This window comes from Rhipicephalus sanguineus, unplaced genomic scaffold, assembly GCF_013339695.2.
Source record: "Rhipicephalus sanguineus isolate Rsan-2018 unplaced genomic scaffold, BIME_Rsan_1.4 Seq800, whole genome shotgun sequence".
Taxonomy (NCBI): Eukaryota; Metazoa; Arthropoda; class Arachnida; order Ixodida; family Ixodidae; genus Rhipicephalus; species Rhipicephalus sanguineus.
The window spans coordinates 2,055-74,143 of NW_023616015.1; positions in this window are offsets into that span (position 1 = coordinate 2,055).

Genomic DNA, 72,089 nt, shown 5'->3' on the forward strand with positions numbered 1-72,089 from the left:
GGGGGAAGAAAACTGGGTCGGAGGTGTGAAGCGGGTGCTGTCCTGTCGGCGGTATGGGGCAGACGACGTCCGAGGTGGCGAGGACCAGCGAGTATCGCAGTAACGGGCTACATGGCCAATACGATGACAGTGAAAACAAATTGGTCGATTGTCGGCAGTCCTCCAAGCAGCAGGGTCGCGAGAGCGGGCCGGAAACCGCTGCTCGGGATAGGACGAGGGTGGACGCCATGAAGTTTGCTGTGGGCTGGTCACAGTGCACACAGAGTGAATGCTTATGCTAGCGAGTTCCTGACGGACGATGGCTTGGACCATGGGCGCAGTGATCGGTGTTGTATCACCGGCACCGGTGTAAGCTGGAGCAGGGGCCATGGCTTCAAGTTCGCGGCGTACGATTCGAGTGAGTGGTCTGGGGAAACTGGAGCTTGCGGTTGCGTTCTCGTGCGATCTTCGCAAGACGACGTTGCAGCCGTGTTGGGAAGTCGGGCAAACACGCTGTCAATGCCGGCTCTTAGCTTGCTCAAAGCGCCGGCACTCCTTTATAATGGCGTCCACTGTGGAGTAATTCTTGCATATTAGAAGATTGAAGGCGTCGTCAGCAATCGCCTTAAGAATATGCCCAACTTTGTCGGCCTCCGGCATCTCGGCATTGGCTTGCTCATAATGAGATCACATCTTCTATGTACGAGACGTACGATTCTGTGGATGTCTGCGCCCGAGATGCGAGTATTTTGTTCGCGGCCATCTTTCGTCCAACGGGCTTCCCAAACAAGTCCAACATTTTCTGTTTGCACGTTGCCCAACTCCCGAGTGCGGTCTCATGGTTCTCATACCACACTTTGGCAGTTCCCTTGAGGTAAAACATCAGGTTGGCCAGCATTACACCTACGCGTAATGCAGCAGGACACACCTACGCAACGTTTCGCTGCTCACACGGCGTCATCACACGATTCTTCCCGATCGACGACTGACTGACCGCACTACATCATAGAACACTTCTTCTTTGGCCGACTGAACCACACTCAGCCTAATTTCTTCACCCTCCTCGGACCAACTACTGCCTCCCCGCCGCTGCAGACATATCTCCTCGCTCCCCGGTTTCAGAAGCTTCAAGTGTCTTCTTCGGCGTACAGAGCAGCAAAAGCTAGGGAAATGGCTACAGTCTACCCGCCGGTTCCACTCTCCATGGCGTCACTCGGTGTCGCATCTGATTTTCTTTCGTGATATTTCCAGACTCTTCCAGGCGTTTGATCCGAGACTGCTGTTTGAGGCGGTTCCGAGTGGGTGAGGAGGGGTGCTAATTAAGTGCACGTTTGTGACAAGGTGACCACCGAGAATCCATACCTGACAAACGATTCCGAAAGCGTTGATAAGGGGTACGATCACGCTATTCCGTTCTCTTCTTAAAGGTGAAGCCGACGCGTCCTCAATTTAATTTAGTTTAGTCCTTAAGAATAATTTAAACGTGTCTGAGCGCCTGATGTATACCTCCCGTGTCAATAATGTTGTGCATATAAAAACTTGTGTAGAGACTAACCCGGCGCAAGACCTAAACCACTACTAATTCCCCGCATTACATTTTTTTTCGGCACAGTCCGAATGTAATTATTTGGACTTGACGATCTCGACGATAGCGTCTTGTGTAGTGAGCAATAGTAGGGCAATAAAAAATATACGGGCGTGTACAATCTACACCTGCTTCCAAGAATAACGAGGTGTAGAATAAGCATATTACGTGGCGGCTAGCTTAAGTCAGTTGCAGTGCTTTGCACGTTGCAACCGACCGTAGCAGCCTAGGCCAACGCAAGTCACATTCACAGTTTAAAAGGAAAATGATGCCTGTGGTATCCAAAATACAGCGCCTACCAGCTGACGATGTTCGTCGAGTGCATTTTTTCGGTACAGCTCTTGGTTTCTACCATGCGAAGCATCGCGTTGAACAGCGAAGGCCTAAGAGCAGATACGAATTGGTACGAGCGAGTTTTCTGATTCAGATGATCCCAAACTATTTCAAGTTGATAGCCACAGCTTCCTTGCCTAGTACAACGCCTCGATCTCGATCGCGTTTCCATCCCAGCCAGCGCTGGTTGGAAGAAACACTACCCAACCTAGGCGAAGCGTATTTGAAAATGCGCTTTCGGGTTTCTGCTGTCATGTGTCGCTGTATTGTCACACACATATGCCGCACCAACCTACATGTGGACACAGGAATGAGAGAGGCCTTATCTGTCGAAAAAAGAGTGGCCGACTCGCTCAACCGTGTGTATTCCACTGCTCAAGACCGTACCATCCGAGTTGTTCGCGATTGGCCGCTCGACATTGAAGATGTTGTATAAAGATTATGTGTGGTCAAACCGAAGAAGCTGGAGGGCGACTGGGTGAATGTGCCTTCGCCAGCAGGTAAGGAGGAGCATATGAGCGAATTTTTTCGTGGTAGCGGGATTCCCACAAGGCATCGGGGTGCTGCACGACTGCTACGTTCCGGTGTGACACCAAAGAAATATGCGTCCGTCAGTAACAATTATAAAGGTTGGTAAGTAGGATATCCCTGTTTAATTCGTAATTTACCAATAAATCAATGATTACGTCCTTTTAACGTATGTGTTTAAGCTTAGTGCAGTCATCTTGAAACACTCGTTGCTACGTATTTCAAGTAAAGCTGCTATGGGGGCTAGTTGGTGCGAATACATGGCTGGTTCGCGCTAACTGGACGACTTGACACGGAAAGACACACACACTGTGTGTATCTCTTTCCGTGTCATGTCGTCCAGTTCCTGGCAGAGCGAGCAAGCCACGTATTTCAAATTATACATTTAGCTGTCGTGGGATCTCGAGGTTTTCTGCATAGTAAGCAGTACTGTTTGAAATATTACTGTTCTATGTGAAGATGTAATATGATCCTGTTAGAACTGGTGGACCACCGGTATCGCGTTAGATGCACAAACGGCGGCTCTCCACGGCGTCACCAGGACCGTTTCGCGTACGAAAGCTTTTTACTGTGCAAACCCATTGAATGCGACGCTTTCAAACGCCCGTCAGCAACAATTGAAGTTCTGTGTGTGCCCCGCATAGTGCTGTGTGACCAGGCATTTGTCTTGTCGCCAAACATATAGAAACCATATGCGAATGCAGGGCATGGCACTCAAGAAGGGGCACACACTACAACCTTTCAAAGACCAGAACGGTTGCGGAACACGCTTTGGGTGGTGTGAAGGCCAGGTTTCGTGTCATTATGAAATGCATATAGTACAGTATCAGCTCGTCTAACATGGTTATTACAGCATGTTGTGTTCTCCATAGCATTTCTGAAGGTTTTCAGGAAATTCTTAAGCAACAGTGGGAACAGGACGTAGCGATGTGGGATGCTGCTTACAAGCAGTCAAATTATTCATCTGATTTATCGAGTGGAATTGGTGAAGACGTGGGACAGCGATAGCGAAATATTTGTTATAACACAACAGCCACTTACTGTCACAGGGAAGGTAATCCCGTGCCTGCCAGTAAGCCTGTTTTTGAAGAATAAGTGCAGCAGATGCTTTCGGCTACTGCGTCGAAGCCGTAGTACGTTGTGTCGGCACAGATGGCGCTGCGTGTTCAGTACCTTTGCTTCAGGTTTTCAGATGTTGCAGTTTGTCTTCTGAATAACGCAACACATTACATTTCGCACGATCTCCAAGCACACCATGGTATATTTTTTTAGTATTTATGAGAATTGCAGATGACTCTAGCACGCGTGGAAACTGCGAGATTCCACGTGTGCCAGTCGTTGTTTTCCTCTCCAAATACTCTTTAGCTTGTGTACCATGCGTCACAATATTTATTTTCTTGCCCATATGTTGTTTTTCTATAACCAGAGCTACTTATTTTGCATGTTACAGCAAGTGAATAAATAACGTGGTGAACCGTACAGATTTTACCGTTTAGATTCCATGTTTATAGTGACACCGATTTCATTTTGACATTTTGGAAGGTCACCGGTATGTCCTTCGTTTCATTTCTCTGTAATTTCGAAGTCTTGGCAGATGCATCTTTGCAGGATTTCTTGTAGGTCTATAATTCTTGTTATTATTCTAACAATACTTCATAATGAAATGTGTGTGTCTTCTTTTTTCAAAGCTTTGCATGCGTTTAGACAAGCGCAACTGAAAACTTTTCTCATACGCTATGTTTTCGTCCCCTTCAGTCGATGTGCATGCCATAATATGTTCGGTTTCTTGCTACACACGTACTATTTAGGATAAAACCGTAGCTCACTTGCTGTTTGACTCTGTAAGGAGCCGGACGTTGTCAAGCTGCACTTCATGGCTATCTTTCGTCAGCCCAAATTTCTCGTGAAAAAATAGTTTCATTGGTTGAGTGAATAAATAGTTGCAAAGCATAGGATGTACTGGACGTGTCGAAAAATTGAAACGTACTTCATGTGTTTACAGATACGAAGAAAACACACATTGTACTGCACAACTGGGTATGCCTGACGACAATTCAAAGGGCACATCGTGTAGGCCGTTTTAATAAAAGGGGGAAAACGACCAATTATTGTGAACTTTTCATCCGAGAAAGAAAAAGGGGCCGTTTTGAAAAAATCTAACTTCAAAGGTACACCGTACAGCGTTGACCAGTATTTTCTTTTGAAACGCGTAGGTTGCGAAAGAAACTTTGGGAAACGGTTAAAGTGAAAAAGGCAGATAAAAAGAACCAGGTTAAGATAAAAGCGAAAATGATTATAAATGGCAAAGTATTACGTGGGACTATGAAAAGGATGAAGTCGTCGCCTTGACTAAACGATGACAAAAAAAATTGTGTAACCTACGCTTATCGTGGTCTAATTATTGTAGTAGGAATTGTCGAAGTGCAATAAATAAAGTAGATGAGCTCGCTGGCTTGGTTGAGTATCTAAAGGCAGATATCGTGTTCGGTACAGAACCTTGGCTCAACGTAGCTATCACTGATAGCGAGGTGTTTCCGCACAACTACACTGCCTATCGCAAAGATAGGACGAGTCTTGGCGGCGGTGTTTTCTTGTGGTTCATTCATCACTTTCACTCTATGCTTGACATCGGGGATGACGCAATCGAGTCAGTTTGGTGTATGTTACATAGGTAACGGTCTTCTTTCGTGGCTGGGACATTTTATCGGCCGCCCAGCGCAAATTTCAGTGTATTAGAAACATTAGGCGATATCGTTTCTGAGGTATGTGACCACACCATATTGTTAGCTGGTGATTTTAATTTACCCGATCTTAACTGGAAAGATGATTCATGCGAGGTGTTGCATGCCAGCCGTAGTAATCTTAAAATGAAAAACATTATTGATACTTTCGGGTTGAAACAGTACGTCTTGGAACCCACGAGACTTAATCATACCCTCGATCTTATCTTTTGTAACTCGCCTAATATAGTAAGTAATGTTGATATAATTCGAGGTATTAGCGACCATCAGGTTGTAGCAGAAATTAAAACAAAAACTCCACGAGTGAAAAAGTTTACTAGTAGAAAGGTGTTCTTTTTTGATAAAGGCGACTATACGTCAATTTCCGCACGACTTCTCGATTATTTGTCTGTTTTTGAGTGCTTGGCGGAGGAGCACGATGTAGAATACTTGTGGAACGTGTTTGAAAATAAGGTACTTGAATTTTCAGAGCAGTTCATACCAAGTATTGACTAGGCTAAGCTTAAGAAGCGTAAAAAACCATGGGTGACGAAAAGTATTCTGAAAATAATTAGGAAACGAAGGCGGGCATTTAGAAGGTACAAAAAAAACAAAACGAGAAGTTCATTACGAAAAGCTACAGGAACTGACGCGCGAGTACAAAGAGGTATCAGAAGACGCAAAGAAGCAATTCTTGAAACGACTAAATTTGAATATGAGAACAAATCCTAAACCTTTTTGGCAATATTTAAAGGCATATGGGTCCGATCCTGTTGGAATAAATGAACTTATTTTCAATGGACACACTCTTTCTGAGGATGTAGAAAAAGCCACGTGCTTAAATAATTACTTCCAATCAGTCTTTCTTCCTAAGTCTACATTAGGCTCACTTTTGCCAAGTAGTGTTCCTTTTATGCAACCACTCGAAATTAGTGTTAGTGGCATTGAGGCCTTGCTCGAGAACCTCGATGAAAGTAAGGCTACGGGTCCTGATGGCGTTTCTCCAAGAGTTCTGAAACAGAGTGCTCATCCAATTTCACTTTACCTTTATTTAATCTTTGAAAAATCGTTAGGTACTGGTCGGTTGCCACAAGATTGGAAAGTAGCAAATGTAGTCCCAATTGACAAAGGAGGTTCCAAGAAAGACGTCGCGAATTATAGACATATTTCGCTTACATCGATATCCTGCAAGATTATTGAACATATATACAAGGCTATAATGAAGCATTTATTAGACCACAATTTATTAACAAAGAAACAACACGGTTTTCGTAAGGGTTTTTCATGTACAACGCAGCTTCTTGAGCTTTTAACGACCTAGCATCAGAAATAAACTTGTGTGGGCAAACAGACTGCATTTTTCTCGATTACAGCAACGCCTTTGACACTGTTACCCATCCTCTGCTTCTTGGAAAAGTACGAGCGCTAAATACAGACAAAAAATTCTTCATTGGATTGAAAATTACTTGTTTCAACGCCGCCAATGTGTTGTTTTAAATGGCATTAAATCGCGTTTTCTTGAAGTCACATCCGGCGTCCCCCAGGGGTCTGTGTAGGGGCCTCTATTATTTATCATTTTTATTAATGACATTAATGTGGGCATAGGCTCCAATATTGGGCTATTTGCAGATGATTGCGTTATTTACAGAAAAATTCGAAATGAACATGATGTCAGTGAATTACAGGCTGACCTTGAACGTTTATGAATGGTGTCTTAAGTAGCAAATGAATTTAAACACTAACAAGTGCGTCCATATGTGTTTTTCAAAGAAGAAAAGAATATTTATGCTAACTAATATTTAAGGGGAAACATTTTAGATAGAAAATATAGGTACAAATATTTGGGTGTATTATTGTCGCACGATTGTTCCTGGAATGCACATGTGGATTATGTGGTTGCTAAGGCTGCGTTGGCTTTGAACTATATCCAAAGGAACTTGAGATGTGCAGATTATCAGCTTAGGAACACGCTTACCTCACCTGTATTCGACCAATTTTAGAATATGCTTGTACTCTTTGGGACCCGTCACAAGTAGGCTTGATTAATAAATTAAAAAAATTCAAAACAGAGCAGCCAGGTTTGTCCTGAGTCGGTATGGAAGAAATCACAGTTGCACTGAAATGAAAAAAGAATTAAACTGGGAGTTACTTTCATCACGACGTAAAAACTACGTTTGAAGTTGTTATATCAGATATTTCATAATAAAACAGGAATTGAGAGAGACACTTACCTAAAACAGCCAGAGTACATATCTGAACGTATGGATCATATACACAAAATAAGGCCATGCCGGGCCAGGACGAACTTGCACGCGAATTCATTTTTTGTGAAAACCATTAACGAGTGGAATGGCTTGATGTCTGAGCAAGTGTGCAGTAAAAATGAAGATGTGTTTTTTTTCATGTTTGTAACCCCCCTGCTGTAACGCCTCCGGGCAAAGCGGGGTTATGTATGAATAAAGAATAAAAAATTTGTGTGTGTTTTTTTAAATTTTTCTCTGAACGACACATTGAGCACTGTCCAGGATGGTGGTAGTTTGGACTAGTTGGTGTAGTATCTTTACTCGTGGGGGGGGGGGGGGGGAAGCGCTAAACTATCGACGTGGACGAGGGTGGACAAACTTCAGGCGCTTATTTGCAACTGAGGTTTATTGTTAAAACGCACAAGATAAAACTCACAGGTTGCCTTGCGCATTCACCAAATATTACTTGAAGGCGAAGGCCACCTTATTCTTCTGAGTCGATGTATTGATCCTACCCCGCCACCGTCGGAAAGCTTTGTGCACTTAGAGTGGGTTTGCACTGCCTCCAGGATCGCAGACACTCACCTGATTTTGCACTGCGTCCGCGATCGGCCCACCTTTGACCAAGCTACGACGTTATGTGATGCCGGCATCACTTGACCTTACGTCACGTGACGTCATGCAAGAAGTTTGACGTCGTGATGGCGTCAGAACATCTTTAGATCTGTGACGTCATCATGACGCCATATGGTTACGTCATCACACGATGATGATTTTTTGCATCACGCGCGCTGTGCCTGACGCCGCGGGACGCCGGCGCGGAAGGTCAATTTTCGCGTTTGATGAGGCATCTAAGGCTCTCGCTCAAGTATATACCTGAGGGGAACGGTGCCGAAGGTCACAATCAACATATATGGTCTGAGTGGCATATGCATCGAATAATGACCAGATGTGTATGGAATTCCATCAGAAAGGTAATTACCGAGTTATGCTTTCCAACCTCACAGCTCACGTTAACAGATGGAAGACCTATGAGTGTTTTAGTCGAATGCGTCTCTTTCGAAGAGGTGTTCGAGGGCTTATAGCACACTTTCAGCTGTCCGTACGGGGCATTAAGTTGGACAAGTGGCAAGAAATGTTCTTTACCTTTCCCGAAGGCTTGCCTACAGGCCGTACAAAGACACACAGTTGTTTCTGACTGGTCGTGTCAGTAGTTTCATCGATTAAAATAGAAAACTCTGTTTCTCGCAACACTTGAACTTATTCCTCAGTCCCAACAGTTTCGAGAATGTTCTTCCCAATTTTAGTACATTTTTTTCGGCCCAATGTCAATTGACCTCTCACTTTGGATTGAGCAGTTTCTTTCAAGAGCGGCACAAGGTTACAAACCACTTCAAATATGACGTTTTCTGCAGCGAAGAACACTGCCACAATGATCTCCGCCGGCTTTACCAGGTCATTTTCAGCGTGGACTTTCTCGAACATAGCACTTTTCGACAGCATTTCATTGATCGATCTCATAGCCGTATGCTGTTTCGCGGTTTTACCGCGTTTTAGATGATCACTCTTACCGCATTTCATTATCACGCTATAAGATTGGCATTTCGCTTCTGTAGTCGCGTGCTCTACAAGCCATTATTTATATCCGGCAGGCTGAGCCACTCCTATTAAAACAGCTTCACGACATTTTTTCTCCTTTGTTTTGTTTGTTAGAATCTCATGATTCCCGGCGGCGTCATCCGTGATGTCATTGGAGCCCATGACTTCTCACAAAACACCGCGACAGCCAACACGTGCAACGAAAGAAGATTGCTGCTCCTTATTCGCTCTACGTTTCTTTCGCCCACATTGTTGCCAGATTATGACGAGCAAAACAATGACTTCCGCTAGGGTGTGCGACGATCTCAAAGCTCCCGCGCTACAAATACTTTGTGCTTGTGTGGGTTTCGAAACTAACGCCGGAGTGAAGAAAAATACGCTCCGTAGAAATAAAGCGAACGAATTTCAAAGGCTCTAAATTTGCTCGCTACATGCACCAGAAACGATCGGAGAATCCGAAAGCACCTCGTAGCTGCTATGTTTTGGACATTACAGAGAAATTTCTCCGGCGCTGAAACTGCCTGCAATATCGTGAAGATTTCCTTTTTCCCTTTCGTGCAAAATGACAGTCAAAAATTTCTTGCACGGGACATCACTGCCGCGAGTCTCGCTTGCCCGATGCGCACGTCGCGCTCGGATGGTGCCGTTCTTAGATGGGGATGGCGGCGGAAATGACCATAGCGTCGGTAGCCCTGGCCTTGCGGGGCGCCCCGCCCCCAGTATGTTTATAGCTCGACCGTATTACGTTCTAAGGTTGCCGTGCTACCGGAATACAGGACTGTGTTTACTATGTTACCTGAGTGTTGATCACGGTGGCGCGTTTCCTTCGTTGCGCATTTCATATGGTGCGACTAGTGGAGCGATTCTACGTTTCTGCCAGGCAATAGTACATCTTTTAACGCGAGTCCTTAAGGGTTTGTGTCGCCAAATTTCGAGGCTCTAAAAAATCCTGTTGTGGGTTTCCTCTGTATGGAACGACACTCAATACGAAGGGTTATACACAGCAAACGTGTAATGCATATTTAACTCGCTTCCAAAGAGTTCCTAAATGCTCGTTCGCGCCATCTAGACACATCGAGAACTGCTTCTAACACTGACGTCACTCTATGTGAAGGGCAACAAAAGTTTGAGCGACGTCAAAGCAGATCAGAGTGATCAGAGCGCATACAGTCATACTCGCGAGGGCAGGCGGCACACGCCTACAGCGCGACGATGCAAAGGGCAAGTTATGTAATATGTCGCTTCCATGGAAACCTTCCAACGGGCCCGCCATGCAGCAGAGCGCGTTCCGAGGGACCAAAATAAATTTATCGATCCGTCAATCCATCCATCCATGTAAACCCAATTTTTCATGCAAAATACGCTGTGGGAGTGGACAATTACAACACAATTATAAACTAGCCTACGAAAGCATCAATGATCGCCACTTGCCAGTGGATATTAGCCTTCCGTTGAACATCCTGCTGAACTCCTCGATGGCGTCCGGCATGGCGGGGCCTCCTCGTTGTCGTTGGCCAGGGGATCAAAAATAAAATGATTGTCTGGGTTTCCGACGGAGCCGCATACGTCGTTCGACTCGCTGCTTCCTGAAAAGAGAAAGTCGAGGTCTTCAATGGTCGCTGTCGGCGCGTTGGGCTCGCTGCTGGTTGTGCGGCATGTGTGTGCGAAAGCACACGACTCAGCACTACGTACGTCATAGACTTCTGTGCTCACGTGACCAAGCATCCTATTTCCGACGTCACTGCTCAACTCGGCGCCCAGGAAGCAAAACGGAAAGTTGTTCACAGAAGTAAGGCGATGATATATATTTAACAAGAATACAACAATCTTGGTGCCTGTACTACGTGCACTGGAGCTATAAGAAACGTCTGCAGCAAAGAACGCGCAAGCCACAAATTTGGTGGCACCACCCCTTTACCGAATGGACAACGGTATAGGGTGTGTTCATAAGTAGCTTCAAGCACTGGCGTAGCTCTGCGTAGAATATTTGACTGCCTCGCAGAATACCTGTGTTCAAATCCACCTCAAACCCTGATTTCGTGGCATAAGCCTTAAGAGGATATTTACGTAGGTATTTGGTAATGAATCCATTATATCTTAATCAATCTTTTTATTAAATGCATTAGTCAATAATTTACTTTTAGTAGTGGATCAGTGGTGACTAGTGAGGTTTGCCCAACAGATGTGGTACATGCCTGCTAGGGATGCCTGTTGAGATGATCAATATTCGCGGAGTGACGAATGCTCTATTTATAGAGCTTCACTGCAACACTGCAAAAGTTGCAGAGTACTACGTATACTCTACTACGAGATAGCAGTCGTGTGTCTGCAATGCGTGTGTTTACAGCACTTTATGCTTTGCTATGGAAGAACGGTAATCTCAGGAGAACATCCACGGAGACAAACTATGGCCGGTTACAACTTAACAGTGAATACAACCTCCACCCCCAGAACTGCAGCACGCCTGCCGTTTATCTGAACAAGAGGGTGGTGCTAGGTGGTTTCCGCTGCAAGCGTAAGTACCTGTTCGCTACCAATGTAAATACTGCGCATATTATTAATTAAAAGTTCGTCGTCCCTACTTTACATATTGTTGCGGTGTTGCAGCTATCATCACGATGAAGTGGGAAGAGGGGGATGATGACATGTTCTGGAACAGCCACTATATTGACTGTCGGACTATTTCCTTCGTAATATCTTCAAAACATAATCGCAACATTTTCGTGGAAGTGCTGGATACGACGCAAGACGGAACTCCGCAGCGGACGTGTTGGAGAGTCTCGCTATGCCAACGGAAGGAAATGCAGTAGTAGTAGAAAGCCGAGCTAGTTGGTACGAATTCATAGTGCAATACCGCAAAAACACAGGGACACGGCAAGAGAGACGATACAGGCGCTAACATTCAACTGACGTTTATTTTTTCAGAAACACACATATATACATACAACAAACAACTGGTCATGCGCAGTGACTCCGTCCTGCGCAGTGACTCCGTCCGGCCTGCATTCGTTGAAATGCAGGCCAAGTAGCCACCTGTCCCTTCACTGCGCAGAATGCAAATGTACCCCGTGTTTTGATGACACAACCATATTATTTCAGAACGGCGACCAAACAGCTAGAGAGGTAGCCGAAGCGTTTTTCATTCACGGTTCAAAGATAAGTGCATAAGCCACCCATCTTTATCCCTGTCGGAAGGAAATAGATTTGCTGGTATCAGGGCTGTGACTGGAAAGTGAAAAATTTTTTTTGTCTTTTTAAATTTTTTTGTTTTTGCTGTCGACGGAGTCACTGCGCATGACCAGTTGTTTGTTTGTATGTATATATGTGTTTCTGAAAAAATAAACGTCAGTTGAAAGTTAGCGCCTGTATCGTCTCTCTTGCCTGTGTCCCTGTGTTTTGTGCGCTATTGCACTATGAGGAAGGAAATGGTTTCTTCGACCCGGACGTCCGCCGATCCGGTACAGCCGGACTTATTGACTCAGCCGCGCGATCCTGGTAACTTCTGCGGCGCAGAAAACGCCATCCATCGTTGATTACATCAATCGTTGGTGACAACGTCATACAGTCATCCGTCGATGAATGCATTGCGAAATACGAGCGTTTTCCAGCGGTCTATCGGCGGGACCCGACAATAATGGTCACCAACATTGCCTTCTATCTCTGCGGAACACCATACGTGTGCTTCCAGGCCCATGAAGCAGAAATAACGAGTTGCGAGGCCTAAACACAAGCTCCGTGACTTTTTTAGTAGACAAGCCGGGCGCCAGCGCGCCGCTTCTAATGATCTTTCCAGCCGGGCTCAAACTTCGACCGACCGAATGTGTTGTACATATTGACGTTCTTGCTCTCTGCCGTCGTGTCGATACCAACATGACCGAGGAAGACGAATTAAGCGAGGTGTTCAAAGACATTTCAGATTAATCTTTCAATCTGCCGGTGTCCAAGGACAGCTCAACCGTGGGCGACATCATCAAAGTGTGCCGGCGACTCGAAGAACTGAAGTATCGCCGCCTCGCAGAGCCGTTCAGGCGGCTTCCAAAGCCGACATGCCGTCAACTGCCTACCGCAGAGAGCGTAGTCCACGTCGTGCTTCGCGAATAGAGGCGGCGTCTCCGCCATCCTTTCTGATGTTGGACTGCAGCCCGTCTGTTCGCTCACGCAACCTCGTGTAAGTGCCATGACGCCGCCTTCGCGTGCTCCGGAAGGGTTTCGTTGCTGTCGTGACCCCGCAAAGTGCGAACGCCGGACGACAAGCCAATCTACTTTAATTGCTATGGGGTGGGACATATTTCAACTACTGGCGTTCTCACACCTCGCCATCTCGCTCGTTTTCTAGCTATCGGCGCGGCGACAACTGGCCCCTGCAGTTTTCCGCTTGTGACAGTAGACCATACAATGAGGCTCCTGCAACATCAGTCCAACGCTCCAGTCGCTCGCCGTCCCCACACGAACATCGCTCCCTGTTATTTCAGCACCGTCGCTATTCGTCGCCCCGCCCTACTGGAAGCCCATACTCGGAGAACTGAGCAATGGAGCTCCCACAGGTGGCCCTGACTACGGACAAGAACCTGCTTGCTGTAGAAGTGAATGACCTGCCTGTTACTGCCATCATTCAGACCGGTGCATATTTCCATCTTCACGGGTTCGCGCGAGCACACGGGGACAAAGAAGAGATACACAAAGACGATCGCAACCTAACAATTTGAAGTTGTTAGTTTGCGCTCGTCTTCGTGTACATCGTCTTTGTCTCCCTGTGCTCGGCCGAATCTGTGAAGATGAATGTGTTTGAACTAGGCCGACTTGCAGTATTGCTGCAACATATTTTCATAATGAGCTGCGATTTTTGTGCACGGTTGAGTAAGATCGTTAGGGCGCCCGAGTCCTCTTCGTACGTGTCGTTTATGCAGCAACTACGGCTCCTCTCGGAATGTGCATCGCACGTGTGAGGGTCGCCGGCCGACAAACTTCCGTCCTGCTTCATGTTCTTGCACATTGTCCTCATGACTTCGTCCACGGACTCCATTTCTTGTCCGCAGCTACTGTGGGGCCGTGACACTACGGTGGGCAACATGACAGACGTATTGGTGATACCGCTCATAAATAGCGGTCTAATGCAGGCCACAACCTACAATGAAAATCCACGATTACGCGTCCCTTACACAACAATTATTCATTCATTGCTATGGATGTCAGTATTTCTTTTAATTGACCCTACCCATTGAAAGGTGACATAGGAATTTGTGGGAGACATTTATGCGGCAACATTCGAATCAGTTTTGTCTTGTAAAAGTTTGCTTAAAGGATGAATTGTAACCTTGATTTTATTTCTGGAAGCAACTTCCGCTTTGTAGGCTACCAGTAAAGCTATTCGTATAGGTAGCGAAACCTTCGAAATGAAACCATATCCAACAGGTAGGCTTTCAAGATTGACTAGGCTAGGTGCGCCCATACTATTTGGCTCTATTGACAGTGGGACTTTATCGACCACGAAGGTACATACAGTTGTCCTTCAGTAGAGTACATGTATTTCTTCTCATCTCTCAAGTCACTCATAAGTTGATTATCGTTATAACGAACACTGATATGGAATCAAAGGTAATTGCGAACTGTATACGAACTTGGTCGCGCCTCATTAATCCTTTTTGTGACGAAATTGACAACACGAGAGCAGCAGCGATATAACCTGTAAGGAACAAATATTTGGATCGCGGTAGGCTCGAATTATCAGCAAAAAAGAGCACAATAAATATGGAAAGACGATTCGGCACGACAATGTATTTCGGTAGGGAGGTCCAAACAATCAAATATTTCAGATGGCAGATATTCTGCTGGCTGATCATCACAGGCCTTCTGATGTTAAGCGCGCGTTGTTTCTTCCCTTTTTTTTCGCCCCGGCTGACGCGGTTTCTTCTTTGCCGTTTGATTAGTTTAGCACCCACAAGAAGACACGTAAGGACAACATCGTTTGGTTAGGAAGCCCATTACAATGTGTTGTTGTATATCGGATCTTCCCGCGAGACAGATATCCTATTTGCTAGAGCTAATTTGTCTGTGCTGTTACAACCATTATCGGATATAAGAAAACTACCTTATGGTCCCGATGCTACTGGCTTATATCTTAGTTGGGCCCTACTGCCATAAGACAGATGACAACTGTGTGTTTTTGCCTGAGTACTTGTTTCTACGATACGCTTGTTGCCCGATACGGATACAGTCGCATGGGCCCTTGTTACAAGGATACAATAAAATTCCATCCGTAGATTCGAAGCCAATGGTGTTCATGCCTTTCAGGACGCTGGTGCAACATAAGCGTCTACGCGAAGGTCTACGCGAGCGTCTGAATCAAAATACACTTCTGGTGGCTGGGCAACGAACAGCGCTGATCTCTTTATTTGGCTATTATATAGCTTCGCGCGAGAGGGTACGGCGTGCGTAGACGCGTTGAGGGGAAGGTAGAACGCGGCTTGCGGTCAGCGCGTTTGCTATCAAAACAGCTAAGTACGATGCATCTTCTTTACCATAAAGGAACAAGAAACTCATAACTTAAAAACAGAGAGTCAGAGAGTTAGTCATTTTAGGTAATTTTTCAACTTGAGAAAAATTGGAGCATGCGTCGAACACAACTACTTGCCCTTCAGCAGCAAAATGGAATATGCGGATTGCCTACTCTGTACCACGGCATATTGGGTATCGGGCGCATAATCAGGGACTCAGACTGTTTTGTGTCCGCATACATTTGGCATGCGCTGCAAGAACGAATCACCGATTGAAAGCTACTGTCCAGTCCGGCCACACATCAGTGCGCGCTTTTGCTTTGTACTTATTTATTCTGAGATGGCCGTCGTGTAATTTGGTGAACATTTCAGCCCGCATCGACCTAGATACGACAGTTTTGCATTCTTTAAGCAATATCGCGTGAATGACTGGTAGCTGAGACTCAAAGAGACGTAATTCCCTTACCACCATTGTTGCACGCGACAGTTGCTGCGTTACCCTACTCAGATAGGAACCCGATAATCTCTCATCCTCAAGCCGATGTTCCGTCGATTGAAACGAAAGACTGCATTAACCTCGATGTCCTCGCAGTTTCCGACTTAGGAGATAACGCGGGCGCACGCGAGATCATGTCAGACTGGAGCGCATCTTTGCACGGAACGAAGTGCAAGGTATAATCGCACCATAGTAAAAGCACAGAAAAACGCTGAAGCCTGGACAAAGTTTAGTGGTCAGTCTCCATCGATATCTTGAAGCCATAAGAGAAGTGGTGGAAATTTTCGAACGCAAACACTATGCCAAACGTCTCCTCGATTGTGAGTATCGCGTTTCGCTGTCTGCGTTCGCGATGCGTAGATGACCGGGCGCCATACATTCTGGTGCTCTTGTAGTTATGATGCGCCTATGCCAATTGCCGACGCGTCTGCCGATATCTTTCTTTCTTTTCATCAGAGAACGCCAGCAGCGGCGGAGATGTCAATGCCTTGCAGACGCTCGCCACTCGCGCTCATAGGCTCCGGTCCACTGAAAAGCAGTGTCTTCAATTTCCGTGTGAACGACAAAACCAAAATCAATCTGGTTGAGTGGCCGCTCACTCGGGAAACTCCGGTAACGGGTGTGGGCTTGTGGCGTCTGGCCAAGGACGGGAGGCAGCCGCTGATGGCGAAACTCAAAAAAATCACAGCATATCCACGGAGTGAATGATGATGAGTGGGCGAAGCTGCGGAGGTTCATCGGTAAACCGTGAATCTTCCGTGAATTCTGCCCAGTACATCATCACCGACGTGAGATCGGGCGCGTTTATACTAAAGGTTTGATGAGTTATGACGACTTGCAGCGCACTTTAATTTTACATGTACGCTGTGAATTTTCATTGTTTAGAAAACCATTGCTTAGAAAACATCTGGCGTCTTTCGTTAAGCAGCTGGCGTCTTTTCGTTTTGCTTTAGAAACATGTGGCGTTCTTTCGTTTTGCTTTTACAAAACATCTGGCGTCTTTCGTTGGTTTATGCCATCAATCAACGGCGTTTTGAACAAAATTTTTATTGTTTAATCACGCACAGGAGAAATCTCACCACGCACTACCTTGGAGGTAAAGAATGGCTGCTAATGGAATGAGAGACAGAAGAAGTCGGCTTTTAGCTAAAGCTGCGAATTTTTATTGTTCAACAACGCACAGGAAAAATCTCCCACCGGCACCACCTTGCAGGTCAAAGCGTAAGACTGGTTACATACTACGCTACGAGGGACGAACGGGTGCCGCTATAAGGAGCTTCGCCCCTAAAATAACGCTTATTAGAACGACAAACTACTTCAAACGGTTACGCGCACATTTAAGAAGAAACTTACGGCCACCACACTTGGCATCAGCCGTCGCCGCGCTGGGCGTATACCGCACGCACGTACACTCCCCGAGAGTCAATCGCCGAGTCTTTCCGCAGCGTGTCCGCTGCCGCTTTTGTAGCCCAGATGTTGACCTCGCGCCCACCGACTGCGCAGCAAGTGTGACTATCGTCTAGTGGTGCGCACGATTCCCACACATCCCCCCATTGTGATAAAAGCAGTCGCTTATCGTTCTTGTTCTTGCCCACCGTTGTCATGCTCGCCGCCTTGCTGCCGGAGTTTGTGGTTGTCCTCTCTTCCTTTTTGTTGGACTGTGGTTGCTCATTCTCGTGGACGGCGTAGCCTTTGTTGAAGAATTCTTGTGCAAGAGCGCGAGTGCGAGCGGACACAGAGAAGAAAAGATCAGCGGCAGCGTTCGCCATGAACACTATGTGAGTGCTATAGTCTGCGTTGATGTGAATATATTCATTACCTCTCTCTCAACTGGCGTGGTTTATTCTACAGCCTTCTTGGAATCTGCTTGCCAAGCCTCAACAGCATCATCGTCTTTGTTCTTCTCGTCCTTCTCGCTGCCCTTGAAGGCAGCTGCCTTTTTAACACTACACGCCGGCTTAGCAGGGGTCTTCCGTGCAGACTAAGCACGCCTCCGGGAAACAGCCGGGCTGCCCCGCGTCAGGGAGTCTGGGCGTTTGCGGCCGCTGTCTGCGTCGCTGCTGTCAGTGTGGTCGAGTTCCTTTAGAGGAGCCTCACCAGTCAGGGCGGCCGCCTTCAGGCTGCTCACACGGTGTCCAACCGCTGACTTGTCGCACTGAGGATTCGTGCTGCTCAGCGCAGCCTTGGCCTTCTCCGCTGCTTCCGCTGCAGCCCTCTCATAGCCATTGTTCTGGCGCCGGCACTCACGGCAGGTCTCGGCGTCACCGTACTGGCCCTGTGCTTCGTTGTCGCGGCCTGGCCGTCTTCTTCTGCGTAGGCGTCCGCGACCTCGTCCCCGAGAATGACGATCAGGTCCAGCTCAGCCTCGCGCCCGGCGTCTGCCTGCCCTCCCGTGGCCGAATCCCTCGGCGTCCGTTTCGTCGGCTCCAGCAGCGCGGCCGGCCGCTTCGCCGTTGCCTTCGTGTTTGGCTTCATCCTTCATCAAATACTCCTGCCCGCACTCGGTGACGCACTCTTCCTCGTCGTTGATCGCTTCGGCCTCGGCCGCTTCTTGTGCCGACGTGCCCGCTTGCCAAACCGGAGCCGCCGGCCATCGTCCGCCGTCCAATACTTAGCACCACGCCGTTCGTCGCGCAGTAGGCTGCTGATTTTTCATCTCCCGCGCCGCGCATTATGCTGCAGTTTTGATGTCAATGCGCTCCACTGCCTCGAGAAGGCGGTTCAGTGGTGCCTCCATCCTTGCTGGCAACCGCCCGGGCCGATTCCTCATTCGGCGCCAGTTGTGGGGTTTGTGGCGTCTGGCCAAGGACGGGATGCAGCCGCTGATGCCGAAACTCAAAAACAACGTTTATTAGAACGACAAACTATTTGAAACTGTTACGCGCACACTTCAATGAACAAACTCACGGTCACCACACTGGTCCTCATCCATCGACGCGCCGGGCACATACCACACACACGCACATTCCCGGAGAGTCAATCGCCGAGTCTTCCCGCAGCGTGTCCGCTGCCGCTTTTGTAGCCCATATGTAGGCCACGCGACACCAACTGTGCCGCACGTGTCAGTATCGTCTATAGGTACGCACGATTACCACACGGGGAAGCACATAATGTGAAATGAGCGTTAGCGAACCTCTTTGCTCTTTGCTTGGAAGCGGGCCCACCGACGGCGGAAGCAGTGACTTCCTACAACGACGTTACGTAAATGTACAAAGATGACAGGCGCTTGAACCCATACCGCACAGCAACAACCTTACGAGAGCGGAGGCCACTGTCGTCCGCCGAATACAAGCTAATACACTAACCACTCCTCACCGCTTAGCACTCTTCACAGACGGAGAGGTTGATGCAGTATGCAAAATTGTCATAAAGATGACATAGCAAACCAACGTCACATCCTCTGGGAATGCAAAGAACTTCCCCCACCCAGACAGCTTCTACCAGCTCCCTCAGAAGCGACATGGGAGACCTCGACACGGTCCCCTTACGAAGAGGTGCAAAAAGCCGTCATTGCAGGGGAAGGAGAGGTCGCTGCAGACAAGCGGTCAGCTCCAAACCCCCGAACATTCTTTTGAAAAAAGTTGTATCCTCCTTCTCCTCCTTAACAAGGCTTCGCGGCAGCGCCATTTTATCGCTGAATTTATGTACATATTTCGAATATAGTTAACGACAACCAGCATTCTCCTCATTGGAATTCTGTTTTTCGGCGCTGTTTTTCAACCGATTCGGGGCTTGGGCGCACGCCGCGTTCACTCATTGTGTGCCTAAAAAGGTTATCTCGTTTTTACGAAATGTGCATTTTTCAGGATTAAATATGAGTCTTGCATTTTCTGGCCTTTTATGCACGGTACGCAAACGTTCGTCATGCTGTGCTTTGTCAATCAATCAATACTTAGGCGACTTAAACGCGCACCACTAGGACGCCTTTAAAGATCGTCGTCAGTTTCTTTTCAAATACCTCAATGGCCGAATCTATACCGAAAGGTTGTCATAAGAAGCGATAACGTCCAAAAGGATGGGCGAACGTGCAGATCCGTGCAGTAGCTTCTTCAAGAGGGTTCTGAAGAAAACCAGAGTTGGTACCAAGCCGCGAAAAGGGATCGAGCACCTGCCATCTCACGTTCTATGTCTTTGAGGGTAGGCATCCAGTAGTGCTCATGCAATATATTTTTGCTTACTTCTTTGAGTCCATGCACACCCATAGAGGGCCATACTTTTTCTTACCAGGTCCAAGGGAAAAAGCCATTCGCTAGGTTCTTCTACTTTGGCGATGATGGATGGCTTCGCCATGCGTGCCAGTTCGTCAAGCAGTGGTTTCTTCAGTGCTACAGGTACCCTACTAGCAGGTTGCACATTTGGAATAGCATCATCTCGCCCGACAACCACTTTTACTTTTTTCTACGCAACTTGCTCCATGAAAGAGATGTAAACATTCCTCTTCGGAGCCAGTGTTTCTACTTCGCCTGACTGTCGATGTTTCGCGGTGACAATATCGTAGTCAATACATGCATTCAAGCATATGAGCGCTGGCGTTCCTTCTTCACGTTAAAAAGAAAGTGTCTCTCGTTGTGCCTTTTATCTGATGTGGTTTCGTGGCGACACCCAGGTGCTTGATCTACGACCCCTTGTAGGCAGACAGTACTGCAGTGCTCTTGTATAACCGGTTGGGTTCAAGTGCGCCGAAAAATGCTGACAGGGATCAAGCAGACCTGAGAACCTGTATCGACTTGGAAAATCATTAGATGACGTGACATGACATCACACGCTTTCCAGTCTTTTCAAGGATTTGTGGTTATTCCACGGATGCCTACGTGAATGACATCGGAGCTTTCTTCACGATATTCTTGAATGTCAAGGACTTGCGGACTCTTGCAGCATGATGAAAGTGATTGTTCTTGTTACATGCATGATATGTTTTCCCGTAGGCTGAGTGAGTATTGGCGCAGTGCGCGCATGCAACCAGCGACCGCAGTACTTACATCTGCTTTTTTTTACTTTTCGCTTGATCTATCTATCTATCATCTATATCTATCTATATCTATCTTCTATCTATCTATCTATCTATCTATCTATCTATCTATATCTATCTATCTATCTCTATCTGTCGTCTGTCTGTCTGTCTCTGTCTGTCTGTCTGTCTGTCTGTCTGTCTGTCTGTCTGGTCTGTCTATCTATCTATCTATCTATCTATCTATCTATATCTATATCTATCTATCTATCTATCTATCTATCTATCTATCTCATGCTGCAAAAACTCGTCAACGATCCCTTAGCAGCACGACACTTCAGCTGATGCAGGTACAACGACCGCCATGCGTTCATATGCACCATAGACGACCGAAGCGAAAGCCATCTTTTCTGCTCATTCTATGCATTAGAAAGCTACATGACGCGGTCGTGTAGGTCCCTAGATGTATTATCCTGCCCCGCCACCCTCCCGAAACTTAGGGCTCCTAGCATGGTTCCACACTGCCTTCAGGATCGGATGCAACTCACCTGATTTTGCACTCCCTCCGTGATCAGCCCACCTTGACCAAGCTACGCCGTCATGCGATGACAGCGTAGGCTTAAGCCACAGGAGCGAAAGAAAGAAACGGCTGAACCAGAATCGACGCCAGCGGGAACACGAGCCGGGGCTTTACGTGCCACTGCGAATCGCCGTCTTTATTTTCTGCCATTGAGGTCGAGCGTTCTCCGGTTTTAAGACGATAGTCTTTCTTAGGGAACATAGACGCAGAATTTTTGGTCTGTCTGTCTGTCTGTCTTTCTGTTTCTGTCTGTCACCCGATTCAGCCACCCGGCCAAAGTTTATCCACTTGCTGAACGCCCAGCTATCTTGAACTGGTAGCGCCGTCCATACTTGTGAAAATTGTCGATAAAAAAAAATGCTACGCATATCTGAGGCACAACATCAATACCTAAGTATTAGGTGGTGTGTTCCTTTTGTTAGAAAATATAAATACTTAATTCTAAAGACCCTAGTGTTTCTTAGGCTGCGATGAAAATCGTAGTGTTTGTGGCCTGCGTTGCAAATGCGACGCTATGAGCCAGATGCAGCGATTCAACATAGAGGAGGAAGACTCATGTAGTACGGCCGGCAGCAGACTATCGTCTTTCGGCGACATTTGCAGCGAAGCACGCAGATACGCGGCCAATTTTTTCCTTCGCCGCCACAACGGAGGGCGCTACAACGGCATTATGTGGCGTTACGTCGCATGACGTCACACCAGAATCTGTGACTCCATGATCACGTCAGAAAACGCGATGAATAATTTTTGTAACACTCGTCCCCGACGCGGCCAACGACGTGGGACGCTGATTGTCAAATTTTCCATTTAGCGAGGCAATGAGGTTTTCCCCATAATATGGCAACGTGAAGTGACAATAGACAATTGGGCGAGTTGGATTACGCTCATGGTTTGCATCGAAAAAGGACACGGGCAAAGAGGAGGTCAGACGACAAGAGCACTGTCCTCTTGCACTACAAACCGTGAAATGAGAAGTGACCTCGACATAAGATGACATCAGTAGCGGCTGATCACCGACAAGCCCCCGATCGAGAGAGCATAGAGGACCACATACAAATAGGCATGTCACCGCCGCACCTTCGTGGAAGGCATCTCTACACGCTCCCGTGCTCCGGGTGTTTCCTGTACGACTCGGCCACCGACCTCTCTGTGTCAACAAGCTTCGCTTTAAAATGAAATGCATGCACACGGAAACAGTTACACACACATTCCAACTCACTAACACTGTCAAGTATAGATGTAGACGTGCAGGCACGTAGCGGCACCACGTGTGTTATAACAAGCTTCGCTTGAAAAGGCTAGAAGGTGACAGGGATTTACTGCATTACAAGCGCCAGGGAATGCGAAGAAAACAGAAAATCACACGGTCCCTTATGCACTCGCCTAAGACGACTCGAAGGCGAAAGCCATATTCTTCCTTTTCTTCTCAGTCAATGTATAGACCCTCCTGCACCGCCCACCGAAAGCTTTCTGCACCGATGGTCGAAGGTCAATTTTCGCGTTTTATGAGGCGTCTAAGGCTTTCGCCTGACGCACAACGCAGCTTCCGTTGCGAAATGCTTGATCCAACCTGGCCGTTGTCTTCGTTGTCTTCTTCCGCCAGCCAGTGATGTTCCGTCCTGCGCCGATGAATTGTCATTGAGAGGCATGAAAATGGCCTAGTTCAGGCATTTCGGCCGCTTGGATCGAAAAAACCCTGGCATATTTCTCTGCTCAAAGACTGTAACAACATATTATATATATATATATATATAATATATAGATATATATATATATATATATATATATATATATAGATATATATATATATAATATATATATATATAATGTGTGTGTGTGTGTGTGTGTGTGTTGACGTAAGCAGGCATGCAGGGATGGCTGGTGGAAGCCAACGAGGAAGAAGTGCGCGTGCAATGGAAAAAAAGTATGGCGTATGAACACGCCGTCTCTCATTCATAGCGTCACACAAGTCGACAGGATGAAGACCTGACAGCCGCTTCATCAGCCGCACGTCATCAACGAAGTACTCAACAAGACGCCCTGACCATACACGGACCATCGAAGCGCATCCTGCTGAAGACAACGACCAGCATCATGACGGCATCATCAACAGACTTTGACATCCCACAGTACGCCGGATCAGTGGACGATGGACCCGTATATGACTGGTTTGACCTCTTGGAACGCCACGCTACCGCTGCCCATTTATGGTCAGAACGGGACATGGTCGCCAACTTTAACGGCTTAGTCACCGCTGATGCTTTAAAATTTTACTTCAACACATCTTTCAAAACGACGAACCTTGGAAAAAAAAATCAAAGAAGAGATGATTGTTCGGTTTTAGAGGATACGATGAAGACTTCACCTTAACCAATCAATTGGAGGCCCTTTCAACTCACTCGTCACAATAACAAAAGCCTTCGCGCAGCAAGCATTTTTGCAAAACAAAGCCTCATGTGAGAAATCGTCGCCGATTGCCCCATGTTATTGTGAACGTACTGATAACAGGAAGCGCATTCGAACGCGAGCATGAATGCTCAATTTTCAACAGAGAAAGCAAGGCCCCAGTTTCACTGAAACGCAATCCATGGTTTTTTTCAAAACACCCAGCCTTCCACCGGATTTTCACCTGCACAAAAATCGGCATCTTCTGCTCTTCGCTGCACCAAGCTACACGAGTCGTTCTTGAACCACCCAATGCAGCTGATTCGTCGTTTCGCATACGTGACGCACCACTCGGCTTTGCATCAAGTGCCTCCTCTTTTTCTTCGTAACGACTACCACATACACCAGAAGCCACTACTGTTCACGACAGATGAGCTGACGTGTTGGAAAGTAACGAGCAAACCACGACCTTTCTCTTCCCTTGAACGCCTCAGAAGAGTTTTATTTCCACGTTATTCCACAAAGAGACAAAGATTCGGAATTGTATCAAGCCATGTCTGCTGCGGTAACTTCCAGCCGCTCAACCACCGGAATATCGAAGCGATGTGAATTCACCATACAGCGCCAGTTCCAACAATGAAACCAAAGTGCAGATGTGACTTCCATCGACACAAGCTCTTTCAGACAACTACATTCGGTGAAAGGTTTATTATTACTGAAGCCCAGATCCACTTGACATCTCGTGTCGCATGCATGGCTCACAATCGGATTTGGAATTACCTCACGTTAATATTGCCGATAAACCTGACGACAACCTCAAAAGATCGACTAAAGCCTCTGGAGAACGCAACCCCTTAAACAGAACCAAGGCTTCGCCACAATTACCCCGGTTACAAAAAGGGAGCCGTCCGGCGACCTAAAAGCTCCTCACTAATGAGTGGGTCATAGAGGCCTTGAGGCGCTTCACGCTATCTCGCGTCCTCGACGGCGATGTCAGAAGAAGGCTCAATGGGTTCGATCAGGTAGTTCACATGAGATGTTTGTTCGACGACACGGTAGGGGCCTATTTTGGCAGTAGTTTTGTAGAGAGGCCAGTTGCAGTGGTAGGGACCGAGAGCCATGCGAGCGCACCCGGGAGAAACGTGGGCTCAGAAATGGTGGTGTCACCTCGAATGCTCTTTCGTCGCTCTTTTTCATGCATCGTAAGGGCATGGGCAAGCTCGCGATACTCTTCAGCAAGTCTGGTTGTGGTAGAAATAGGCCGCACACTCAGATGGCATCCGGCTTGTATGGAAGTAATCGTGTCGATGGTGTGCGACGGATGCCTTCCGTACAATAAGAAGAATGGTGAAAACCAGTAGTGCTCTCAGGGCGGTATTGTATGCCGTAGGTTACCAAGGGCAGAATGGCATCCCAATTTGTGTGATCGGCGGCGACGTACATTGAAGCATGTCGCCGAGCGTGCGCTTAAAGCGCTCGGTTAGGCCATTCGTCTGCGGATGGTAAGCAGTAGTTTTGCGTTGAACAGCATGGCACTCTTTGAGAAAGGCTTCGACGACTTCCGACATGAAGACACGGCCTCGATCGCTGAGAAGCTCCTGGGGTTGACCGTGACGCAGTATGAATCGGTGTAGCAGGAAGGAGGCAACATCGCGCGCTGTAGCCGCTGGGAGGGCGGCGGTTTCTGCGTATCGCGTGAAATGGTCAACAGCGACGATAGCCCAGCTGTTACCAGCCGACGTCAGAGGAAGTGGTCCATACAAATCAACGCCCACGTGCCCAAATGGACGGTTAGGGCAAGGTAATGGATGTAGACCTGCTGGCGACACGTGCGTTGCAGGTTTTCGGCGTTGGCAATCGAGTCACGAGCGAACAAACTTGTGTACGTAACGGAACAACCCTCGCCAGAAGTATCGCTGACGAATGCAATGGTAACTTTTGGATATTCCAGAGTGCGCGCATTGCGGCTCAGAGCGGAATGACTCGCATATTTCAGAACGCAGATTGCGGGGTATCCCTAATAACCACTGGCGGCCGTCGGCGTTGTAATTCTGTAAGTGCACTAGGTCGTCACGAATGGCGATATGGTGGGCTTGACGACGCAACGCGCGAGTATATGGTGTTCCCGACGGATCAGTGAGCAAGTCGATCAGGGAGGCGATCCATTTATTCTTGCGCTGTTCGGTAGCGATGGTGCGAACGTCAAAGGAAGAAACGGCAATAAAAGATACTGAGCAGGGGGCGTCGTCGTCAGGCAAGGGGGAGCGAGAAATGGCGTCGGCGCCAGCATGCGGGCGTCCGTTACGGTACAGCACGCGGATATTGTAGTCTTGGAGGGGAAGTGCCCAGCGGGCGAGACGGCCTGAGGGATCCGTCAATGACGACAACCAGCATAGTGCATGATGGTCGGTGACGACATCAAATGGGCGACCATACAAGTAAGGTCGAAACTTTGCAAGAGCCCACATGATCGACAGGCACTCTTTTTCCGTTACGGTATAATTTATCTCGACTCTTGTGAGCGTACGCCTTGCATATGTGACGACATATTCGGGGAACCCCGTTGCGCTGCGCAAGGACAGCGCCGAGGCCTACACCGCTGGCGTCCCTGTGTACCTACGTTGGGGCCGTATGGTCGTGATGGCGTAGTGTGAACGCGTCGTCGCACTCGGACGACCACGAATTTAGGGGCCCGTTACTTCCAAGCAGCTTCGTCAGCGGCGATATGATGGTGGCAAAGTTTCGTATGAATCGTCGAAAGTACGAACAGAGTCCTATGAAACTGCGCAGTTCTTTCACTGACGTAGGCTTGGGAAATTCGGCCACGGCGCGAAGCTTCGTCGGATCGGGAAGGATTCCGTCCTTCGACACGACGTAGCCAATGATTGTGAGCTGCCGTGCTGCAAATCGGCGCTTATTCAGATTGAGTTTGAGCAACGCCGGCGTATGAAGGCCGGCGCTGCTCAAAAGCGTCAAAACATGCCGCAGACGTTGGAGATGTGTGGCGATGTTCGGAGCGATAACGACGACGTCGCGCAGGTAGCACAAGCACGCGTGCCATTGCAAGTTGCGCAGAACGCTGTCTATCATACGCTGGAATGTCGCGGTCGCATTACACAAACCAAACGGCATGACGTTGAACTCGTACAAGCCGTCGGGCGTGGCAAAGGCTGTCTTCGGTCGAGCGTCATCAGCCGTGGGTACTTGCCAGTACCCCGAGCGCAAATCAAGAGATGAAAAGAATTCTGCTCCTTGTAGACTGTCAATCGTGTCGTCGATTCGCGGCAGCGGACCAACATCCTTGCGAGTGATCTTGTTGGGCCGTCGGTAGTTCACACAGAACCCCACAGAACCGTCCTTCTTCGCAACGAGACAATAGGAGACGCCCATAGGCTGTCCGAGGGTCGAATAACATCGCGTCGAAGCATATCGCAGACTTGCTCCTTAGTTACCCGACGTTCTGCGGGAGACACGTGATATGGACGTTGCCGCAGTGGTGGTTGGGCGCCAGTGTCGATGCGATGCGCAACAGTGGAGGTGTGGCCGACATAAGTTTGCCCGACATCGAAAGAAGAATGAAATTAGTCCAACAGACACAGAAGCTCACAACGTTGGATCGCTCTGAGGTGGTCAGCAATGGAGGAACCAAACACATCAGCAGCTGACGAATCGCACGTGAACAGCATTGAGCGTATTGGAACTGGAACAGTGCATGTCATAATCCGGTGCGTCCATAACTTGTGCGTCTTCGAGGGGTTCTGCTCCGCCGATACATTCCCCTCGCATAAACGTAACAAAGTACGGAGATGGGTTGGTAACAAAAATAGCCGTGCTACCCTGAATGACTACCATGGTCGCGAAAGGTACCGGCAAGCCTTTCCTAGAGCAAACGGGGTCGGATGGCGAAATGAGTGCAGTGGTGTCGGAGACCAGCGCAGTCGACTGACAGAGCCGTCGACTAGTTTGGGGGCACTTTGGTGTCGTCTTTGATGAGGATCTTGCTCGATACCGATGAACTGTCTGCTGGCGTCAAATCTGAGAACAGGGAGAGTTCGATTTCGGCTGGTGCGCAATGAATTTTGGCGTTGTGGGGAGAGAGAAAATCCCATCCCAGATTGATGTCGTTGGAGCACGCACCAGTTATGGTGAACTCGACGTCGTACAGAACGTCCTGAATGACGACGCGAGCACTGCAAATTGCCGTAGGATGAATACTCTGGGAGAGGGCTGTACGGAGGGACATCCCAGAAAGTGGCATCGTCACTTTTTGTAGTAATCGGTTGAATTTTTGTCCATAACGGATACGGCGGCTCTATTGTCGACAAGGGCAGATGCGCGAACACCGTCCACAAACACGTCTATCACGTTCGATGGGCTTAGCTGAGGGCCTTCGCCGTCTACGGCGTCGCAGCCCTTGCCTCGTGGACTGCGACGGCTAGTTTTCCTGGGCGCGTGCGACCGGACATGTCCGCATTGGCGACAGTCAACGACGTCCTGGAGACGGAGAGCGCCGAGTAGATGGAGCTTGGCGTGACGTCGGTGACAGCGGCGTGGGTGGGTCGTAATATGGCCGGTTCAACTGGCTGGTGACGGGCGACGCGACTGAAGGTTGCGATTGCAGTAACGCGCCACGTGGCCGGCGTAACCGCATGCGAAACATACGGGGCGGTTGTCAGATGTGCGCCATCGTTTCGCTGGCGCAGGGCCCGCCCATGGAGCTGCACGTGATTGACGGAGTGGCAACTGAAATGACGGCATGGTGGGTGGCAGTCGTGGCCTATGCATGACGTCGGCGTAGGTAGCCGGCACAGCCGCTTCGAAGGACTGAGGTCTAGGGGCGGCTTCGGCGTAACTGTGTGGAGCAGCCGGAGCAATTACTGGGGACGGCCTTGCGACAACTTGGGCATAAGAATGGAAGCTTGAGCGAGTGGTATGCGTTCATCTTTGTGGAACAGCGCTCACGAGACGACGACGAAGAAAGAAGGCACAGGACAGCGCCTGTACTGTGCCTTCTTTCTTCGTCGTCGTCTCGTGAGCGCTGTTGCACAAAGATGAACTTGGGCATAACTCAGCAGTGCCGGAGCCGGATGGTGCTGGTGGTACTCAGGCATGACCTCCGCGAATTCCTGCTCAATCGCTCGATGGAGGGGGGGAGTACAGTGGTTGGCGGCTGTGGAACGTACTGAATATGTGCAAAGTCCAGCAGAGACAACTGGCGCGCGATTTGCTCGAGCACGAATGACTTCACCTCTGCGAGCAATGCGGAGTGGTCGGATATGGTCGACAAGCCAGCGAGCTCGGCCTCGCGTGATGGAGATCGACGGGTCAGCGCCCGCTGCCGGCGCAGATACTCATAGCTTTGGGAGAGCGTTAGGACCTCCGCCACTGTGCTATGGTTCTTGGCGAGGAGCATCACAAAGGCAGCGTCGTCGATGCCTTTCATTATGTGCCTGATCTTGTCAGATTTAAACATGGTGGCTTCGGCATTCTTACATAAATCGAGGATGTTTTTTATGTAGCTTGTGAAGGATCCACCGGCCTGCTGAGCTCGTTCGCGTAAACGCTGCTCGGCCTGCAGCTTACGAACCGTATGGTGGCCAAACACGTTCATAATGGCGGTCTTGAATTCGGACCACGTCGCAAAATCTGAGGCGTGGTTGTTGTACCATAGGCCTGCCCACCCCCGATAAAGAAAACCAAGTTCGTAAATTTTCCTGTGTCGTCCAATTTAGTGGGGACACTCACGCGTTCACAAATCGCGAGCCAGTTCTCCACGTTGGTCCCATCTGCTCCAGTGAAGATTGGGAGTCGCGAATACGAGGAACACCGGAGAGGTGCATCAGAATAATGGAATACAATTTCTAGACATTTCCTTAACGTTCCAGAAGAACCACGTGTGCTGGCAGTATTCTCCTAGATCTTCGAAACCGCTGTTAAATTTTTCGTCGAAGCACTCGAAGGTTGTAAAAAACGGCATCGCCATGTCTTGCCTTAAGTCAGCCCTCACCAAGTCGTGTGAGCACAAAATGAGTGATAGCTTTAACGCACAGGTTACACGTCTTTTAGATGTAGGGTATCCTCGTGATGCATTGGCCACGGTCGCTGAACGTTTAAAGAAGTCTATTGTGTTAAGTCCGAGCATGGTTGCAGAAAGCGATAGGAAGAAACGTGTCGTAGGTATACCGTACATTCATCGCGTATCTCACAGGCTAAAGAAAGTAGGAACTAGATACGGCGTTAATGTTGTTTTCACGGGTGCCAATAAGCTAGGTAAGATTTGTGCCGCTGTGCAGAGGAAGAATGAGGGAGTAAAAGACAAGAAGCGGACCGATATTTTTCGTGAAACACACCAACAGATTCATTGATTGCCGTACGAGTGTGGTGTATGAGATCCCTTTCAGCTGCGGCCGCTTCTACGTAGGACAGACGGGCCGATGCATCAACCAGAGATTATTAGAACATAAGAGATCGCTAACAGGAGGCTCACCTTCTAATCTATCCTTACATTGTCGAGATTGTAAGTGCACGCCAAAATTTGATGAATGCGCAGTGTTGTACCGGCATAGAAATGAGAAACGCGCCTGATGATTGAAGCATGGCATATCGAGAATAGTGGTAGCGCATGCGTGAGCCAACCGTCGATTAACTTGCATAAAGATGAAATCAAATACCTTAACAGTTATCTTCCACGTGGACCGCCACGCGTACCGGATTGATAGGTTCGCCTGTTAGATGGGCATGCGCAGATAAGTTTTCGTGCCTTCTTTCTTTCAGCCGTTGTGCGTCTCTTCAGTTGTTAGTCGGCGTTTGTGGTGTCCTGACTTCCTTCTTGTGTCCGTGTTTGCACGCCCTGTCTTTTTACAATGAATACTTACCAACTAGCTCAGCTCTGTTATTCTAAGCTTCATTTCTAGTACTCTGAGCCTTTTTCCGTGTTCCCCTACTTATCTGAACAATCCTGCCTCTTTGGATTCTTTAATTGCTATTTGCTTGGTCCGTGCTAGAACTTTTTCATGGTTTTCTAAGAATAGTTTGCCCAGTTGAAGTTCAACTTTTGTGCGGCTTTCCGCAACCATCTACCGGACATGCCAGGCGGATATGTGCCATATTGACCGCGGAATCATGGCGTCAAGTGAGATTTTACCAGGAATGCCTCAAGGTCCGTTGCTCGACTTCGCGTGACGATCGCCGCCAGAAGCAGATGTACGCCGGCTGGATGAGGGTAGCTAACCAGCATGCGGAATTCATATGGAGGGTAAAACTTCGAGAACTTCAACCATGTAAGTGGAAGATTATTTCTACTGTTTCACCGCAAAATAACTTGCTAATCCTTGGAGGAGCTGCCTTAGATGATAGTCACTGCAAAACCCTAGCCTTAGGTCCTAAATACTGTTTTAAGCCGAACCTGAAACCAATAGACGCTTTAAGTTTGCCGCGTACAATCACTAGACTTGTTCCTGAGGAAGAGCGTTCCCACTGCATGTCAGACTGCGTTGCTAGCATCAAGGGTTCTAATATGCATCTCAAATGTTCTGATCCTATCCGGCCTTTGGTTAATTACTGTGTCGAGAAGAAACTCAGGCCAGTAATTTCAGATAAGGAAGGGTATTTTGTAATTATGGCGGACAGGTGTTCTCAGAAAAAGCATTAACAGCCATAGAAAGAATTTTAGGACGGTAAAACTTAAGCCATCGGTAGTTAGGCAACGTGCTGTCGACCTTTTGTTAAGACATAATCTTGAGAGAATAGCTTGTAATGTCGAGAAGGCTAAATCACTCACTTTAGAATTGTTTTTTTCAGCCAAAACACATAAGAACGAGATTCCGTTTCGAGCAATCGTTTCAGAGCAAGGCACCTGGCAAGTCGCTGTATCTAGTTATTTGCAGAACTGCTTAACCTCTTTGAGTTTTTCAGACCCTTTTCGTATGCGTAATTCTCAGGCGCTAGTTCAGTTCCTCTCAGAGGAGAACCCGGCTGTTGTAAGGCCTTTAGCATGGATATTGAAGACCTGTTATTCTTTGCCATATGAGGACTTGTTAAAAGTGTTAATGAATGTATTAACGAACAAGTGTAAAATATGTGGCACAAAAACCAGCCGACGCGGACTTACAAGCTCAAACAGACGTTTATTAGCGTCCGCATGAGCCCAGAACGTCAAGATGGCTCCTTCTTTCCTGGTAGAACGCGCTCACGAGCTCGCTAGCCCAAAACTCGTCTTTGTCTTCTTGAAGGCTGAACGCGGGAAATTCAACACATTCCCGGCCGCGCAATGGTGACGCGTCTTTTTGGTCAGGCGCTTTCGGTGTTGTATTCTCCAAAGTCCTCTGTACGCGTTCATGCTTCAGCTTCTTCGATATGGCCTTGAGGTGTATTCGTCAGCCTTCTACCTTTCGAGCTAATCCTTCACATGCCGAAGCTTCTCTCGCCATTTGGCGTAGAGACTGAGGACGTCCTCTCCTGCCAGCTCGCGGATGTGGGCGAGCAGGTCCATAGGGCTCTCAGCATATGCTGCTTCGACGGTTTCAGCAGCAGGCGCCTGTTGCCAAAACGGTCCAGCGATGTCCTCACGTTCAGGTTTATTTGCTGGGAAGGCAGTTCTGTATTCTTGGGTCCGATTCTTGCAGCACTTGATGAGGTTGCGTCTTTCGTGTGAACAGTGAGGGACGCTCTTGAATTGCTGGATGGCAGCACAGTCTTGCATGCGCAACCAATCATCCTTCGGGCGATTCTTCAGGCTACCCAATTGTGTCAGACTTCCAACAGTCTGCTGATGCAGACACGTCACACGATGTCCTGGCTGTTTCTTTTCTGTCTCCAATTCAGTATGGCGTTGTTCCTCTACCAACTGGTGCATCTTGATCAGTAGGGGGGAAATCAGTCTGAGCTTCTCCTCCGACACAAGCAGCCGCTTGCGCACCTCGTCCAGCTCCTGAGTCAAGTTCTGTATTTTGGACTCGTACTCCATCGGCACGTGTGCCTGAGCAGCTTTCTCATGACTTTCTCCAGATTATCTTCAAAGTTCTCACGAAAAGTTTGCCTCTCAGAAAGCAAGCGTGAAGCTCTTTCAGCTCTTTTTCATGGGCTCTGCGCTCCCGCTCACGAGCAGTCTGCTCCTCGCGCAACTTCAGTCGCAGCTCGGCCATCTTAGTTCCATTGAAATGGCCTGCTCGTTCACGTTTCTTAGAGCTTGAGCTTCATGCAGTGCGTAATCTTTCGCCTGGATGACTCGCTTTTGGCTAGCATGAAAGGCCGGCTCCAGGCTCTGACTTTTGCGTGTTGGAACACGCTCTCCGAGTCGAGTCTCATATCGCTGGAGTCTTCCTTTTTCCTTGCCGATGATTCCGCGGAATTCTTCTGCGGTGTCGAGTTGGGTGGTCATGTCCGTTAGTCGGGGTTGAAAAGCCTTTGATGATTTGGGGTCCGTGCTGCCTTGTGAGGTCCACCCACGCTTTTTCACGGTAGTCAGCGTTTTTCGTTTCCTGGTCTGGAAACTTCTCCGGTCATTTTGACGTCTTCCCGCTGCATTCGCCTTAGCTTATCAGGGTCGCACATAGTGGTTGCATGACGACCTTTGCAACCCGAGCATGTAACTCTACGCCTGCAATCCCTTGCTCGGTGTCCTTTGCATGTGCATCGAAAGCACCGCATGTCGGCAGAAAGAAGTTTCTTCTTCTCTGGCAGCGATAAGTCCATGCTACATGACTCTGTCAAATGCTGCGTCGATTTACAGAAATTGCAGCTCGAGTTCGTTGCAGTTACAGAAACTTGACAGCGAAGTACTGATGACGCTGGGACTGCACTGTGAAAGTGAGGACTCTCGTTGTCTTTAGGATGAGTCGCCTCGTCGTATCCTTTCTCTTCTGCAAAGTCACTCCTTTCGAGGCTCTCCACTTCAATAGAGACAAATTGAAGAAGACGCTCTAGTTCCGTGTCATGCTGAACGTTGTTGGAGCTTTCATGTTGTGTCGCGCAGGATCGATGATATGCCACGACGATGTCACGTGGCAATGCCCTCAGCAGAATGTCGCACAACATCGATGAAAAGGACGACTTGCTGATGCCAAGCGCCTCCAGTCCCCGCGTGTTAATCAGCACATGGTCATATAACTTGCGGAGTTTGGCCACTTCGTTGGAAGAACGCACAGGAGTAAGCCTTCGAAGCCTTGAGAAAACTCCTGCTCCAGGCGATTTTTGTCGCCGAAACGTCTTTTCAGGATGTCTAACGCGTCTTCGTAGCATGCTTCGGTGGTAGGAAGCCCCGCTGTAGCTGCCGCTGCGTCTCCTTCCAAAAAAGCCTCAGGTAGTTAAATTTGTCGCTAGTTGAAAGATTGCCATTCTGGTTGATGACCTGATCGAATTGCTCCCAAAACTCGTTCCACTTGCACAAGTCACCAGCGAAAGGGTTAATCGTCAGCTTCGGTAACTTGGCTCCTGGCCTTTCAGAAGGTCCCATAGCCGCTGGCACGTCGCGAACTTCGATGTGCGGTGACACTGGAGATGTTTCGCTATGCTGGCGGCGTTTGCTCTGGAGCTCGGCTAGGATGCGGGTCCCGTTGTCCTCATATTCAATTACGGTAGCGTACTCCGCCTCGAATGCTTCGTCACTTATGTGGCTCTCCATCTCATCGTTAATCTTCTTCAGCTCCTCGTTATTGCTCTTGAGCCTCTCGTAAATCGAGTCGATCTGTCGCACTGTCGCGTCATCATTCTCAAGTAGCGCACTTGCCTCTTGTATAAGCTTGGTGTTCTGGTCCCTTCGCGTGGTTCTCTTCATCTTGAGCCTGTCCATGGCGGTCAGCTGATCTGTTGGCCTCCGTAGTTCGTGGCTGTTGTTCCAGTCTGTAGCCACCAGCGATGTCCCTTGACGGTAGCTCCCGGCTGTCGCCTCCCGGGTTTAACGGCACCAAATGTAAAATATGTGGCACAAAAACCAGCCGACGCGGACTTACAAGCTCAAACAGACGTTTATTAGCGTCCGCATGAGCCCAGAACGTCAAGATGGCTCCTTCTTTCCTGGTAGAACGCGCTCACGAGCTCGCTAGCCCAAAACTCGTCTTCGTCTTCTTGAAGGCTGAACGCGGGAAATTCAACACAAGAGCACCAGACGGTTTTCACCGAAATATGGTGTTTCTACCGGGGCATTTCTAGAAATCCTTTCCATGTATTTAAAGTCGACGCTGGTAGGTTGGAAGCAAGGCGTTTATGCAGAAATCAGGGATATGTATTGGGTCTAAAGTTGCTCCGGTTCTTAGTGATTTATACCTTAGCAAGATTGACAATCTTTTGGAAGGCGTCTTAGGTAATTCGGTTATTAAGGTTTTTCGTTATGTGGACGATTACTTGATTTTTTGTAGTGGTGAGGACTTTGAAAAGGTGGTAACTTCCGTGAGCGAAAAATTTGAATTAAATGGAGGAGGGCTGAGCTTCACTAAAGAGGTGCCTCAGAATAATGGAATACAATTTCTAGACATTTCCTTAACGTTCCAGAAGAACCACGTGTGCTGGCAGTATTCTCCTAGATCTTCGAAACCGCTGTTAAATTTTTCGTCGAAGCACTCGAAGGTTGTAAAAAACGGCACCGCCATGTCTTGCCTTAAGTCAGCCCTCACCAAGTCGTGTGAGCTAAAATGAGTGATAGCTTTAACGCACAGGTTACACGTCTTTTAGATGTAGGGTATCCTCGTGATGCAGTGGCCACGGTCGCTGAACGTTTAAAGAAGTCTATTGTGTTAAGTCCGAGCATGGTTGAAGAAAGCGATAGGAAGAAACGTGTCGTAGGTATACCGTACATTCATCGCGTATCTCACAGGCTAAAGAAAGTAGGAACTAGATACGGCGTTAATGTGTTTTCACGGCTGCCAATAAGCTAGGTAAGATTTGTGCCGCTGTGCAGAGGAAGAATGAGGGAGTAAAAGACAAGAAGCGGACCGATATTTGTTTCGTGAAACACACCAACAAATTCATTGATTGCCGTACGGGTGCGGTGTATAAGATCCCTTTCAGCTGCGGCCGCTTCTACGTAGGACAGACGGGCCGATGCATCAACCAGAGATTATTAGAACATAAGAGATCGCTAACAGGAGGCTCACCTTCTAATCTATCCTTACATTGTCGAGATTGTAAGTGCACGCCAAAATTTGATGAATGCGCAGTGTTGTACCGGCATAGAAATGAAGAAACGCGCCTGATGATTGAAGCATGGCATATCGAGAATAGTGGTAGCGCATGCGTGAGCCAACCGTCGATTAACTTGCATAAAGGAAATGAAATACCTTAACAGTTATCTTCCACGTGGACCGCCACGCGTACCGGCTTGATAGGTTCGCCTGTTGGATGGGCATGCGCAGATAAGTTTTCGTGCCTTCTTTCTTTTCAGCCGTTGTGCGTCTCTTCAGTTGTTAGTCGGCGTTTGTGGTGTCCTGACTTCATTCTTGTGTCCGTGTTTGCACGCCCTGTCTTTTTACAAGGAACACCGGGACGTGAGGTCGGTGCAGGCGGAAGCGTCTGGTGGGCGGCGTCTTGTGCATTGTAGATGGCAGGTTACGGGATCGAAGCGCCAGGGGCATCGAATGAGGACCGAAGTTGTGACGGCTAAGCACTCTCCACTAATTTGTTAAGGTGTTTATTGGACGGCACTCAGTGGCAATACGCAGTGGCGACAGTCAAAGCAGAAGCACGGACTTCGAGCGCTAGTGGCTTTCAGAAGAGGACGACCCACTAGAAGCCTCTGGAGAGCGCAAGCCAATAAATAGTACGAAGCCTTCGCCACAAAGGCTGGTCCACCAGCCGAAACGTCAGTAAACATACCGCAAAAACCAACGCGCGTCGTACTCTCTCTTGTTCCTTATGTATATATATATATATATATATATATATATATATATATATATATTATTATTTATTTATGTGTGTGTTTAGACATGAGCGCTGAATAAAAATAAGTCTATATTATTTTTTAGCGAGTGCCATGGTTTTGTTTAGTCCCGTTTAGATTCAAATGCTATGCAGCATTTGAATCTCTTGCAGTGTGCTCGGTAGGCATACAGCAGCAACACTTGCACTAAGATGCGCCGAGTGACATGTGCATCGAATAATGACCACATCTTTATGGACTTCTATCAGGCGGGTAATAACAGAGTTATGCTTTCCCACCATAAAGCTCGCGTTATCTGATGCTAGTCCTATGACATTTTTTGTCGAATGCCTCTCTTTTCCAAGCACCCTTCGAGGGCTGACAACACACTTTGAGCTGTTCCGCCGGCAGCATTAACTTGAACATGTGTTGCAACAAATCTCTTTTTCACTTTTCCGAAGGCTTGTCTACTAGCCGTACAAAGACACACAGAGTTTCTGGCTTCTCATTAGGGTGGCTTCACAGATTAAAATGGAAAACTGTTTCCCGCAGCGCTTGAACTGATTCCTCAGTCTCAACATTTGCGAAAATTTCATCACAATTTTAGTACATATTTTTCGACGCGATGACTCTAGAGCTGCCACTTTGTATTGGGAAATTTCTTTCAACGGCGGCACAGGTTATGAACCACTTCGAATATGTGGCTGTTTCCGTAGCGAATAGCACTGTTAGTTTGATTTCCGCCGTCTTTACCGGGTCATTTCAGCGTGGGCTTTCTCAAACGTAGTACTTATCCACAGCATGCCGTTCATCGATCTCATAGCCGTCTGGTGTCGCACGGTTTTTACCATGTTTTAGACGATCACTCTTACAGCATTTAATTATCACGCCGCAGGCTTCGCACTTCGCTTCTGTTGTCGCGTGTCTACAAGCCATCCTTTGTGTTCCGGTAGGCTGAGCCCTCCAATCAAAACAGCTTCACAATTTCTTCCCGTTTGTTTTGGCCATCTAGGATCTGATGTTCCGTCGCCGTCATTTGTGCTGTCATTGGAGTCCACGACTGCTCATAAAACAGCCGACGCAGCCAACACGTGCAACGAAAGAAGATTGCTGTTTTTTGCTATACATTGTTTCGCCCCCATTGTTGCCACTTTATGACGAACAAAATAATGATTTTCAGAGGGTGTGCTACATCTCAGAGAGCACGTGCTACAATACATTGTGCATATGTGGTTCATTCTGGTCGAAACTGCGCAATGAGACGGCACAGGAAGAAAGGCAAGACAAACGAGCGCCGACTAGCAACTGAGTTTTTGAACGATGAAACCAGCCTTTTAAACAGCCTCAGCCCATAGGACGCGTCACCCTAGGTCCAACACAAGAACCGCTAAAAGCCATGAAAATACACGTAAGGAGTTATCAATAAAACATTACACCATTTCCCGCTAAAGGGGACCATGCGCGATCGCGTTTGCACGATCACTTGCACGATCGCGTTCACTTGCACGATCGCGTTCCGTTGGCGTTCTTTGGGCATGCTACGACTCGCGTCGTGGAAACGCGAAAGAGGAACGCTGTGCGCGCTTTGTCTTCCCTATAGCCTGGTCGTTATTTCTCACAAGGGCGAGCGGGTAACGCAGTCGGCAGGCGTGCAAGAGGGGGGCAGCGTAGGAGAGGAGAGAGAGGGGAAGGAGACGCGCCAATGCTGGTGTTCATCGCGGCGTTGCGCAGGGAGAATTTCGGCATGTCTTGCCCGCCTTTCAGAGGAAAAGTGGAAAGGGGGAGGGAGGGAGGGAAGGTGGAGGGGGGGAAAGTGGAGAGGGTGAGGGGAGAGGGTATGCGCATGCGCAGTAAGGGTGGTCACGCCGCACACCACCACCACCACCCGGATGGAACTCCGCCATAAGATACTTCGCATCTAAAACAGCTGAAGAGCTATCATAAAGAACGTGACAGAACATAAACCATGAGAAACAACCTGAAAAGAACATGAAAAACACAGTCCAAGAGAACGATTGTGCGCACATGGAAATAACCAACGTAGACTGAGGTGATTACGTGCACGTGGAGCAGAGATATGCAGACTCTTTGTCAGTAAGAATAATCGATAGGTGGCTGATGCATCCCACCCCTTTCCTCCTGATATGGAACGCCTCGATTATTCTGCGGTCTATGAACTTCCTTTCTTTCGACAGAACTGTCCCGTCTTCGAAAACTGACTCTCACCGGCACTACATCTCGCGCTCTCCCTATATACGATTTCCCGCATGTTAATGGCACCTGGTACACCACACCGACCTCGCAAGTTACAAACTTGTTCCTGTGATGAATTACGCACTCACTTTGACGCGACTCACTCGTATCTTCCTTCCTCTTACTAACCACGTTGCACACTTTGGAAAGTTTAGCAGGCGCGGGAAAAATTACGTTGACCCCATATTTATTCCCGATCTTTTTTAAACCATGGGAAGGGACGTGAATATACGGAACGGTGAACTTGTCCACCTCTTTCGGCTTTCCGTTAGCTTTCTGTAGCACGCCTTTTTTTTACCACGCGGGCGAGCTTGCTGCAAACTGTGGCATCAGGTGGCTCGGATACCCAGCGTTCCTTAGCCTTTGCATTGCTTTTCGAAGCTTTGCGTCATCTTGTGGACGCAGGATTTTTCGACCGCTGCTCTCAAAGCACTGAAAGCGATAGCCATTTTAATCACATTAAGGTGGCTGGACGCATAATAAAGCAGCGGTTTTCGAGCCCTCGGCTGGTAGCACCAACAGACATGATCCGACCTAAATTCTAATTGAAGCCCATAGGGGGACGCGTCATAGGGGCTGAGGCTGTTAAAAAGGCTGGTTTCATCGTTCAATAAACTCAGTTTTTAGTTACCCTCGTTTGTCTTGCGTTTCTTCGTGTCCCGTCCCATTGCGCAATTTCGACCAGAATGAACTCGTACCAACTCGCCCAACTTTCCACGCTGCGTATGTGGGTTTGCAATCGAGCGCCGGAGTGAACAAAAATACGCTGTACTAAATAAAGGCAACTAATCTCAAAGGCAATGATTTTGCTCGCTACATGCGCCAGAAACGATTGGAGAATCCGACAGAGCCTTGTAACCCGTATGCTTTGGACATTATAGAGAAATTTCTCCGGCCCTGAACTTCCCTGCAATATCGTGAAGATTCCCTTTTCCCTTTCATACAAAATCACTGTCGAAAAATTCCCTCAAAAAGGGGAAAATCCTGCACAGAACATCAAAGCCGCCGGTCTCGCTTGTCCCGATGCGCGTGTCGTGCTCGGGCGATTTCATTCTTAGATAGAGAGATTACGGCGGAATGCCTTCGGGTCAGTAGCGCTGGTCTTGCGGGCCGCCCCGCCGCCAATAGGTTTTTAGCTCGTCTGTATTACGTTCTAATGTTACCGTGCTACCGGAATTCCGGATTGCGTTTACCATGTTACCGGAGGTTGTTCACGGTGGCACGTTTTCTTCGCGCGCGTTGCCTGCGCAGTATACGCCTAGGTTACATACGCGTACGCGGAATCTCCATTCAGCGGGGTGGGGGAACGAAGTCTTGCCGCAGGTTTCCGCCTCCGCCCACCTCACACCCATTTCTCGCGTCCAAATAAAAACAAGCTTCACAAGAATACCAACATGGAATGAAGCATTCATGTGTTTCTCACAATGACCTGCCTTGGTCACGGCTTTCGAGGTGTAAAGGTCAGAAGTAACCACTTCTTGGAATGCAGCATCGTAGTACTCGGGCTCCATTATCGTGGACAACCGTGCATGACCGTGTAACCCACCGCATGAGAAGTGCCGTGACAGTTCGAATGAGTCAAGGTATGAGGCAGACACGTGGCACCCCATTCAGCGTGAATAAGGGGCGAACCTCACTCTCCTCCACCCTCCGCCAACGTCTATCCGGGATATGCATTCCCACGAGCGGCGTTATGATTATGTAAATGGTTGGATGACGTTTGTTTTACCGATGATCGAAACAAAACTCGTACGTGCTGCTAAAATTGAAGCTGTCATTAAAATTAAATATCGAAAAAAGACGAAAATTCTCGCTACAAGTATTTAGAATTCTTGCAACAAGTCTTGTAGACGTAAATAACGTGGTGCTAGCACGCCTACAGATGTTTTCAAGCTGCGTATGTCGACATAACAATCAATTAAACTTCTAATATACTTCGCGTCTTCTTGTCTAGATGTTTATTAGTATTGTGTTTGGGGCGATTTACCACAGTCTTACCGTGCGGTTTACAATGGGCAATTTGGTTGTGTCCTAGTGCACAGCGGTGATCGTAAACTTTTTTTATCTGGACGTGTTGCACGATTCACGCTAATGATAGATGATCGGCAGTGACATGCGATAAGGAGAATTACGCCGCTGCGTGCGGAATTCGCAGTGGTCATAGAATTTCTGAAGAAGAAAGACAGTTGAGACGCAACAGTACTCGCTTATGTTCTTAGTATTCAGTTCACTATCACACACATACGCTCATAGGGCTTCATTCACTCTCATACTCACAGCTTTCCGGACATCAAGTACTCATTTATGCTCGTGTACTCACGTCTTGCCGCGGCACTCGTGAATATTTATACTGAAACTCCCCTTCCACATGAACATCAGTGAATTTATACATGAGTAAGCCTGCTTCCCTATGCTCGATGTGTAGTGCCTTTCGCTCCATTCATCGCTAGAACGCTCATGTACTACACGATGTTTCATTACGTTGTCGTTGGACAAAGTGTCCAAATTACACGTTTAAAATTGTTAATGCCGTCCATGTTTGGGTTACAATAAACGTGGGCGTCAGTAGCATGCGTGATCCGCAAGGCTGTGAACGCTCCATCGCGTCTCCCAACCACCGCCTAGCACTGCCGCCAACCGCCAAACGCTGTAGCTGGTCTGAGTGTGACATTATTGGCCCATGCGAGCCTACCCACATTTCTGTGCACTTGTGCATGTTACTCTGTTGGCCGTGTGAACCGCCTAGCGTGCCTACTGCAGTTACAGTTGATGAAGCACCCACTAGCGTATGTGAAGCAATACGCGCCCCCACGTAGCGACACACATTGTTGCTTTAGCGACATTGATAATGATTAGGCTGAGCGCTTTCTAATGGGGAGGGACACGTTCAACCACGAACCACCCGCCTACTCGTTTCGCGATTCACGTGGTGCGACACGTGGAGCGATTCTACGCTTCTGTCACGCAATAGTAATTCTTTTAACGCGAGTCCTTAAAGGGGGGGCCGTCAAATTTCGAGCTATACAAAGCCTGTTGTGGGGTTCTTCTGTATGGAACGACTCAACACGAAGGGTTATACACAGCAAAGTTGAATATATATAGGGGCGCAGCTCCTTATAGCGAGACCTGGTCGGTTGTCGATCGTCGATCCAGCCGGCGTACCCTGTAGTGTTCCCTTATCGTACAATAGAGGGCGCTGTCCTATAGAGATGCATGCAAACTGCAGTTGGGTGGACGATTATACTAGATGGTGCTGTAGGCATTCCGTGTCGTCATCTATATTTCTCGTCTCATTTCCAAAAGGGCGCTGTCCCATAGACATGCGTACAATATGGCGGTTGGGTGAAGGTATGCTAGATGGCGGGCGGTTTGCAGCTGCTCTCTCACTGGCTCCGCGCGGGCTGAGCGGGATCTCTCATTCCCGGATCGTCGCCGTGCGAATGCGCTTGCTGAATCGTGCTGCTTGGCGGACATGGACGACGAGGAACGCCGGGTGCGGAAGGCCGCTGCGGCTCGTGCTCGTCGGCAGGATCCCCAGGTGCGAGCTCGAGAGGCCGCTGCGAAGCGAGCGTGGCGCCAGGCGGATCTCGAGGCGGTGCGCGCCCGCGAAGCCGCCGCCAAGCGGCGGCGCGCGTCAGGCAGATCCCGCAATGGTGCGCGCCAAGGAGGCCGCTGCGAAACGTGCGCAGCGAGAAGCGAGAAGCGGACCCGGGAAACGTCGAGGGCTCGTGTTACGGCTGCAAAACGTGCGCAGCGAGAAGTGGGCCCGGGACTGCGAGAGCGGGAAGCGGCTGCGAAAACGTGCGCAGCGAGATTACTGCTGGGCGAAAGCAATCAGATTTCACGGGTAACTATGATTGCTTCAGGAGCTTCGTCCCAAAACTTCATCATTCACCCGTAGTTATGCTGTGATTTTTCACTCACTTCCAAAGAGTGCCGGAATGCTCAATCGCGCAATCGAGACCCATCGCTAATAAATGTTTCAGGCGAGTCCTTGCCCCATTTGACGACGCTATAGGTGTTTGCCCTTGGTATATTGAATCACCGGCCTGGCAGCATTAGAATATGTGGCTGTCTCGCAGAATCCGGGGTTCAATTCCACCGAAAACTCTGATGTTGACCTGGAACCCTTAAGAGGGTATATACTTATTTATTTGTTAATCACTCCATTTATGCACAAATAACTAATTTATTTGCTCAATGAATTGTTCAGAACACGTCTTGATTAGCGGGCTAGTGGTGAGTAGTGAGGTTTGCCCAATTGATGTGGCACATGCCTGCTAGGGTTGCCGGTGGCAAAGATCGCTGTCCGCGGAGTTACGAATGGCCTAGTTATATACACTTCACTGCAAAACTGCAAATGTTTCAGAGTACTACGTATGCTCCACTGCGAGAGAGCATTCGTGTTTCCGCAATACGTGTGCTTACAGCACTTTCTGCTTTACTATAGAAGAACAGTAATCCAGCAGTACATCCACGGACAGAAACTACAGCCGGCTACAAGTTCAGAATACAATACAACCTCCACCGCCAGAACTGCTGCCACTTATTTGAGCAAGAGGGTGGTGCTAGGTGGTTTCCGCTGCAAGCGTAAGTACCCGTTCGCTGCCATTGTAAATAATGCGCATAAGAATGAAAAGTTGGTCGTCCTACTTTGCATATTGGTGCGATGTTGCAGCTATCACAACTGTGAAGTGAGGGAAGAGGGGCAGCACGGCTTGTTCTGGTGAACAGCCACCATATTGAGTGTCGGACTAATTTCCTCTGTAAGGAGCTTGTAAACATAATCGGAACAGTTTCGTCTACGTGCTCCGTACGATGAAAGACGGAGCTCCGAAGCGGACGTGTCCTGGAGAGACCCGCAATGTCAACAGAATGAAATTGTGCTAGTTCGACCGGGTCTTTTGTTCAGCCAGTGCAGCCAGTCATATTCACTCAGCCGCGCGATCCTGCTAACTTCTGCGGCACAGACAACGTTTACGTGGATGACTGGATTGCGAAATAGGAGGGTTCGCCGCGATCTATCGATGGCACCCGACAATGACGACCGCCAACGTTGCCTTCTCTGTCTGCGGAACAGCAGGCGTGTAGTTCACGGCCCACGAAGCAGCTATAACGAGTTGGTAGACTGTAAACGGAAGCTCTGTCACCTTTTTGGTAGGCCAGCCGGGCGCCAACGGGCCGCTTCGAAATGTACCTCTAGCCTGGCGCAAGCTTCGACCGAATCGTATGTGTAGTACAAACTTTACGTTCTCGATGTTTGCCGGCGTGTCGATACCAACATGATCAAGGAAGACAAAGTAAGAAATGTGCTCAAACACGTTGAGCACGATCCTTTCAATCTGCTAGAGTCTAAGGACTGCTCAATGGTGGACCACATCGTCGACATGCCGTCAACTGCCCACCACCGAGAGCGTAGACCACATCGGGCGTTGCGAAATAGAGGCGCCGTGCAATGATTGTCGTCCATGTGGATGCCACCCGCTTTTCAGTTGCCTGGGGAGATGAAAACGCAAAGATGATCGTGAAATAGTGGAGGCATACTACATTAAGAAAATGGGAGCTAACTGTATCAGGGCACCGTCGATTTGCCTGCTTGACATGCAATTTGGTGTTTTGCAACGATGAGAAGGAGGATGATTGTGGTTGTTTTAATCTGGTGGCGTTGTAGGCGACAATGATGTACCGCACATGCGTTGTGGAGTTTCTTGGGCGAATGCTTCCTTTCAATGTTGACACAGTTGTTAGTTCCGGCGTTGTGGGCGTTTGCTTCTTTCTCATGTCCCGTGAAGCAAGTCCAATGACCCTCGATAAACAATCTCGCTAATTAAGAAGGTTGTGCAGGAAGAGCTCGCGAATACCTGAATCGAGCCCGTATGTTCGCTCACGCAACTTTGTGTAAGTGCCATGACGCTGCCTTCGCATGCACTGGGAACGGTTCGTCGCTATCAATACCCTGCGCTACGCGGACGCCCAACGACAAGCCGATCTGCTATCGTTGCCATGGGTTGGGACATATTTCTCTCTATTGTCATTCTCACAACCCCCCATCTCACTCGTTTCTGGCTATCGACGCGAGGACAACCGGCCCCTGTAGTTTGCCGCTCGTGACTGTGAACCTTACCATGAGGCACCCGCAACGTCAGTACGACGCTCCAGCATCGCTCTCGGTGACCTCAGCCTCTTCGCGATTCGTCGCGCCGCCCTACTGGATGCCCATTCTCGAAAAAGTGAGCAATGTCGCTCCCAGAAGTGACGCTGCATTGAACCCTCGACCTGAAAACACTCTCCTCACCATGACAACAGACCAGAACCCGCTTGCTGTAGAAGTGGATGGCTTGTTACTGCCCTCATTGATATTTGTGCACATATTTCCGTAATAAGCTCTGATCTCCGTGCACGGTGGCGTAAGGTACTTACCAGCGCCCGAGTGCTTGTTTTTACGTGTCGCCAGTGGAGGAACTACGGCTGCGCTCGGTATGTGCACCGCACGTGCGATGGTCGATGACCGGCAAACTTCCGTCCTGCTCCATGTTCTTGCACATTGACCTCATGGCGTGATCCTCGGACTGGATTTCTTGTCTGACCTCTCCGCTGTCATTCACTGCTCAGCCGGTGTCGTACAACATGACTTGCCTGCGTCCGCCGAGGTGTCGGAGCCGGTTCGGAACAAGCTTTCGTGCGCTGACTTTGTTCGTCTGCCACCACGAGCACTAACCTGTGTCGCTTTCCTACCGTCCACCAGTGTACCGAGTGGCGAATATGTGATCTGTTCCTCTCCAAGGGATCTCCGAGAGGAGATCACTCAGAGATCACTCAGAGGAAGAGACTTCGACACTGCGCTACCCTTTGTCCTGTTTGCTTACAACACCTCGCGCCATGACAGTGCTGGATTCTCCTTTTTGTCACTTGTATGGACCAGAACTGACTTTGCCGTTCGACATTCCCGTACCAAACCCTGACAACCTGCCGACCGCATGCGGCAGTCACCACTGGAACGCCCACTTCATTCCGGATAGCCTCGTTCTCCTGTGGTCTCGGTATCGGCGTCTTGTGCTACCCGTAAACCATCTTACTAAATACTCCCGCCTTTACTTTGTGCAACGCAAGGTGAGCGACATTACCTATGAAATCGCCCCTCTAGACTCTGCCGCGCCTTCCACATCTTCAGACGCCGTCCACGGCGCCCGCTTGAAGCCGTAACTATCGCCCAACACCCTCTAACAAGCACCGGGGTGGCGCCTTCACCGCCGAGGGCCGACGTTGCGGTGTTGCAGCTATAGGCACGGTTGAGTGAGGGAAGAAGAGGACTACGTGTTCTGGTGAACAACAACCACCATATTGACTGTCGGACTATTTTTTTCAGCAAATATCTTGTAAGCACAATCACATGACTTACAAGCTATAGTCTAGTGTTGCTCGTTCCCGCAGGAATGCGTCCAAGGACGCTGCTTACACATCGTTTTGAAAAAAGGGGCGTCTGTGCTGCCCCACCAACTGCCGGTGTTACGTCATGCAACGACCCCATACCCTACCGACCCCGACCACTACACCTTACAGACCAGTGTAGCCAACTGAACTGGTATGCAAAAATATGCACACATGCACTCAATTACACGAATACTTCAAACCACGTCCTAAGGCTTGTATCAAAGTGCCGCATAGGCATAGTTGAATGTTTAAATGTTCATTTAAGACTCGTTGAACGTTTCGCAAAAAAATCAATTCCCGCAATGCGTGGGATCTACCGGAATGTTTTTATGACGTTTGTCAGGGTCTCGAACGGCTCCCAGACTGCGCACGCCTCGACCGACAAAATGCGAGTTTTGCATGAAATTATCCCAATGTCCAAACATTCCATGTGATTAGAATACTCCATGTCGGCTTTACGTCTTGTCTCATAGAGGGGTTTTTTCACGCAACCACACTATTTCATTTAGGGCCTTAGAAAAATCAAATGCTGCACTTTACATTTGTTTTTGCACCGCAGATACAAAGCATTCATTCGGTTCAGATATAAGAGCATTTTACAAGCGTGGATGTTTTGGCCAGTTGTTCAGCCGATCGCTTTTGGTAGTGGCCTCTTTAAAAGGCTCACCACCAAGAAAATTGTTTTTGTTTGATTCATTTATTTACTTATGACGATTATCGTATTATGTGAAGAAACGATGGACGGGTGGACAGTTTTCTAGCTGAGTGTACGTAGAAAAGCTGGCGCATTTAAAAGCCAACTTTTGTACACGGTGTAGAGCCGAAATAATGATTGTACACACCAGAAAAATTAATAGCTTTGTGCAATTTCATGCTGACGCGTTTTTGTGGCAGCGGGATGCGGCTGCTGTGGGGCCGTTACAGGCGCTGACGAATGTTGCGAAGATGAAAGAGGCATTGGGCACGCCGCTCAGAAACAGCCTTCTAATGAAGGCCGCAACCTACAATGAAAATATACGCTTACGCGTCACTTACACAACTACAAAAGCAGATACTTCGTAGATATTGCATTCATTCTTTCATTCTTCATTCATTTCTATGGATTTCAGTGCTTCTTTTGATTGAACCTGCTCTTTGATTGGTGACATGGCAATTGGGGAGTTGGAATTCGTATGAGGCATTTAGGCGGCAACATTCGAATCAAATGCTTTGTCTAGTAAACGGTTGCTTAAAGGATGAATTGGAAATATGATTTTTCTCTTGTAGTAACTTCCGTTGTCTACGCTGCAAGTAAAACTATTCGCATAGGTAGCACAGCTTCGAAATGAAACCGGATCCAGCAGGGAGGCTGTGAAGATTGACGGGTTAGGTGCGCCCCGTTACACTTGGCTCCATTGACGGTGCGCCTCTGGGGAATATTGATTCCTATATGTATGCACTCGCTTCTCCGTTAGTAGAGTAGTTGTAGTACCCAAACCTCCAACCTTTTTAGGGTTGAAGCTCCTTATGCCGTGGGTCTGTCCATCCTCCGTTTGTTTGTAGCGTTGTAGTAGCCACCTCTAGTTCATGAGAAGCGCGCGCTCTGGTATGCAGTAGAAAAAGAAGACGACGTTGACGAGTGAGAGTCTCGTGCGTGTTCGCCTGTGTGGAGTTCTTTCTTCTTTACTACGTCTCGTGTATTCAACGACACCCGAAGACAACATTTCAGAAGTAACGCGACATGAGGCTCCCTCTTGGCACGCTTTGTCTTTAGCTCGGAGTCGCCAGATGGAAGACAAGGCTGCGGAACGGAGGGCATGGAATGCGGCGGCAGCGCGCGCTCGCAGACAGAATCCTGAGGTGAGAGCCCGCGAGGCCAAAGCAGCACGTCGACGCCGCGAAGCAGATTCCGCCGTTCGAGCCCGCGAAGCCGAAGCTGCTCGACAAGTTGCACGACTGCGGCGAGAAGACCCCGCCGTTCGAGCCCGCGAGGCCGAAGCTGCTGGACAAGCTGCACGGCTGCGGCGTGAATCGGTTCTTCAAAATGTGAAGGACCGTGAAGCGGCGAGAAAGCGCGCGTACCGACAGGCAGAGCCCGAGGCTGTGCGAGAACGTGAAGTGGCTGCAAAACGCATCAGGCGGGCTTTACCCGAAGGCGCCGACGCACGCTTCCAGCGCGACTTCCTATAAACAGTTTATTACTCATTTATTTATGATACCTCAAGGCCCCTAAAGGAAGGGGTTTACATGAGGGTGGGCATGTCTACAAAAACAGTTCTATGATGCGTTTGAAGATGGCTAGGTCGGAATGAAGCACTGCCTTGGTGGGAAGGTCATTCCAGTCCCTTGATGTCTGGTTGAAGAATGAGGAGCATGGGAGACAGTGTGAGCTTGAGGGGGGTATACGGTCTTTTCGTGGTTGATCCGGCTTGAGTGGCAATGTGCGGGAGAAATGAGATTGGCTTGGGGTGGCTGGTGGAAGAACTTATGAAAGAGAGAAAGGCGAGCAACTCGACGGCGTGATATAAGGTTGGGAAGGTTGGCTGGGGATTTGAGTTTCGATGAGCTAGAGTTGTAGGAATAGTCCGAAAAAATGAAACGTACGGCACGGTTCTGTACTGATTCAAGCATGGTAATGTGATTATGTTGGTATGGGTCCCACAGGGCACTTGCATATTCGAGCTTCGGCCTTACTAAGGAGCAGTAGGTTAGAAGTTTGACTGAGGAGGGTGCTAATCGGATATTACGTCGCAGGAAACCAAGAACGCGATTAGCAGAATTTGTTATGCTGGTTATGTGGGTGTGCCAAGATAGGTCAGTAGTGAGATTAATTCCTAAATACTTGTAGGTGTTAACAGCGGATATTAAAGAGCCACTTATTATATAATCGCGAGCAGGGTATGACTTCTTTCGATGAAAAGTGAGAAGGGAGGTTTTTGATGCGTTTAATGACATGAGCCACTTGCGGCACCAATCTTAAATTTGACTGAGGTCAGATTGTAGGGATAAAACATCGTTATTATTGTTAATAGGGCGGTATAGCACGCAGTCGTCTGCAAACAATCGAATCCCGGAAGAAATGTTAGTTGGAAGGTCGCTAATGTATATGAGAAAGAACAGGGGTCCGAGGACTGTTCCCTGAGGAACCCCGAATGTAATAGGTGTGAGAGAAGAAGAGTGTTCGTTAGCGTAGACAAACTGCTGACGGTTAGACAGAAAATCACGTATCCAGTGAAACACAAGATAATGAAGGTTTAGGCGAGAGAGCTTTAGGAATAGGCGGTTATGGGGTACTTTATCAAAAGCTTTTTCAAAGTCCAAAAATAGCGCGTCAACGGGGGTGTTAGTATCAAGGCTAGAACTGATGTCATTAATGAAGATAGCCAGTTGAGTGTCACAGGAAAGGCCCTTCTGGAAGCCATGCTGACTGGGATGAAAGAAATTAACAGAGCTAAGAAACTTTGCAATGTGTGAATGAAGAATGTGCTCCATTAATTTGGAACATACACTCGTTGTGAGATGTGACGATAGTTTCTCGGTGACGCTGGGTTACCTTTTTTGGGCACTGGGATGACCTTTCCCACCTTCCAGTCATGTGGTAGGGTACTACTGGAAAGTGATTGCTGAAATATGCAAGAGAGAATGACACTGGTGATTTGCTTTGTACTTTTTAGTATTTTGTGTTGATGCCGTTTATGCCAGCTGATGATGTCATCTTTAGGTTGTCGATTAAGGCAGCGATACCAGCAGCCTCAAAGGTGATTTCCTGCATTACTGGATATTCAGTCAGGGACAAGTAGGGCAATTCGCTATCAGGCTCTTCGGTGAATACCGAGCAAAAAACGCTGTTCAACACGCGTGCCGTATCATGTAGTGGAATGGGTTGATCATTTTCGTCACAGAGTGATAACGTTTTAGATGCGCTTGTGTTGATAAATTTCCATAACTGCTTGGGGTTAGTGTTTAGCATGTTCGGTAACGTTGAAACAAAGAAGTTGCGTTTGGATTTTGCGGCAAGCGAATCGAACAGTTTTTCAGTGGCGCGGAACTTTTCCCACGCTTGCACTGTGTTTGATAACTTAGCGGACCGGTAATGCCGCTTCTTTTTGTTTTTTAGGCGCTTTAGTGCCACACTAAACCATGGTGTCTGTGGACGCGCTGTTACCGTTACGGTAGGGATGTAAGTACGAATGAGGTCGTGCAATTGTTTTTGAAAAGACACCAGTTTGTTTCGACTGGGCGTTGTGAGAAGTCTTCACAAAACCAGCAATAGAATGCTGCAAGTTCCTCGTTAATGGCCACGTAGTTGCCTTTATCGTAAAGTGTTAGTTTTTTCTTAACGTTTTTTGATCTTGGTGAGTGAAACTGTAGTGTAGCATTTATTATAGCGTGGTCACTTAGCCCAGCCAAGTACGAAACGGATATAAAACAGTTTCTGGGTGCGATGTTAGCAAAAGGTCGAGGATGCTTGATGAGTGAGCAGTTTTTCTCGTAGGGGTGTAAACGAGCTGTGAAAGTCCGAATGTTAGGTAGGAATTAACGAAATCACTTTCCGCGCTACATTTGGACAAAGTTAACGACAAATCAGACCAGGATATTCCGGGAAAGTTGAAGTCTCCAAGAAATATAATTGGGACATTGGGATAAGAGCCATAAAGTGAATTCAAGACGTCATGATATTCAGCAACAAACGACTGGTCTGCGTCAGGTGGGCGGTAGCACACACCGATAATGGCGGGGGGATAAAGTGCTTTGCAGGATACAAACAGTACTTCTAAGCTACTGGAAATATCTATAACGTTACATAACAACCTGCTGTGAGCCGCTATTAGCACACCGCCTCCTCGCCTACCGATACGGTCGCAACGAAAGACATCAAAACCAGGAAAATAGAGTGCCAACTCAGCATCAGGAATTGACTCATTCAACCAAGTTTCGGTTAGTACGACGAAATCGCATTCGGTAGTTTCTATTATGTGTAGTATTTGGTCTCGTTTAGGTATGAGACTTCTTATATTGGTGTAAATGAGTTGAACGGGAAAGTGTTAGTAGCAGAACGTAAGGGAGTGCACGGCCCCCGTGGTTCCGAAATGTGCTCGGAACACTGCAGATTGTGACGTGAACTCGGTGTTAGCTATGATGGTCGCGGGATGACGCTTTCCGAGATTTCGTCGTACACGTACGTGACGCCATCGATGACTAGCTTGTTGTAACGAAGTTTTGTCGGTTTATTTTTTGCTTTGGCAAACTCGGCCAATTTTTTTCGTGCGAGGCGTGTGCCCGGTGAGAAATCTTCGCTGATGCTGTACGGGTACCCTCTGAGGTTTTTGGAGCATGACAGTACACGATCTTTGTCTTTCCAATTTGCAAAGCGTACGAATATGGGTCTGGTCTTGGCCGGGGTGAAACGGCCTATTCTGTGAGCCCTTTCAATGTCTTTTGGTGTTATCGGAACGCCAAGGTTTTCACTGCATACGTCAATTGCTGATTGTTCTGACTGAGCCCATGTTTCATTTGCACTGTCCTTGAGACCAAAGAATAGAAGATTGGATCTGCGGGCGCGATCCTCAGAGTCATCTACTCTAGCTGTAAGACTGGCAATTTCACGTGAGTTCTGCGTCGCGATTGCCTGTACTTCCTTAATGTCGTTCTTCAGGGAAAGGAGGGATGCGCAGTCTATCTCAATTTTTCCAAGTCTTTCAGTGATAGTACCGAGGGTTTCGTCATTTTGTGCCAGTTTGGTACGGAGACACTTCATCTCGGTTAATAGCGCAGTTGACCTGTTTGGAGATCTCGCAAGGCTTGCAAAATATCGGAGGTTGCTTCCGGAGCAGACAAGCGGGTAGGGGGACCAGGATTTTCCTCAATGTCGCCAGCTAAAAGCAATAGTTTTAAGACGACAGATGCACATTCATAGGCCATTTTCGCACAACAAATGGGGCTCGGCAGCACAATAAATGCCAATAACGAGTACGCGATGCATACAAGGAATAGCGATTGTTTACCTGCACAAGAAAAAGGCGGGGCTTGTAAGCGTTGGCCATCTAAGCGTTGCTGCCAAGCCCACTGGTGCGCGCGTGGTCGATGCAAGACTTTTTAGCGCTGGTCGGTGACGTCAGAATAAGCTGGGTGCCACGAACTGCTGGACGGTGCGCAAAAAGTTGATAAGGTGGCTCGATCACGCTCGTCGCGTTGTCGTGACGCCTGTTGAAGGGTGCGGAATCCGGGAACTGCGAAATGGCCTGGTCCGTGGCGGGACTGTCGACGCTGCGTGGCATTTCCAAAGACGGCAGCACCACACTTTCGCCAGCAGTACACGGTTGACCAGCAAAACAGGCCAGGAGATAGGCCATGTTGACCATCTGCACAAAAACAGGCGGGGCGTGTAAGCGTTGGCCATCGAAGCGTGCTGCCAAGCCCACTGGCTTGGCAGCAACGCTGGCAAGCTCACTGGCTGCCAAGCCCACTCGCTTGGCAGTTCCCGCCATAGTTGCGGTGTGTGCAACAGATTGTGGTTCTCAATCAATGTAGTCACAATATCTTCCATCAACAAGATCTTCCATCGCGCCAATGCCATCGCCGTGCTGCAGCGCGAGTTCGCTTCGTCCCACTCATCATCATTCACCACGAGGATATGCTGCGATTTTTTTGAAAGACATGATTGCTGCTTTTCTAAACGCACCATACGCTCCAGAAACTGTCGTTAATTTTTAGCCGCATATGAGCAAACGTGTGGCGGCACATAAGTGTTTTTCGCGTGCTCGCGTACGCATTGAAGTAGTGATTGCCGAACGAACTTTCGTTCGTTTGTTTTAGATGCGAAGCAGCTTATGGCGAAGTTCAATCCGGTGGTGTGCGGCGTGACCGCCCTATCTGCGCCTGCGCATGCGCCACCTCCTCTCGCGCGCTTCCCTCTCTCCTGCAAAACGCCGCGATGAGCGCCGACGCATGCGCGTCCACTCCCCCTCTCTCCCCTCTCCTATGCTCCCCCCTCTTGTGCGCCTGTCGACCGCGTTCCCCGCTTGCCCTGTGAAAACAAACGACCAGGCTAGAGTGAAGACACGACGCACGTATGATTATGAGAGACGCCGTAGTGGAGGGCTCGCCGGGAAATTTCGAACACCTGGGGTTCTTTATTGCACCTAAATGTAAGTACACGGGCATCAAGCATTTTCGCCTCCATCGAGGATTCGGCTACCTTATGGGCATAGCGTTCTCGACAGCAGGGCCTCGTTTTAGTTGTTTATTAATGCTGCTTTCGCTTTTTGGCTCGGTACTTTTGCGGCACTTCGCGGATCGTCCAAATGAACGAGATTGCTACCAAATGTGGCCTAGTTAACGCGAGTTGGATGCTATTAAACACTGCATGTGCTTCCATGGAACAGGACACGCGTCCGAATTATCAGACTTTTCGAACTAACAAGAATTAAGGAGCTCATACTGTAATATTATTTTCATTTAATTGTGACGGTGAAGAAGGCAACGGTGATAATGGTAAAAAATTAATTCTTACTGGGCCAACAATATACAGCAAAAAGGAAACACTCACAGTACGAAAGCGGCGATCACGATTGTCGGTCGACGATGTTCTTATCTGTGAGTGAAACGCGTTGCAATTTATGCATACAGTATGTGCAGGGATGATGAAAAGAAACGTGAACAGCGCGGCGCTGTTTTCACTACGCTCTGACCTCGGTGGCCATAAAAAAATACACCATCTCCCACTAAAGGGAACCATCGTGGGGATGCGAAGCAGCGCTGGGTGTTCACTTGTGTTTCCATTGCTGTTCCATTTGTATATTTCCGTGTATGTTTCATTTGTGTGTTGAGGTACGTATATGCTGTGTACCGCTTATGTTACCTCCCCAGCTCGATGTTTCAATTGCGCTTCGGCTTCGCCTTGCCTCGCAGCTTCGAGATTCACTTGCTGGTGTTGCCGTTTACGTTCAGCTTCGCGAGCGTCCATAACGCCGTTGCGAAGGAGAGTGCAACGGGAGCGAGCGCGCGCCGCATTATATACGAGCGCACAGCTGTGGCGGAGAGAGAAATGGGAGAGGAGAAACCTAGCGGAGGCGGCGCTCACGCCACCTCCTCCACCCCACCTCCTCGCGCTCACGCGAGGAGAGGAGGAGAGTTGGCGCATGCGCAGTGGGGTGCGGACGCGAGAGGGAAGGGCAACCACAGCCCTGAGCAAAAGCTGCTTCGCATCTAAAGATTCATCCACGAGTACAATACTGCCTGATGCGAATTCTGAGCGCAGCTTCGTTCTGGGGCAATGCCAAGTGTGTCTGAAGTTTTGGCTATCCGCAGCTGTAGCAACGTAACATTTGCTACATATCGCCACAGAAACTGCCATCGCTCGAGTGCTACGCACACCACTTTGTATACTGCAAGCGTCGCGACCCAAGCGAAGCGCCGACAGCGCTCGAGTGCTACGCAAACCACTCTGTACATTGTAGGCATCGCGAACCAAGCCGAACACCGACAGCGCCCTTACGACAAGCCAAGCCAGCCGCTTTGCGCGTGCCAGCCCTGCGTGCGCATGAGTTCCGACCGAAGGGGACCGCGCGTGACGAAGGAAGAAAGTGTGGTTGAGGAGGAGGAGGAGAGGTTGAGGAAAGGAAAAGGCGCAACTTCTGCAACCCTAATTGGGAGCACGGCTCAGCGCCTGTAGGGGAAAGGGGTAAAGTGAGATAAAAATGAGAAGAGGGAGGAGAAGGAAAGGAGGAAAGCTGTCCATGACCGAGGACGCGGCGGGTGGCTACTATAGCTGGTTGGCCAGTCCAGTGTCCTCAAGGAAGCGAAGAACCGCCTTGAAAACCTGGGTGTGGTGCTGTGCAGGCAATAGGAGGTCCCTTTGTGTAGCCGCGGGAATACCCTGGCGACGGAGTGCGGCGAGCAAGGCGGCTTGTTGTGCTTGAAGCGCTGGGCACACACACAACAGGTGAGTAATTGTTTCGGCTGCCCCACACGCACTGCACGCAGGTGAAGAAGCTCTGCCTAGCCGATGACGTCGTGCTGTAGGCCAGGAGCAGCCCACGCGTAGTCGCAGTAAAAGGGACCGCTCCCTCCTGGAGAGGCCCCTGTCAGGCAGCCAGGTCGGATGTTCCAGCCTGGCCACACGTTCGTCGGGGTGGTAGCGTAGCAACAGCCGCCTCATGGTCAGCCTCGAATAGTCTGAGGCGACCACAGCACGGCAGACAGCGACGGTAGAGCGATGCGCCTCCTTCGCCAGTGCGTCTGCTTGCACATTTCCCTGAATTCCCCCATGAGATGGAACCCAGTGCAGGGAGACATCGACGCCACTGGCGTGGAGGGCATGCAGCTTGGTGACCAGCAGTTGAGTTCCGAAGCCCGCCCGTTCCGGTTTCGCCAAGGCCAGCAGTGCGGCTCGTGAGTCGCACGCGACAGCCACGGTACACGTGGGGGTGTCTGCTGCCAGGAGGTCCACGGCGAGGTGGAGACCGGCCGTCTCTGCGGCGGTGGAGCAGGCATCAAAGGAGAGATGACAGGAGGCCGTTCTACCAAGGGCTGGCATGACGCAGGCGGCCGTGGCGGAGCCTGTAGCTGGGAGGACTGAGCCGTCCGTGTAGGCAATAAGCCTACCAGCCAGCTCTTCCTCTAGCCTGGAGGCAACCGCCTGCTGTAGAGCGCAGGTGGGTGAGCGACGCTTGGAGAGCCGACCTAGATCGGTACTGACTGTCAGAGGTTTCACTGTAGGCGGAGGAGGGGGCATGGCTGGAGGCACTGGTCCTACAGCTTCTCGGTAGACCTGTAGCAGCGCGCCCATCCGAGATGTTGGTCGGCTTTCCAGTCGGGCAAGGAGAGGGCGCCTATCTGGCGCGTGGGCGAGCCGGTCAATGTGGAGGAGACCACGCTGCTGTAGGAGCAAGGATAGGGGCCAGGCGCCCGCCTCTGCCAGGGTGGCTGCAACTTGCGAGGACCGCGGCAGGCCAAGGACACAGTGGCTGGTGATATCGACAGACTCAGCGTTCGACCTCTTTCGTATTCGTTCACTCTTCCTGGTCGAACTGCGCAGTGGGACGACACACGAAGAGAAAGGCAAGACAAACGAGCGCAACTTGCGTAGATTTGCCTTTCTCTTCGTGCCTCGTCCCGCTGCGCAGTTCGACCAGAATGAACTCGTACTAACACGTCCAACTCTCCGCGGTGCTTGTTCACTGTATGAATTACGCCGAAGAAGGTACACTCCCGTATTGCTGTAAAGTGCCACGATTATACGGCTTATACAACATGCTGTAACGTGTCACGCAAACAGTGTTAACGATGTGCTGAAACCAGTCATGGGAACGTTACCAGTAAAAAGTTAAAGTGTTACAGTTAACTAAGCCAAAAAATGTAACTCTGTTACAGTCACAGTTACCAAGTCTCCAAAAGCAGCTTGTGACAGTTATAGTTAACGTGGCAAAATATTGCCGTTACATTTCCGCTACTGTATAGAATACTTGATTTCATAAAAACATTGATTTTATATTAACGTAAAAAAATCACAGCATATCCACGGAGTGAATGATGATGAGTGGGCGAAGCTGCGGAGGTTCATCGGTAAACCGTGAATCTTCCGTGAATTCTGCCCAGTACATCATCACCGACGTGAGATAGGGCGCGTTTATACTAAAGGTTCGATGAGTTACGACGACTTGCAGCGCACTTTAATTTTACATGTACGCTGCGAATTTTCATTGTTTAGAAAACCATTGCTTTAGAAAACATCTGGCGTCTTTCGTTAAGCAGCTGGCGTCTTTTCCTTTTGCTTTAGAAACATCTGGCGTTCTTCCGTTTTGCTTTTACAAAACATCTGGCGTCTTTCGTTGGTTTATTTCATCAATAAACGGCGTTTTGAACAAAATTTTTAGTTTAATCACGCACAGGAGAAATCTCACCAGGCACTACCTTGGAGGTAAAGAATGGCTGCTAATGGGAATGAGAGACAGAAGAAGTCGGCTTTTAGCTACCGCTGCGAATTTTTTATTGTTCAACAACGAACAGGAAAAATCTCCCACCGGCACCACCTTGGAGGTCAAAGCGTAAGACTGGTTACGGACTACGACTACGACTACGAGGGACGAACGGGTGCCGCCTTAAGGAGCTTCGCCCCTAAAAGTAGAATGGCGAGTGCGTAACGAGTGAAGACGACGTCCAATTGAGTCTATTAAGGCGAAAGCTTGTAATGTCTCATGGTCATATCTGACCGTCCGTCCCTCCGTCCATGCACAGTGATGATACAGACCCACAATTATGTCGCTGATTCATTTCGGAAACTTGAACGTCCTGGTAAATATCGTTCGGTATTCTAACATCGCTGCACGGCCAAACATATTATTAACAGTAATGACGAACATTTATTACACTCTTAAAAAAACTTTGCGAAAAGCTTGTAACTGCTAGCAAATAACAGCAGCTGTTACTAGCATTTTTAGACCATTACTAACTTTTTCTGTCTTTTTACTACCTGCGTTAGCAGAGATAACTCGCAATAGTTACTACCTCTTGCGTACTGTTTTTTGCCACGCGCCTGTTAAACGAACGTCTTGAACGACCCTTAGATGTTAATATTACGAGCTTTTTTCAACCTCTTTACTACCTTATGGATCCATTCAAGTTCACTGAGGCGATGTCAGCAAGCTTAGCACCCCGTCTTGGGTACGTTATGTCTTAATATGTTTGATTAAAAGTCCTACTACGCTACGTGAGCACGTGTACCTAATAAAACTGTACGCTGTATATATACAGGCACGCATGGTAAACTATTCATTCTGAAGTCTAGCTGGTCACCGGCCTTAGCTGCGTTCCCCAGAGGTACGGGTATACACACTCTTAGAACCGCTAATGAAATATACGTGTCGCGAAGACTTGTTGTGTACGTGTGCTGTTCTAATTCTGGACATTATGTGCGTATTTACCCAATGATTCATCACTATGTTGATGCTCGAACATTTGACCGTAGAAAAAACGGGTGAGGCGAAATGATTGAGGATACTACGTTTTTTTGTGGGTAGTCACCGTTCCTACCTATGTATTACTAGTTATGTTAGAGTGGGGTAGTAACCATTACTAATTGTGTCTGTAACGAGTGTAGATACGGTTGCTAACCTCCCCGTTACTAAATGTACTTACTAATAGGGTTGTAACATTTCTGACAAGTAGTTGGTAAACCGAAGTTAGTAAGTACTAAAACCTTTTACAGCGAAAGCTGTTATGAGATCATTTCACCGGCCTTTTTTGGCGCCGCCGGTGTCCGTAACCAGTATCGCTCGAAATAAGAAAAAAAAACGAAATAAGAAAAACATTCCAGGATGGAACGAGGTTCGAACCTGGGCCCTCTGCGTGGGAGCCCAGTATTCAACCTCTGAGCCATGCCGGTGCTTGAAACTGCTTTGCAAAGAGGTCCTATACAGGCTTCATGTCGGGAAGGAACCACATTAGCATATGCATTATAGCGTGGTAGAATAGTAAAAAAGCACCAAGCGTCGCACAACGCCAATTCTCTAACCAGGCGTCACACAATGCGAATTGCGCAACGAGTAGGTTGTTGAATGCTTCCAACCCATTACAAAGGGCTCTGCCATAATTCTTCGTCGTCATCAGGCACAGCATCCGCAAAGTGCGCATATGCCTTACATGCGTTTAGCAGGTACCACGGCTCCCGTAGAATGAAGAAAATTGGCACAGTGCCTGCTGCCGTATTCTCAAAAATTACAATGATTTATAGCGTAGTGGTCCTCGCAAGTACACTTGTATTGGTTGCCAAGGAAGCCCATAAGCGCATGATCCATTTCCTCGGTGTCTCAGTAAAATTACAATGATTTAGAGCGTAGTGGGTTCCTAGCAAGTGCACTTGTATTGGTTGCCAAGGAAGCCCATAAGCTCATGATCCATTTCTTCGGGGTCTCAGTAAAGTTCTTCGCCCCCCCCCGTCTCTCTCCCACGTCAACGTATGTTATACAGCATGACGGGAGAGGGAAATAGCGACCGGGCATCACCCAATGCAAATTACATACCTGGTGGGCCGTTTAAATCTTCCAACCCATTACAAAGGGCTGAGCCATTTTTCTTCATCGTCATCAGTCGTCACGTCAACAAAGTGCACATAATTCTTACAGATGTGTAGCTGGTGCCTCGCTTCTCCGCAGAATGACAATAATGGCTTAGTAGGTGCTTCCAAACTTCACAAAAATTGTGATTTATGGCGTAGTGGGTACCTTTCTAGTGTACTTGTATTGTAGCCTCAAGAGAGCTTACAACGGGCTCTGAAACGCCGCTCTTCCAGCTTTCGCTGTGACTGTGCTGCGATTTCAGCGCAGACCTGGCGGTTTTTTAAGAGTGTAATATTATGCGTAGTGCGTATACAAGCGACAAACAGTACTGCGGTTTGAGCGGAAACCAGCTAGCGCGACTGTCTTTCACAGGAGCTGGGCAGGGGTGACGGCTAGCGATTCCACAGCAAGCGGCTCGGAGAAGCGCCCAAGAAGTTTATTCCCCTGATACCAAACGCTATGCCGAACGCTATACACGCAAAAAAAAACCATGAATACATGTCATAGTCAGCCGAATGGTCAAAGGCTTTCCAAACACACTGCAATTTACAATGTGTCCAGTTTTTAGGGGCGAAGCTCCATAAGGCGGCACCCGTTCGTCCCTCGTAGTCGTAGTCGTAGTCCGTAACCAGTCTTACGCTTTGACCTCCAAAGTGGTGCCGGTGGGAGATTTTCCTGTGCGTTGTTGAACACAAAAAAATTCGCAGCGGTAGCTAAAAGCCGACTTCTTCTGTCTTCATTCCCATTAGCAGCCAGTCTTTACCTCCAAGGTAGTGCCTGGTGAGATTTCTCCTGTGCGTGATTAAACAATAAAAATTTTGTTCAAAACGCCGTTGATTGATGAAATAAACCAACGAAAGACGCCAGATGTTTTGTAAAAGCAAAACGGAAAAAACGCCAGGTTTCTAAAGCAAAAGGAAAAAGACGCCAGCTGCTTAACGAAAGACGCCAGATGTTTTCTAAAGCAATGGTTTCTAAACAATGAAAATTCACAGCGTACATGTAAAATTAAAGTGAGCTGCAAGTCGTCATAAACTCATCGAACCTTAGTATAAACGCCCGATATCACGTCGGTGATGATGTACTGGGCAGAATTCACGGAAGATTCACGGTTTACCGATGAACCTCCGCAGCTTCGCCACTCATCATCATTCACTCCGTGGATATGCTGTGATTTTTTGCTAGCGCATTTATGGTATATTACCAAGAAAAAATACCTACGTGCTCCTCAAAACAATAAAATAAATGCAGGAACGCGTGCCCATGCAAGCTGCGGAAAGAGCGCGTCTGTCTGGCCTCACCGTGGGATTTTTTGTATGTGATTGCCGTTGTCATAGCAACGAGCGGCTCGCTCAGACGCGCCGCAGGGCATTACGCTTACGCGCTGGTTCACGAAGCGTCTGGTTTCGACGAGATCGCCGACAGACGCGTGAAGTTGCGAGCGGTTTTTCTCCGTCTGTCTGCGCATGTGGATGTTTGCGTGCGTCACACATATGCTTTGTTATTGAGTGTGTACGTATGCGTTCACTCATTCATGCCAGTTGGTTATATCTTGTGGTAGCAGAAGGGTGAAAAATAGGAGCGAAGGACAATAGAAAAAAATTACACCATCTCCCGCTAAAGGGGACCATGAGGCGATGCGAAGCCGGAGCACTTGCACGATCGCGTTCCGTCGGCGTTGATTGGGCATGCTACCGACCTCGCGTCGTGGAACGCGAAGAGGAACGCTACGCGCGTCGTATCTTCCATCTAGCCTGGCCGTTAATTCTCCCAGGGCGCGGGGAACGCGGTCGACAGGCGGGCGAGAGGGGGGCAGCGTAGGAGAGGAGACAGAAGGGGAGGGGACGCGCATGCGCTCGAGCTCATCGCGGCGTTGCGCAGGAGAGAATTTCGGCATGTCTATCCCGCGTTTCAGAGGAAGAGTGGAAAGGGGAGGGGAGAGGGGAAGTGGAGAGAGGTATGGGAGAGGGGAGAGGGTATGTGGAGAGGGGAATGGGAGAGGGGAGTGGAGAGGAGGTGTGTGGAGAGGGTATGCGCATGCGCAGTAAGGGCGGTCACGCCGCACACCACCACCACCGGATTGAGCTCCGCCTTAAGATACTTCGCATAAAAGCAGAAAGACAGGGAGGTTAGCCAGTTCTTAGACCGGCTGGCTACCCTGCGCAGTGAAAGAGGGTAAGGAGAATACAGGATGATAGAGAAGAGCTGTTACAATTAAATTATGTTAAATTAAATTTAATCTAAGATGAATTGCTGCGCATAAATATAACGGCATCCCATTGTGATAGCGAAAAGTTATAACTTGCCGCCCGCAGGGATCTCTTCTTACACTTTTCTTTCTTCACATTTACATTACAATTACTTGTAATAACATTCCCCATACCTTAATGTAATAACATCCCCCATACTTTCCTTGGCATCATTGTCTGTTAGTTCCCGTTATATTGTGTCTAAAAATAAAACGCGCCCTTAAATTTACACTTCTTTCGTTTGTGCATATGGGCAGTATTGCATGACTGAATTTGCAACAAAAAGGGAACCTGAAGTCGAAAGCACCGAATCATTGTGCTATAGATGCTGTCTGAACCGGAACAAAGGTATCATACCAGCTGGCGGACCTTTCCATGGTTGGACCAATATTTGAGAAGGCGCCTTATCATCGTAAATATTTTAGGCTTGCAAGGGCTGGTCATGCACGTGTCTGAAGAACATAGATCCACCTATGAAAACATCGACTAGACTGCCTGAGGCCCTTATTCCTGTTCAGAAAACGTATATATCATTCTAAAAAGACAAGGCGTGCAAACACGGACAGAAGAAAGAAGTCAGGACACCACGGCGTTTGTGGTGTCCTGACTTCTTCTTGTGTCCGTGTTTGCACATCCTGTCTTTTTAGAATGAATACTTACCAACTAGCTCAGCTCTCTGTTATTCTAAGTATATATCATATTGTCTTTCCATTCATCGGTTCCCGCAGGTTCACAACTCACGGATTGAAACAGGGCAATTTAAGGCTAAGTAACGCACAGATTTTCCATTCAACCGGCTTCATTTCAGGTCATACCGTCGTAATTTCCATTCTGACGCGTAGATCAGGGCCAACAATATCTTTATACACAGATTCGTCCTGCCATGCCGTGGCTATCTCGCGCGATTGCTTATTGTAGCGGCCAATCGGTAGTCGAGGCTCCCGAGAACACGCGAGCCAAATATTATAGCGAAGCGAGCGGCCTGGAATTTACAATAAATTCTCAAAGTCTGCTGAAAATCGCTCCCTCTTCTCTCGACAAATGTTGTATTACTCCGCAATATATGACGCGATTGTCGGCAGTTCTACCATTGGCTGATGTTATAATCACGAGAACACCCTCATTATTACCTTAGTTGTTAATTTTGAGTTCAAAGGTAGATAATATGTATGTTTATATTGTGTTATGTCGTTAAAACACCTAACAAACATTAATATTAGCACAGCTCGTCTGCTCGTGTGGTTGCGTTTTCTTCACCATGTGCAGTGCCGAAATCGTGAATATTTCTGTGCTTTTGACCATCGCCGGTTGCCGTTGAGAGTGGCAGCCGTTCGAGTGTTGCCTCGTCAGCAGGAAACTGCATCGTCGGCACGTTCTCACGACCGACCGAGGCAGCGGTGCAGCATTTCTCCGATAACAATGCTGGCGCCGGCTAGCTTGGGATACCACCGCGCAACTAGATTTTGGTTAGCTATGGTCATCGATGAAACGCGAGCGCTTAGCTTCGCGCAAGACTCCAGGACGTCTGCTGCAACATAGCGACGCGTAAGCGCTGTAGCAGACGCCCGGAACTGGAAGCTGAGATGCAGCAAAACACATTCGTTATCATCGTATACCCTCGATGCTAGACGCTTCGCGTGCAGCCTTACTATCACCTGCGCGCACTTCTTTCTTTCCTTGTCGTTTCATGGGCTTTCGCATTGCCTCCTTGCCCTCAAAAGTGGCGAGTAAGTTCAATTCGTACCATTGCTATCGTAATCCCTCGAGATACGAGAATTGTTGGCTAAGAAATTGCGTAGGCAAGAGAAGCTTTGTTAATTCGGTCCCAGTTGTTTTGTCTTCTAAACCGTTCCTTAAAGGATAAATTGGAACCTTGATATTATGTGGAAGTAACTTCCGTTTTGTAGGCTACCTGTAAAACTATTAGTATAGGTAGCGAAACCTTCGATATGAAACCGGATCCAACAGGGAGGCTTTCAATATTGACTAGGCTGGGTGCGCCCCATACTATTTGGCTTTATTGACAGTGTGCCACTTTTTTTGCTCCCACGACTACAGACACTCGTCCTTTAGTAGTGTACATGTTTCTTCTGATATCTCAAGTCACTCATAAGTTGATTCTCGTTATAGCGAACACTGATATGGAATCATAGGTAATTGCGAACTGTATACGAACTTGATCGAGCCTCAATAAGGCCACATTAATCCTTTTTATCACGAAATTGACAACACGAGAGCAGCAGCGATATGGGCTGTAAGGAACAAATATTTGGATCGCGGGAGGCTCGAAATACCAGCATAAAAGAGCACAATAAATATTGAAAGACAATTTGGCATGACAATATATTTCGGTGGGGGTTCGAAACAATCAAACATTTCAGATTGCAGATATTCTGCTGGCTGATACACCTTATTATCATAGACCTTCTGATGTTCTGGTCTATTAGTTTAGCAACCACAAGAAGATACGTAAGGACAACGTCGTTTGGTTAGGAAGCCCATTATAATGCGTTGTTGCATGTATGGTTTTCGCGCGAGACAGATCCCATTTGCTAAAGCTAATTTTTGTCTCGGCTGTTACAACCATTATTGGATATAACGAAACTACTTTATGGTCCTGATGCTACTGGCCTATATCTTGGTTGGGCTCTACTGCCATAAGACAGATGTCAACTGCGTCTTTTGTCTGAGTACTTGTTTGCACGATACGCTTGTTGCCTGATACGGTTGCGGTCGCATGGGCCCTTGTTAGCTTCCCTCTGTAGATTAGAAGCTAACGGTGTTGATGCCTCTTAGGACGCTAGTGCAACATAAGCGTCTACGCGAAGATCTACGCGAGCGTCTGAATAAAAAAAATCACAGCATATCCACGGAGTGAATGATGATGAGTGGGCGAAGCTGCGGAGGTTCATCGGTAAACCGTGAATCTTCCGTGAATTCTGCCCAGTACATCATCACCGACGTGAGATCGGCGCGTTATACAAAGGTTCGATGAGTTATGACGACTTGCAGCTCACTTTAATTTTACATGTACGCTGTGAATTTTCATTGTTTAGAAAACCATTGATTAGAAAACATCTGGCGTATTTCGTTAAGCAGCTGGCGTCTTTTCGTTTTGCTTTAGAAACATCTGGCGTTCTTTCGTTTTGCTTTTAGAAAACATGTGGCGTCTTTTGTTGGTTTATTTCATGAATCAACGGCGTTTTGAACAAAATTTTTATTGTTTAATCACGCACAGGAGAAATCTCACCAGGCACTACCTTGGAGGAAACAATGGCTGCTAATGGGAATGAGAGATAGAAGTCGGCTTTTAGCTACACTTACACTTCTACTTCTACTAACGTTTCCTACTGGAACATGCCAATGGCTGCTAATGGGGAATGAGAGACAGAAGAATTCGGCTTTTAGTTAACGCGCGCGCTGCGAATTTTTATTGTTCAACAACGCACAGGAAAAATCTCCCACGGCAGCACCTGGAGGTCAAGATCTGGTACTAGCGTTACGACTGGTTACGCACTACGACTACGACAACTACGAGGACGAACGGTGCCGCTTTAAGGAGCTTCGCCCCTAAAAACACTTCTTGTGGCTGGGCAACGAACAACGCTCATCTCTTTATTGATTCTCTCATATAGCTTCGCGCGAGAGGGTACGGCGTGCGTAGACGCGTTGAGGGAAGGTAGAACGCGGCTTGCGGTCAGCGCGTTTGCTGTCAGAACAGCTAAGTACGAAGCATTTTATCATAAATGAACAAGAAACGCATAACTTAAAACAGAGAGTCAGGAAGAGAAGTTCGGAGTCCTCACGACACATGCGCATCGTAATGATCCGTTCGGGCTCCTTGCGATGAAGCGTGGTGGCGCGCGGTGCTCTGCTTTCACAGTCCCAGCTTGGTGAAGTCATGTGCGCGTGCTTACGGATGACCATTGAAGCCTGGTGCACTTGGAGCATGTTGGAGAAGCTGATGCTCCTGCCTGTCGTTATGTAGACTATTTCGAGTGGTGCTGACATTCTCTATCCTGTGGCATCTTTCGTGTGTTTTGAAGCATGTGCTGCCTATTCCACCTTAGAAAACTTCCATCCTCTGTCTCCAAGATATGAAATCGGGGAGTCACTCCCTGAAGCACTATGGCCTAGCGTGAGCAGCCGTCGTCCCGCACATGCACAGTGTTTTCTTGTTGTAGAGGCTCCAGCGTTTTGGGGATCCCAACTTCTATGGGGATCCGGTACCGCGCGTATATTGCGGTCGTTCTTTGTACAAAGTCGTGGGCTGTCGTTTCTGCTAATTTTTCAACTTCAGAAAAATTCGAGCATGCGTCAAACACAACCACTTGCGTTTCAACAGAAAAGTGGAATATGTCGATCGCCTAATCTGTACCACGGTATATTGAGTATCGGGCGCATAATCAGGGACTCAGACTGTTGTGTGTCCGCATACATTTGGCATGCGCTGCAAGAAGAAATCACCGATTGAAAGCTACTGTCCAGTCCCGGCGCAGACATGAGTGCGCGCGCTTTTGCTTCGTACTTACTTATTCTCAGATGGCAGTCGTGTATTTTGGTTAATAACTAAGCCCGCACCGACCTGGTACAATAACCCATTGACCTGTTTCTTCGATGGGTTATCATGCACGAAAAGAGAGAGACTGCATTAACCTCGATGTCCTCGCAGTTTGCTACTTGGGAGATAGCGTGGGCGCACGCGAGATCATGTCAGACTAGAGCACATCTTTGCCCGGAACGTATCATAGTAAACGCACAAAAAAAACGCAGAAGTCTTGGAGACATTTCTGCTATTTTTTTTCCGCTTTTTTGCGATGGCCAACAAAGTATAGTGGTCAGTCTCTACCGATCTTGAAGCCATAAGAGAAGTGGTGGTAATTTTCGCACGCGAAACTATGCCAAAGTCTCTTTCTCGATTTTAAGTATTGCGTTTCGCTGTCAGCGTTCGCGATGCGTACATGACCGGGCGCCATTCATTCTGGTGTTGTTGTAGTAATGATGCGCCTATGCCAATTGCCGACGCGTCTGCCAATAACTTTCTTTTCATCAGAGAACGCCAGCAGCGGCGGAGATGACAAAGCCTCGCAGACGCTCGCCACTCGCGCTCATGGCTCCGGTCCACTGAGAAACAGTGTCTTCAATTTCCGTCAGAATGACAGAACCAAAATCAATCTGGTTTGGGTGGCCGCTCACTCGGGAAACTCCGGTAACGGGTTTGTGGGGTTTGTGGTGTCTGGCCAAGGGCGGGAGGAATCCGCTGATGCCGAAACTCAAAAATAATGTTTATTAGAACGACAAACTACTTAAAACTGTTACCCGCACACTTCAATGAACATACTCACGGCCGCCACATGGTCCTCATCCGTCGCCGCGCCGGGCGCATATGGCACGCACGTACACTCCCCGAGAGTAAATCGCCGAGTCCTCCCGCAGCGTGTCCGCTGCCGCTTTTGTAGCCCATATCTGGGCCGCGCGCACAACCACTGCGCCGCACGTGTCAGTATCGTCTAGTGGTGCGCGCGATTCCCACACGGGGAAGCACATGATGTGACATGAGGGTTAGCAAACCGGGTCGCGCTTTGCTTGGAACCGGGCCCCCGAGAGCAGAGGCAGTGACATCCTACAGCGACCTTATATATATATATATATATATATATATATATATATATATATATATATATATATATATACACAAAGATGACAGGCGATTGTAACCCATACCACAAAGCAACCTTACGAGAGCGGAGGCCACTGTTCTCCGCCGAATACATGCTAATACCCTGACCACTCCTCAACGCTTAGCGCTCTTCACAGACGGAGAGGTTGATGCTATATGCAAAAATTGTCATACAAATGACACAGAAAACCAACTTCACATCCTCTGGAAATACGAAGGCCTTCCCCCACCCAGACAGCTTCTGCCAGCTTCCTCAGAAGCAACGTGGGAGACCTCGATACGGTCTCCCGACGAAGAGGTTCAAAAAGTCGTCATTGCAGGGGAAGAAGAGGTCGCTGCAGACAAGCGGCCAGATCCAGACCCCCGAACTTTCTTTGAAAATCGTTGTATCCTCCTTCTCCTCCTTAACAATACTTTTCGGCAGCGCCGTTTTATCGCTGAGTCTATGTACATACTTTCTAATATAGCTAACGACAACCAGCGTTGCTCTCAATGGAATTCTGTGTTTCGGCGCGAGCATAGCTCGGACGCGTTCAACCGATTCGGGGCTTGGGCGCATGCCACCTTCACTAATTGTGTACCTAAAAAGGTTATCTCGTTTTTAGGAAACATGCATTTTTCAGGATTAAATGTGAGTCCTGAATCTTCTGGCCATTTAAGCATGGTACGCAAACGTTCATCATGCTGTGCTTTGTCAATCAATCAATCAATCAATACCTATGCGACGTAAACGCGTACCCCCGGGACGCCTTCTAAGACCGTCGTCAGTTTCTTTTGAAATACCTTAATGGCCGAATATATACCGAAAGATAGTCATAAGAACCGAAAGCGTCCAAAAGGATGGGTGAACATGCAGATCCGCGATGTAGCTTCGCCAATGATGAAAATCTGATGAAAACTAGAGTTGGTACCAGCCGCCAAAAGGATCGAGCACCTGCCATCTCACTTTCTATGTCTTTGGGGGTAGGCATCCAGTAGTGCGCATGCAATATATTTGCGCACTTCTTTTGGGTCCATGCACACCCATAGCGGGTCATACTTTTCCGTACCAGGTCCAAGGGACTAACCCATTCGCTAAGTTCTCAACTTTGGCGATGATGGATGGCTTCGACATGTGGCAGTTCGTCGAGCAGTGGTTTCTTCAGTGCTACAGGTACCTACGAACAGGTGCACATTTGGAATAGCATCATCTGGCCGGACAATCATCTTTTACTTTTTTGTACGCAAGCTTGTTCCATGAAAGAGATGTACAAATGTCTCGTCGGAGCCTCTGTTTACACTTCGTCTGACTGACTCGATGTTGCGGTGACGATGGTGCAGTCGATACATGCATTCAATTAGCGTCCCTTCATCGGCGTCCCTTCTTGACGACAAAGAAAACATTGTTCGTTGTGCCGTTTATCTGATGTGCTTTCATGTAGACACCCAGTTGCTTGATCTACGACCCCCTGTAGGCAGTCAGCACTGCCGCGCTCTTGTAAACGCGGTTGGGTTCGAGGTGCGCCGAAAAATGCTGAGAGGGATCAAGCAGACCTGTGAACCTGTATCGATTGGGAATTATTCACGACCAGATAGGGCACCACACGATTTCCAGTCTTTCCCCGGATTTGCGGTTATTCCACGGATGCTGACGTGAATGACATCGGAGCTTTCTTCGCGATTTCTTGAATGTCGTTTACTGCGGACTCTTGCAGCATGAAAAAAAGTGATTTTCTTGTTATATTCATGGCATGGTTTTCCGTAGGCTGAGAATTGATGCATTGCGCGCATCTATGTTGAAACCCGCAATAACGAAAGCGGCGGGGAAAGCACGGAATTTTTCTTGCGGGAATTCTCTTGGCGCGAGAATGCGGTAGAAAAAGACATGGTATTTATAAAAAACACATTTATTTCCAAAGTCAGAAGTGTGATTTGGCGGGCCTTACCATGCAGCAATTTCATGCCTCTCGATCGGGAATCTCCTTTGCCACGGCACAAAGTTCGCCCCATGCATTGGTGAGTGACGGCGGCATTGCGTGCCACCAGTCCCGTCATCAAGTGCGCCTACAGGCGAACCTTCTTCCGGCTCCGCTGGATCAGCGCAGAATCGTGGACAGCGAGCTGCACGCAACGCCGAATTCTTCACACGCGATCATGTGCGCGGAACGCCGACAAAGCCAAACACAGCGCCAAGCCAACGAACGAAACTCCATGAGGAATGTGGATTTGGCTACGCTGTCCGCGATAGCGAGCAGGTGTTTCGGCAAGCCATCATCATATCATTGTCACCAGCTTTATGTTCTTTTGTAAACAATGATGGCGGCTGCTTCTCAAGTGCGCTGTAGCGATAGTTTTGCACAATTTCAGGTAGCACTAAGCATTTCAGCAGTTTTCGAATGTAGTTAATGTTGCGAGAGTAGATTATTTGCGCACTCGTGTTTCAAGAATTTCGTTAATGAGAGATTGCGGTATGAATATCTTTCGTAGTCGCGAGTTACGAAATGCATTGACTCCTATGGGCGTTCGCGGTGCTCCGAAAATATTTCGTTGCGGTGAGAATTTCGTTCCCCCGAGATTTCATTATGGCGGGTTCAATAATATCTATCTATCTATCTATCTATCTATCTATCTATCTATCTATCTATCTATCTATCTATATCTATCTATCTATCTATCTATATCTATCTATCTATCTATCTATCTATATATCTATCTATCTATCTATCTATCTATCTATCTATCTATACACCCCATGGCGCAATACTCTGTCATAACTGGTCGCTTAGCAGCGCGACCCTTTAGATGACGCAGGCAACAACGATCGTCATGCGTTCATATTCACCATAGACGACTCGAAGGCGAAAGCCAACCTTTTCTGCTCATTATGCATTAGGAAGCCTGCATGAACGGCCGGTCGTGTAGGCTCCCTAGATGTATTTCTCCTGCCCCGCCACCTTCCGAAAGCTTTGGGCTCCTAGCGTGGTTTCGCACTGCTTCCAGGATCAGAGGCATCTCATCTGGTTTTGCACTCCTCTGTGATCAGCCCACCTTTGACCAAGTTACGCCGTCATGTGATGATAGCGTAGGCTTAAGCGACAGGAGCGAAGGAAAGAAACGGCTGAACCAGAATTGACGCGCGCAGAGAGCACGAGCGGAGCTTCACGTGCCACAGCAAAGCGCCGTCTTTATTTCCTTCCATTGAGGTCGGTCCTCTCCGGTTTTTTCTTCGCCGCCACAAGGGAGGGCGCTACAACGGCATTACGTGGCGTTATGTCACATGACGTCACAGCGGAATCGGTGACGGTATGATCTGGTCACAAAACGCGATGATGAATGCTTGTACCACTCGTCCCCGATGCGGCCGACGACGCGGACGCCGACGGTCAAATTTTGTGTTTAGCGAGGCTAGAATGCGTTAGCCTTAATATGGCAACGTGAAGTGACAATTGATATTCGGGCGAGTTGGATTACACTCATGCTTTGCACCGAAAAAGGACACGCGCAAAGAGTAGGTCAGACGACACGAGCGCTGTCTTTTTGAGCTGTAAACCGGGAAAAGGCAAGTGACCTCGACATAACATCCCATCAGTCACGGCTGATCACCGACAAGCCCCCGATCGAGAGAGCTTAAAGGGCCACATACAAATACGCATGTCACCGCCGCACCTTCCTGGGAGGCATTTCTCCACGCTCCCGACCTCCGGGTGTTTCCTGTACGACTCGGCCACCGACCTCTCTGTGCCAACAAGCTTCGCTTGAAAATGAAATGCATGCACACGGAAGTAGCTACACACGCATTCCAACTCACTAACACTGTCAAGTATACATGTTCACCTGGTGCAGGCACGTAGCGGCACCCCGTGTGTTATAACGAGCTTCTTGAAATGGCTAGAAGGTGACAGTGATTTACTGCTTAACAAGCTCAGGGAATAGAAAGAAAGCAGAAAACTCACACCGTCTCTATGCACTCGCCTAAGACGACTCGAAGGCGAAAGCCATATTTCTTGTCTTCTCAGTCAATGTACGGATTATCCCGCACCGCCCTCCTAAAGCTTTCTGCACTGACGGTCGACGATCAATTTTCGCGTCTTATGAGGTATCTAAGGCTTTCGCCTGACACACAGACGCACTTTCGGTTGCGAGATGCTTGATCCAAACTGGCCGTTGTCTCTCCCCCCGCCAGTCAGTGATGTTCCGTCCTGCGCCGCGATGAAATCCCATTGAGCGGCATGCAAATGCCCTAGTTCAGGCAGTTTGCCGCGCCTTGATCGAAAAAAATCCTGGCGTAATTTCTGCACAAAGAAAGTAACTATATATATATATATATATATATAGGCATGGCCGCTGACTAACAATAAAAGTTTTATTATTTTTTTAGTGAGTGGCGTGGTCTTGTTTAGTCCCGATACGTACATTCAAATGCTGTACAGCATCTCTTGCAGTGTGCTCGGTAGGCATGCAGCAGCAACACTTGCACAAAGATGCGCTGAGTGGCATATGCATCGAATAACGACCACATGTTTATGGACTTCTATCAGGCGGGTAATTACAGAGTTATGCTTTCCCACCATAAGGCTCACGTTATCTGATGCAAGCCCTATGACACATTTTTGTCGAATGCCTCTCTTTTCCAAGTACCGTTAGAGGGCTGACAACACACTTTGAGCTGTTTCGTCGGTAGCATTACCTTGAACAAGCTGCGACAAACCTTTCTTCA